Source organism: Mustela nivalis, assembly GCF_964662115.1.
Source record: "Mustela nivalis genome assembly, chromosome: 6".
Lineage (NCBI taxonomy): Eukaryota > Metazoa > Chordata > Mammalia > Carnivora > Mustelidae > Mustela > Mustela nivalis.
Genome location: NC_139025.1, coordinates 9,717,019 through 9,787,180, shown reverse-complemented (window position 1 = coordinate 9,787,180; position 70,162 = coordinate 9,717,019). Strand labels below are relative to the sequence as shown.

At 52.2% G+C, this 70,162-nt stretch overlaps 2 protein-coding genes and 1 long non-coding RNA gene across 8 annotated transcripts in view; 1 reads left to right on the top strand and 2 right to left on the bottom strand.

Annotated features, from left to right (window-relative positions):
* The window catches only part of SYNE3 (spectrin repeat containing nuclear envelope family member 3), a 978,380-nt gene extending 958,755 nt beyond the window's left edge, over window positions 1–19,625 (bottom strand). The window contains exons 1-2 of one of the 3 annotated variants that reach the window (XM_082733263.1): window positions 19,255–19,331; window positions 18,317–18,390 (exon numbers count right to left, since the gene is read on the bottom strand). The gene's annotated coding sequence lies outside the window, so the exon portion shown is untranslated. Of the gene's footprint in view, window positions 1–18,316; window positions 18,391–19,254 lie in introns of all 3 variants that reach the window. The other 2 variants (XR_014312397.1, XM_082733264.1) reach the window with 2 other exon arrangements.
* A 10,799-nt stretch (window positions 19,626–30,424) lies between these two features.
* Window positions 30,425–35,654, bottom strand: LOC309866051. 4 transcript variants are annotated; one of them, XR_014312392.1, is made up of 4 exons: window positions 35,164–35,654; window positions 33,728–33,898; window positions 33,399–33,621; window positions 30,425–32,228 (listed from the first exon to the last, which is right to left on the bottom strand). It is a non-coding gene; the product is annotated as an uncharacterized lncRNA (long non-coding RNA). The 4 variants fall into 4 exon arrangements; XR_014312393.1 differs by having other exon boundaries at window positions 33,399–33,613; XR_014312394.1 differs by lacking the exon at window positions 30,425–32,228 and adding an exon at window positions 32,689–32,909.
* Window positions 35,655–35,710: 56 nt separating this feature from the next.
* GLRX5 (glutaredoxin 5) lies at window positions 35,711–45,400 on the top strand. The gene is made up of 2 exons (XM_082733252.1): window positions 35,711–36,040; window positions 44,756–45,400. Exons 1-2 carry the CDS (start codon window positions 35,746–35,748, stop codon window positions 44,932–44,934), a joined length of 474 nt encoding a protein of 157 aa, XP_082589378.1. The 5' UTR covers window positions 35,711–35,745; the 3' UTR covers window positions 44,935–45,400.
* Window positions 45,401–70,162: the final 24,762 nt, after the last annotated feature.

Sequence of the window (70,162 nt, the reverse complement as noted above, 5' to 3'; positions counted from 1 at the left end):
ACACTATGTGAGCGGCATGAAACGGGAACAAACAGAAAGCAAACTCTGCCACCCTTCAGAGGGGCAGAAGGCAGCAGCCCGGCAGGCTGAGCAAAGCGCGGGCCTGGGAGCAGGCGGTGCGGCCGGCCAGGACCACGTCACCAGGGCCGGCAGGCTGACACTGGGCAAACTCTGTGGAACAGAGGGGAAGCATTCCAGCAGGCTTGCCAGGGTTCGCAACTCAAGGACACATCACTTGGTACTGGGAATTCCTGGGAGGAGCAAACCCTCCCTGTGAGAAGCTACTTGATGTGACAGCTTCTGCTGAGTTAATCATAAAAATATTTTGTTATGCTTGAGAGCCGGCCTCTCAACACCCAGTTCCAGTTTATAGATGAAGACGCTGAGACAGAAGTTGCACGGCCTGCACGGGGGTCCAGGGCTAGAAGTTGGGCGACAAGGGGTCAAATCCAAGCTCATCTGACTTCAAGACCCAGATGTGCCCAGTGCGGAGGCCGGCGCTGAGCCTGCCGGTTACAGGGCTTGTGGTCTGCACGAGCACGAACCCTGAATGGGGCCAGTACAGGTGCCCAAGTGGAGAAGCACACCAGAAGCTCTTGGAGCCTAGAGAACAGAGCGATGGGAGATCCCGGGAGGGGTTCAGAGAGGAGGGGGCCACCCTGGCTGAGACGTCGAGGACAAGCAGGCTCTGCCTAAGATGCAAAGCGGCAAAGAGCAGGACGAGTGGACGGAGAAGCGGGCGTAAAAGTGAGGAGATGGAAAATTGCAAGGCCCAGTTCAGGCTGCAGAGGGCTTGGGAGTTGTTAAAGGGAGACAGAAGGAGGCAGTTGTCAGAGAGGTAGGCGCCGGGGTCTGAATGGCAGGGATACGAAGGGGTGGACTGACTGTCCCCTGCAGGCAATAGGGAGCCAGTGAGGGTCCGTGAGTGAGGGAGTGGCATCCTCTAGTCAGGGGCAGCCCCACAAGCAGCGGACAGCATCTGCCCACCCCTGCGAAACAACGTCAGACTGAGCAGGTTCCTTGCAACCTGGCCGCTCAGGGCACATGCTGGAAAATGCCTCCTGGAGTGTCGTTTTCCCTTCTCATCACAAACGCACCCCTCATAAGGGCAAGGGTGCAAGTCCAAAGATCTTTCTCGACAACTGATCAAATGTGCAAACGTCTGATGAGCTGTAGAAAGCAGCCTCCAGGCCTCCAGCAGCGTCTGTGCTTGAAGCCTGTCCTCGTGGGCCCTCAGCCAGCAAAGCACCTGGCCACGCCCCATGGCCAATGCTGTTTGGTAGGTAACAGGTGCCCTGCCTGCTCTACTGTCCTCACCCAGCTCATCTATGACCTACAAATGCCCTTGGGTGGGTGTCAAGTTTACCAGAGATCTTGACCTTTGGATGCCCAAGGAGGCTCATGGCGTTGGGAGAGATGGGAGCAGAAGTTCGTACGCGGGAGGGAGGCCCCCTGCCGTGGGCCGGGCACTGGGCAGGTCCTGGGCATCCCGTACCCACCGACACCAAGGCAGGAGTGACTGCGCCCCTTCTCCAATGGGGAAACAGAAGCTCAGAGGGACCAGCTGTCCTGCCCAGGTCAGATGGCAGCTGAGGCACAGAGGTGGGAGCAAGCTCAGGCCCGTTTGCCCCAGCACCCGTGCCAGGCTGCAGAATGGCCAGCAAAATGAGGAAGTGAGTCAGGAAGGCAAGAGAAGGGGGGTTCCTTTCTGAGTCAGAACAGGATTTCCCATCACACACCCGACTGACTACAGAGGCACACAAGCTTGGGGGTGAACCCCAGCGGCTCCCCGGCAGGGGCCAGCCCCCCGCACTGAGCACGGTTCAGATGGGCACTAGCCGGAGAGAAGCCTGCATAGCTTGAGGTGACGGCTGCTGGGCCTGGTGACGCCTCCCCAGCAGGTGTCTTGGCTGTATGGCCAGACGAGGTCACCGGTCCCGGCTGCAGGGGTCTTGGGCCGGCGCTTCCAGAAGACCAAGGCTGAGAAGAACCCGGCTCTCCCCTTCTCCCGCCTTGTGCCTTCCCCTTCCACCCAGAAGGGCCGAGGAAAGATGAAGGTCAGGCTCTCAAAGGACCGGGAGGGAGGAAGCAGGTGCTCGGGTTGGACTCATTTCATCTTCTAAGCGAGAACCACACCAGGCTTTTTTCCCCTCCATTCCGAAGCCTGGGAGAGGCTTGGTCCCTTTCATGGCAAATCTCGTTTCAACACCTACTCTCCACCAAACGCTGTGGTTGTGGGTCAGCGTGAAAATCACAGAAGGGAAGAGAACCGCCAAGGTCCTGCACCCTTGGGGGGCCTGACAGCTCAGTCTGTCTTTCTGCTTCTGGAAGATGGTCACCGGGCTCACCGTTCTCCCACGGCCTTCCTCCCACCCCCGATCTCTGTAACACGGCGTTTCTCAACCTGAGACCCTCTGCAGCCCCCCGTTTACATGTCCTATGGGAAGCGCTCACTGAATTCACCTTTCAGAATGTCTCTGTGAACCAGGGATGTTAGTTAATCTGTCCCCAGAGACCCTCAGGGGCAGTGCACGAGGGCTCCTTGAGCTAGGAACGTCATGGCGCCTTTGGGGCCTGCCTCCTGGTGAGGTCTGCAGGTCTCACGAGGCCCCCCTGACTGGGGAAGACGAACACCGAGCCTGCCCCACACCACCCATGGTGTTAACCATTAACAGTTCTCATTGTAAGTGACCCAAAACATTCCACAGGTGGATGCCACAACCATCCTCAGCCATTCTGTTTCGCCTGTTGGCGGAGTTGTTCTCAGTTTGACTAGAGAATTGGCAAATGTATCACTTACTTAATAACTGAGTCTCTGATCGACTCTTGCTGGTATCACACACATGGTATTTTCCAGATCGTTTTCTTGGCCCTGCCCTTTCTTTCTCTCCAGCATCGGCGGCGAGCCCCCTTTTCCACAAAGAAACAAAACATGTGGTCACAGGGCCCTGTCCCCCTGGCTTGTGACAAGGAAGACCAGAGAACGGTCAAATCTGGAGGATGTGGGGCGGCCGGGTGGGGCAGGGCGGGGCTCGTCCTGGTGAGTCACTGCCCAGAGCCCCCTCACACCCAGGCACAAAGGCCTGCCTCTTCTGGACACTTCCTCAAAGCAGCCCGGCCTCCAGAGCTAGACTGCTTGGCAGATTCAGACCTAAGCTAAGTGGATTTAACTTCTCGGACTTCACTTTCTCACCTGTAAAATGGGAAGAAGTGGGGCACCCGGATGGCACCGTTGGTGACGCCACCGACTCCTGATTCGATCAGGTCAGGATCTCAGGGTCGTGAGATCAAGCCCGGCGCTGGGCTCCCCTCTCAGCATGGAATCTGCTTGGGATTCCCCCTCTCCCTCTGCTCCTCTCCGCTCTCCCTGCCTGCTCTCTCTCTCTCTCTTTCTCTTAAATAAATAATTTAAAAAAAAAAATCTTTAAAGTTGGGGTAATAACAATAATATGAACTTCCCATTGCTGATCTGAGAAAAAGGCGAGGTCTGTTGTGAAGCGGTTAGAACAGAGCAGGTAAACAGAAAGGGTTACATAAGTGTTTTAAATAAATAATAAGTTGACAAATGGGGGGAGGAAGGAAAACAAAACAAACCAAAAGCCAAGACGCGATATAACAGTGCAGCAAAGAGGAAATGATGGAGAAAAGTTTGTGGCATCATTTCGCGGAGTATTCTGGGCCATTCACAATGAAAACATGTGACGGTTCCCACCGAGGCAGAGTCCGGGAGACCCCACCCATTCTGGACCAAGGGCCGGCAAACTTTTTCTGGAAAGGATCGGGAGTATCCCAGCCATATGGTGTCTGTCACAGATCGTCACAGCTACTCAGATCGGCAGTTGTGGTGTCAACACAGCCGGGGCAACGCGTGAACCACCAGCATGGCTGGGTTCCAGCAGCTTTGTTGATAAAAACAACTGGCACTTGGCCAGGGGGGCTGTAGTTTGCCAACTCCTGCTGGTAAATTATGCAAAAGCTGTGTCAACACAAAACAAAAAAGAGATACAGATAGAAGGGAATGTGGAAAAAGACAAGGGGTTCTCTTAGAGCAGTGGAATCACAGGTACATTGTTGTAATTTCGATTTCCTTAAGGTGGTATCACAATTTTAAAAAAAAATTGAAGGGCTTTAATGTAACACACTCTAATAACACATTAAGAGGTTTCGCTGTTCTGTTAGACTTTCCAAACAAGTTCACGTGAGCATTAAGCCCAACAAGGACATTATGCTGCACAGAACAGGTAGAGACTTTGAAGTATGGCGAGTCTGGGACTGAACTTGCCAGCTCTGTCTGTTTTCTGTGTGACTTTGGGCAAGTTTATGAACCTCTCTGTTCCTCCGTGTATCTCAGTTAGAAAGTGAGAATTAAAACGGCACCCACAAGCACACAAAAGCCCGGCACTGAGCTTGGGGCACAGTAGGGCTTGCCTCTCAGACCCACCAGGACCCACAAGGGTCCACGTGAGCCAGATCTCTCTGCCCCTGGGCCTGTGTCATCATCAAGAACAAGGCAGATTAGAAAGCTGGGCATTCTTTCCAGGTAAGAAAAATGCCCTGCTGTGGTTTTCAGGTTTGGTTTAGAAAACAACAACTTGACCATCACTTTTCAATTAAGAAAAGGCACTCCAGCTGTGGGAAGAACAGCCCCAGGAAGGGAGTGTTCATTCCAGATGGGAGTTCTTGGAGGGAGCCCTGGGGGCTGTGCTTATTGAACCCTGGGGAGACCCTGGGCCAGACAGAGGCAAAGCCATGCCTGTTCTCCTTAGGCATCAGAGTGCTTCGACTCCTCCCCCAGAAGCCCGCCAGTCTCTCTCTTAAGATTTTATTTATTTATTTTGAGAAAAAGAGAGAGCGAGAGAGTATGAGCACAAGCAAGGGGTAAAGGGAAAGGGAGAAGCAGGCTAACAGACTCTCGGGTGAGCAGGGAGCCCAATGGACTCAGGACTGCATCCCAGGATCCCGGGATCATGACCCGAGCCGAAGACAGATGCTTAACTGACTGAGCCACCCAGGCGCCCCAGAAGTTTCAGAAATAGAGCGCACGGTCCACAGATAGCTGGCTTATAAATAAAGATAAAAATTCCCATCTACATAATGGAATACAATACTGGGAATATAAACGACAGGTGTGTGGAAAGCAGCACACATATGAACAAATGCAAGATTCCAGAAGCTTAGATTAGAGCCTTTACATAACACTCATACTTCCCAGGACCACCTCAGATATCTCTAGAGGAGAAAGTTTGCAGGACCAGAGTCCTCTCCTCTTGGCAGAAAAGGGCATTTAAGGGGTTGGGGTCAGGGCCTTCCGGACTTAAACCCTTCAGTGCTCCACAGCCCCTGAGAAAATCCTCAGTGCTTAACAAGACACCTAAAGTCCTTCTCCATTTATCTCTGCAGCCTTACCTTCCTCACTTCCCACTTCCTTCCCTGTAACAGGAGCTTCCTGGGCGGGGCCCTCCCCTCTATGCTCTTCTCTCCCTGGCTCCATTTACCCATCACTGCCTCCAGGAAGCTCTCCAGGATTTTTCAATGGGTAGCGGGCTGGGAATTAACATTGCTAAATACCTACTAGGTGTCCGGCACTGTGTTCAGTGTTCATGCACATTCAGCTCATTGATGTCTCTCACCTACTCTCGGAAGCACAGCAGGAAGGATTGATTGCCTTTTTTATAGGAAAATCAAGATTCAGGGGGATGGTAATAATCTGCCCAGGGTTACACAGCAAGTAATCCTGCTGCCATCCTCTTTCATCTTAGCTGAGCCCAAGAGGTTTAAAATCGTCCCCCATGCTGCTGAAATGGCAAGGTGATTTCCACAGTCAGAAGAGTCCACACCCTGTATTGTTAACCCCTGCGACGTATTTGCAAGCCTCACGGCACCCTGGAGACGTTCCCCTCAGGGAACCTTCACCTCTCTGCAGTGCAAGGTCAACTGTTAACAGGCAGTGCAGATTATAATTAGCACATGCCTGTTCCTGCCAGGGCTTCAAGATGCCAGGTTCAGGATACGTCTGTGGGAAGCCAAGGGCACCAGGCTTGTTGGGCCCACTGCCGTTCCTCTCTGCTCTGGGATCTCAACAGGAGGGTGTGACCCCCAGAGTGACATCCTTGTAGGTGTAGAGGTCCCACCCAGATTGCCTGGACCTCAGCACCAGGTGGAAGCCATCCTCCAGGGCTCAGGGGAGTGGTGTGTGTCCCAGGCCCAGGACACTATGGCCCTACACCCCTCCTGGAGGGGCCCGTGTCTGGGCTTGGGTGCCCCGTCAGTCCCACAGGATAGTCCCCCACTGTCAAGGACAACCCATGGCATCTGATGACCTTGTCACCCTCCATATCCCCCTTGACCCTCTCCCTGGCAGTCCCCTGCCTAGGGCTGGAGTGAGACTTTCCTCCTGGAAAAGCCTGGGCTCCCGGGTGCTTGCCACCAGTCCCTTTGCGAGCCCATGTCCGTTCTGGCCATTGCCCTGGCAAGGTCACCCACCCAGTGGGGCGGGCGGACAAGGGTGGGCCACATGTGAGTCTGGCACTTGGTGCTCCCACCCCAAGAAGAGGAGCAGACACATACTGAGCTGCCGCACGAGGCACAAAATGTGTTTTGTCCCCTGCCCTCACACAACGCCGGCTTTCACAGATTTCCTTGAAGGGACTGAGGGCCCACGTGCCACCAAGCCTGAGTGGACCACACTGCACAGGAGGGCCGCCACCACCCAGGGGAAAGTGCCTTCTTTCTGCCTCCATGGGAAGGCGCCGCCTGTACTCCATCCCCGGCTTGCTGGCAACCGGCAGGAGCTCAGCGACTCCCCTCTTCCTTCACACCCTCTTCAGAGCACGTGCAACCTTCTGGTCAAGCCCGTGGCGTTCTTGCCTGCTTATTGAATCTAGAGGCTTCTAGAGCTTTCCAGAATGTATGTTCCATCAGAGCAGAGACTCTGCCAGTTATGTTCACTGCTCGCATCCCACTTCCTGGGACCGTGCCTGGCACACAGTAGGTCCTCAGCAAGGAATAAATGACTCTCTGCTCTACGTGTTCAGTGTCCTTCCTTCCTCCAAGAAACCTTTACGGGCCTCCAGGTGCCAAATGCAGCAGAGGAGACATGACAGTGGGGGCCTTCCCTTGAGGAGCTCACAGTATATGGGGAGAGAGATGCAGAAACACAGAAGCCGGGTGGTGGAGCTGAGTGAGGTCCAGCTCAGAGGGGCACAGTGCGGCTGGGAGACACAGCTTGTGGTGAGGAGCAACGGTCGGAGGAGAGCTCATGCAAAGAAGCAAAGCCTGAACGAGCCTCTGAGTCATTCGCCCCAGCGTTAGGGAGACCCTGAGCCCCCAGCCAGTCCCCCCACCGCATTTATGGAGCGCTCTGTGCTCTGGGGACCTGCAGTGGGGGGCAGGCGGGCAGGAGCGGGCGGGGGGATTGGTGTCTCCCGCCATGTGCCACAGACCCAGGGACTCCTCACGCACAGGGGCTCTGAGCAGACACTGAGGCTCAGGGGAGAGCTGACCCCCTCCTGCACCGCCCAGCCACGACCCAGACTGCCCAACGCCGCAGCTGGGACGGTGCGACCGACTGACCCAAGTGGGACCAACTGTTCTGGTTTGCTCCGGTTTGCTCCACAATTTCCCTGTTTCTGCCCTGAAAGTCCTGTAGTCCAAGAGACTCCTCCATCTAGGGCAAACTGGGGACAGTTGGTCCCACCTGTGCCCATCTATCTTTCTCTCCCAAGACCCCTCCCCCAGTCCTGACGCCCCGTCCCTACCCCAACCTCTCCGCCACTCACAGGTGGGGGCTGGGTTTCCACAGCCTGTGTCCAGGCTGCTCGTCCTCAGGTAGGCGGGAGAGGGAGATGCTCTAGGTTACGGGCGGGGCAGCTGACCCTCGAGCCCAATGTCCGTGTGTCCTGCTTTCAGACAAGGGCAAGGAGTGCGGGAGACCCTGGCTGGCCTCTTCCCCCAGCTCGGAGCCTAACCTCCACGGTCTCCCTTGCCTGGGCTTTATCTCCAGTGGCCTCCACAGTCCAAGGTGAGGCTTCCTCCCCAGCCTTCTTTTGTGCAGTCAGAGCAAGGCCCACTGCAGGCGCCCGGACAAACACATGCTCAGGCAACAGGCCACTAACAATGACATTTCCATCCCCATTTTACAGATGGGAAAACCGAGGCCTGACACTGGTTAGGAACTCACCGCCAGTATCTGTTTCCTAAGACTCCAAGGATTCCATTCTTCAAATGCAGCTACCCTGAATCCAGTCTTCTAGAACCTTCTAGAGCTTTCCCCACTAACCCTGCAGAGACTCAGACACCACAGATCTTCTTGCCCAAGGGGAGTCTGGTAAAGTTAAAGACTTCCTCCAGATGCCTGTTTCCAGGCTGGGACTACTAAACCAGAACTCCCTGCAGAATGACAAAGATCCCCCCTGCTAAGATATTTACAGAAAACCCTCAGCCTGGAGCCTTCCATGGGCTGCTGGAAGTCCGTACGGTCCCCCAAATGATACTCATCCCCAAAGAATTTGAGGCACAGTACAGAGCCTGGCTAGAAAGGGAAAGATGCTGATTACATTAACTGCTCAGCAAGTACTTAGCTGAATTAGACTTAATTCCCCCTCTGGTCCACTGGTATGACATTGCATGGAAAGAGCTAGGTCCTTCGAGTTACACAGCCTTCCAGTTCTACTGTTTATAATCAGCCGTGGCCTTGGATGAGCTCTGTAACTTCTCGGGGCCTCCTCCATAAAGTGCCAAGTAAGATCTACTGTGCAGGGTTGCTGGCTGAAGGGAAAAAGCTGCCCCAGCCACCTGTGCTCTTGAACTCATTGCAGGGGGAGAGGACACAGCTGACCTTCCTGGAGAGTGTGCTATGTGCATGGTACGTGTTAAGCCTCGCACTGATCATTCCATTGTTGTGGTAGGTCCCACTATTCTTGCCTCCCCAGATGGAAGAAGCGAGGCTCAGAGAGGCTGAGCCACCTGCCCAAGGTTGCACAGCCAGCACAGGGCAAGTTTTCTCCCTCCAGGTTCCTCTCTTCCCCGCCACTAGACTTGAGGTTTAGCTGAATGCAGGAACTGAGTCACCAACCCAAGGTTCTATTTTAAGCAGCAGGCTTCAAAGACTGAGACCTGTTTCAGAACTAGCGTCCAGAACCAAAATGATTAGAACAACAACTCGCTCCAATTGGCAAAACCCACAGTCCCCAGCAGCAGGGGCTTCTAGTACAGGCGCCTGCAAACCACCACTCACTGCCTGTTGCAGTATCCAGCTTTCCAGCTAAGAATGATGTTTCTGTTTTCAAATGAGGGGGTGCCTCAGTAGCTCAGTCAGTTAAGTATCTGCCTTTAGCTCAGGCCATGATCGCAGGGTCCTGAGATCGAACCCTGCATGGGGCTCTCTGCTCAACAGGGTGTCTGCTTCTCCCTCTGCCTGACACTACCCCCTGCTCATGCTCTCTCGGTAAATAAAATCTTGTTTAAAAAAAAAAATGGTTGGGGGAAAAAACTGAGAGAGTAATATTTTATGATGGGTAAAAATGACATGAAATTCTAAGTCCAACCTCCGTAAACAAAGTTTTATTGGCCACAGCCACGGTGCCTTGCATACAACGGGAGAACCGAATCATTGCAGCAAAGTCTGTGTGGCCCATAAACGCAAAGATAGTGACTATCTGTCCTGTCACAGAAAAGGTTTGCCAATGCTGTTTATCAGCTCCACACAAAGACCTCACCCCTCCCAGTCCAATCAGCACAGCATTCCTGAGAGGTGTGGAAATCTAGAAGACTCCATACTATTCCTTTCAGCCAAAAGTCTGCAATCCTTGATATCCACATCGGGCTGACCAGTTAAAAGACAACAGGAACCTCACACAGTCAGGAAAGAGGGGCTCATGGGCCAGCTCGCCCGTGGCACGAGGTGACTCCCCCAGATGCAAGCAGGAAAAGTGGGCTGGGGCCAGGCAGGGTCTGTTCTCCTGGAGTTCGACTTCCAGGTCCTTTCTGGAGAGCTGAAGCACTGAGGGCGGGGGTTGGGCCCTCCTCCATCTGCGAAGTCAAGGTCTGAAGCAGCAGATTTCTCACGTCCCTCCAAGACCTGGTTTTCCCATGTGCCAGTGAGGCACTCTCACCCCTGACTCTGCTAACCCTGGCTCCCCAGGGGCCAGGCGGCTGGTGTGAACAGTCTGGGCCATCTGCCCGTTTTGCTTGGCCATCCACAGGGGGCGCCTCTCAGATCCATCAGGACGTGGGGCCTGGAGGGGCCCTTGTAGGCCAACAATCACAGTTCTTACATACCTCAGCCATCTGCGTATCACATCTGCAATCCGGGCCCTATCTAGGGATGCCCGCTCTGATTATTTTTTCTCATTAGTGTTTTTTTGCTTTTTATTATTCCCACTTACACTCAGATTTCTTTTAAAAGGAGAATTTTTATCTTTACCTCAAAGAGACAACCAGAGTGAGGACCGATTACCACGTACAGAACCTCATAAGGGATAAACAGTGCATGTAAACACCGTTTACTTAACTCCGTCTGAAGCTGTTGCTAGCTTGTGCCCGAGGCTGCTCATCGTTAGGGATGGGCAAGCGTTCGAGCCAGACGGCCCCCACCGAGACAGAGCCCAGCGGTTCTCAAACAACCCCATGTGGCAGGATCGCTCAGGGAGCTTTGAAAAAACACAGGTAAGCAGCCCTGGGTCCAGATTTGTACACTGACCTAAAGCTAAGCCCAGGTGATTAGGAGAACATTGCATAATCTGAAGGTTAAAGGGGAAAAGTCAGAGGGGAGGATAGAAAGATGGAGAAGGGAATTAAGGTCATTACCTGCTCTGAGCACCTGTCACCACATTCGTCCTACCTGTGATCAGTAGCCCCCAGTCCAAACTCAGACCTCGGACCTCACTTACACCCTTAGACTGTACTGAGGACCCCGAGGCTCAGGGCTGGGATAAGACTGGAGGGCCCAGTGGGCTGACCTTGACTTTTTCCCAGTCAATTCTATGAAAGAAAAAAGTCACTCTGCGATGGCTGGGATGCTGGGAGGAATGTGAGTGATCAAGATACACAGTCTGCACCCTATACACCCCAAGAAGAGCATTCCCGGGGTTGGGGGGCCAAGCTCCACCCATAGCGTCCCTGGGCCCCCCCCCGGAGAATGGGCCCCCGCCAGGAACACCTGAGCCAAGCTGACTAATCAGCAACATGCAGATTCAGCCACTGGGACTTCCCCAGCAGAGGCGGGCGGAAGTGGCCAGGTCCCTTGCATGTGACCCACCCTGCCACCAAAGTCACTTCCCTAGCTGAGGAGCACCCTGGGGGGAAGGGGGAGTGCTCAGAGAAGCTGGAAATGGAAGAGCCAGGGCAGCTGGGACCACGCACTCACTCAGAGCTGGGAATCCCTTGTCCACCTGGGCCACTCTGCAGGGAATGCGTGACCAGCCCCATGAACAGGTGAATTGGCCCGGCCCATGCAGGTGACGTGACTTACCAAGATGGCACTCCCCCACAAGACTCCGCAGGGCACAGACATGCCTCTGGAGTCTTCCTCCCCCCTCCAGCTCAGCGGACGTCTGGCACACGACTTCCAGCACCGAAGAGCTACAGCCTGGCCATGAACTCGGGTCTCTCTGGCTCTCCATATGCAACGTGGGTCCAGCGAGGAGCCGCATGACCAACCTCGCTGCCGCCTAGAGGAGACCAGCGTGGGGACCTACAGGGCCACCCCCTCACCAGGCCAAAGGAGCCCACGAAGCAGCAAAGACCGCTGGGAGCCTCTTCCCTTCCCCCACCCAGGCATTCTGGTAGTGTTGCCTAGAAGGAAATGGGGATAAGAGATGCCACAGATGGAATTTCCTACAAACCCATTTTCCAAACTCATTTCTGAGCCAAGCTGCATTTGAAACCAGCAAACAGATAAACAGGCAAATCACCTCAGCCAGGCTTCACTGCTGCTCAGTCCCGAATGGAGGAATTTAACCTGACAGCCCCAACTGGCTCACACCCAGCCGGCAACAGCCAGCTTGTGGTCACCGAGTTCTCAACAGGGAGTGAGCACGCCGCAGGCCAGGCGGAGCTCCAGGACCTCGGGGGACAAAAGGGCGTGGTCGGGGTGGGACGCCCTGGGGTGGGCCCTGGCTCTGGAAAACCTGTGGCATTCCTGGACGCATGTAACATCGGCCCCACAGCAAGGATTTCCTGAGGAATGGCCTGTCAGCCTGAGCGCCTCTGGGGGTTGCCGAGGAAGAACTCCAGAACGCGATGCTTGGGGAGGAGGCCTGAGCTCTAGGTGTGACTCACTGCAGCCAGCCCAGTGCAAGCCCCGCACGGAATGTGGAGAGGCCACTGAAGGCTGGGGGGTCCCCTGCACGGGCTGTGGAGTCAGAGGGTCAGAGCTGAATTCTAACTCCGCTGCAAAGTGGCCAAGGGGTCCGGTCTTGAACGTCTCTGTAAAAGGAGACCCTCAGAGCCTGCCTCCTGGGCTGCTGGGAGGACACAGAGGGGCAAACGCAGCTGGTATTTGGGGCAGCGTAGCCACTCCTGAGGGCTGAGCAGATGTTAGCCATCAGGATCGAGTGTGCCGGGCCCCTCGGGGGGCAGTCGGTGCCCCTTGTCAGTTTCTACTTCCATTCATCCCATAAGTACGGACTGAGCACCTACCACCTCGGTGAGGCTCTGGGGACAGAAAAAAAAATCCTTGCCCCTCACGGAGTTGACCCGCCAGCAGCGGAGATGGAGGATGCGCTCCGGGGCCAAGAGGTCGGGTGATTTCAGGGAGTGATAAGTGCAAGGGAGACTCAGAGAGGGAATGAGCGTCAGATGTGAGCCCCAGGGGTTGCTAAGACGTGTCGGATCCCAGACAGGCCCTAGGTCCGGCGCCGGCCTGGGAGAGCTCAGGAAAACGGACAGCTCTCCAAGAAGACAGTCTCCAAAGAAGGCCACAAAGGAAGTTGACCAGTGTCCCACCTTCTCTCCCCAGCCTTGGGGAGACACCTTTCTCGTCGGTGTCCTGGGAATTACTAGGACCTGCCCCGTCCTCTCCAGTTGGGGGAGCTCATTAGGGCGGCATCGGCACCCCTAGAGTTTGTAAGATGCGATTTTGAAGTGTAGAGCCATTTAATTAAAAAATAACAACGAGGGAATGAAAAACCCCATATATCTGTCCCCACGGAGGTCACAATCCTTGCGAAATCAGACGAGAAAGCTGAAATTCAAACACCAAATGGAAAGAAAGTACACTAGGAATAGGAACACAAACCCTCAACCCCGCTGGGTGGCCCGAGGCAGGCTTCTAGGAGGAGAGATCTAGCAGGTGTTGGTGGGTAGAAGCTGGGGGAGGGGGACAGGTCTAAAGGCAGGGAAAGTCCAGGATGGGTTTGTGGTCTCGTGGGACCGGGAGGTAGCCCAGATGGTAGAAAGCACAAAAGGCCAGCGGGGCAGCCTGGGGCCTGGGACTTAGTCCCCTGGAGGGGACAGGCATGGGCTCACCTGCTTAAATAACCTGGTCTCCCCGACGGTGGGCAGATTGCAGCGGGAGACTCGGATGTCCCCAGACACCTCCTTGGAGGCCATGGCTCTTGGATGAGAGGACATCCAGACTTCAAGGCACCTGGGAGCTCTCCTAATTTCAGCCTCCCATTTCGAAGGGCAGGGAGCCAAGACTGGCCCAAGTGAAGGTCAGTGTGCCTGGGGACCAGCCAGCCCCTCCCATCATCACAGAAGGGCCAGCTCTTTGAAAGAACAAGGCAAGAGGCTACCCCCAGTGAGTCAGCCTGCTGTATTAATTCACCAAATGTCACTAGGGAGGGGCTCAGGCCTTTCCAGGCCTCAAAGAAAGCTCCTGGCTTAATTAGAGGCCCACCCGTGACTCCAGGGGCCTTACCTCTTCTATGCAGGCCTCGTGAAGAGCCAGACGGCCTAACCCCGAAGACAAGGCTGTCTACATCGTCTGCCCAGCCCACCTGGTGTTACGGCACGAATGCAGATGAAACAGACTTTTAGGGAAGGTGGCTTCGAGGGAAGAGTACCAGCCAGGGACCAGAAGACGCCATCTCACATCCCAGATTGGCCCCGAGGCACCAGAGAGACCTGGGCCAGGCACTTCCACTCACTGAGACTCTGTTTCCCCATGGGGAAAATCAGAGACCCAGAGGAGATGAAGACAAGGCTCGGGCTGGTCTTGTTCTCCGCCGCAGCTGTCTCTTGCAAACCCTTCGTGAACACTGCACACACAATCTCCGCGGGCACAGACAGGCAGGGCTTGTTTCCCAGCTTCTGAAAGCCGCCTGGCTGGGGCATAAGCCTTGCCCGGTGGGGAGGCACCACCAGCCCCGACAGGCACATGACAGATGGGCTCACGGCGCCTCAACTGGCCCCAGGAAACAGGGCAGCGAGAGGGACCGGCCCTGGTCTCGACCGCACAGGTGAGCGCACACGGGCTTGACACACAGCCGCCTCTGCGCCAGCTGCCGATCAGGAGAACCACCACCGAACCCATCAGTCCTGCACCACCATCCCCCGGGGCCTCAAGCCCCATTGGCCTCTGCAGAGGGAAGGCCCGAAGAACAGCTGTGATCTGGGCAGAAGGAAGGTGGCCCAGAATTGAAGGGAGCACCAGGGTCAAAAATGGGAGGGATTCCCCAAATCTCAGCGCACTGCTGTCCTGCTCCCCCATAAGCAGGAAGAAGTAGCATTAGAGCCGGCAGCCTCCAGAGCCTTCTGCGCTCTGACAGGTGGGCAGACACCGCCCAGGTATGCTCGACCAGGGCATGTCCCATGACTGCAGCTTCTGGGGAGCGAAGGACACATTCACAACACAACACACGCAAAACAGTTCCTGTCTTTTCAGTTCTTCCTCTGGGTGGGACCCCGGCTCCAGCCCTTACCTGCCCTGGGATTTGGGGGAAGGCATTCAACCTCGCTGATCCTGTTTCCCCAACTGAAAAACAGGGGTACGCATACCCAGGGCAATAAGCTGTTTTGATGACTTACGAATAGATCAAGTATGCCCCCCAAAGACCAGGAGGAACACGGGGGGCTGTCCTAGGAGGGTTTCGCAGCGGAGGGTGTGGGTACTGCTTATGAACGCCCTTGGAGGACACGACCATGTCTGTGTTCCTGCAAGTTCTAGAAGTGCTCATGTGTGTGGTCATGGCACACTGTAGCTTCTTTCTGACTTTTTAAAAATTAAAATGATCGTGTTAGTTTAGTCTTGAATATGCCATCCATTTCTCTGCCTGTCCCGAGGAGGTGGCCATGACCCTTGTCACCGTGGTGGCCTGGGTGTGGCAGGCGGGGCCCTGATGAGAGTCACACAGGTGTGGGAGCCCAGAGCGAGTTGTCTTCCCTGCTTATGTGCCTAATGTTGATTTTGGCCGCGGCACTTCCATTAGCCATAAAACCAGCAGGTTGGTCCAGGTGACCCGAGGTCCCTCCCGGCTCAAACATTTCAGGACTTTCTGATTCATAAGCATAAATCATTACACGGAGACTTTAGAAACTCCTGTTGATAACCTGAGATTGCTGTGTTCACGCCATCTTCTAGCTGTTAGGACTTCAGAAGAGGGAGATGATTTCTCCAGAAGAGGAAACCATGTGTCTGTCTCCCACGAGGACTGGTCTGTGTTTTATTTCTTAAATCCAGCCGGATTAACATCTGAATCCATGGGAAGAGTCTGATTTCCTAAGAGGGCTTCCTGAAATGTTTCATATTTCATATTACCTTTTCATTTTATTGGCATGTAAGATTTGATATCCACAATGGAATATATGTGTGTGTGTGTGTGTGTGTGTGTGTAATCAGATACATACTTGTAAACGAAGAAGCATAAAACTATTTTAAAAGAGTATCCACGAGCATACCACTTGACAGAAGAAACAGAACGTGATGGATGCCAGCAAGGGTGCATCTCCCTTGCCCTGTGCCCTCTTCCCCTCCGAAGATAACTACCCTGGGTTTGGTTTTCCCCTGCCTTTTATAAAATCTGCTTAAATCTATGGCACAGGATCTATGTAGAGAGGGGCACAGAAAACATACATGTCCTTACCAATAGTTACAGAGGACATTCCTCTGTCGCAGACCCCATGACCCTCCCAATCCCCTCTTACCCTCCACCCCGATGCCCCCCGCAATGGTCATCTCTGACTCATTAAAGGTGATCACTTCTCCCACTTCGCCATTGCTCTACTTCCCATATACGCATCGCTAAACAACTCACGGTTAGCATTTGTGTTTTGACGTTCGTTCCTACTTGGCAGCTCTCCGCCCAGCCTTTCAAAGCATTTCAGAGATGCTGGGATTCCCTGCCCAGAGTATGCAAACTAGAAATCCAGGCCAGAGGGGCAGGCCGCCGCACATTGTTCCGGTTACACTAGGATTAGTAGTGATAAAACCACGGCAAGTCCTCCGATGTGTCCCCACCCTGCGGCGCATTCTACTGAGCCTTGTCCCCCATTGTCTGATTTATCCCCCACAGCAACCCCACAGGGAGGTATGGGGGCCTCATATCTCTACTTTAGAGATGACCAAACCGAGGCTTGGGCGGCTGGGACTGTCCCCCATCTGCTTCCTGCTGCTTAGCACCCCCAACGCTGTCCCCAGATCCCAAGGCTATGATTCCTTGGCTGGGGGGTGGGGCATGGAGAGGGTCAGCAGATAATTCCAGAACTCCCATCTCCTCCTCCCAGGTTCTTCTCTCGGGGGGCCTTGTTGAGCTACGTTTCGAGGTTGCAAGGTTCTTCTTTTCCAGCAAATACCAATGTCTTAGTGATAACCAGGGTCCTGCCTCGTCAATACTATTCTCCTGAGGGTCCGCGGATAACACAGTCCTTCCTTTGAGACTCGCTGTGGGGTGTAATGAAGAGCAGCAAGTCAATGGCCCCGAGTTCAAATTCTGACTCTGCCGCTCCCAGCTTCTGCATTTGTCCCCTCATCTGTAAATGGGCCAGGAGTGGCAGCCTCGGCTGTGGTCAGGGCCATAGGAGAGACGGGAAATGCTTCCTGAGAGCCCACAGACACATGGGGTTCCCTGGCAGGCCCCCTCTAATCTCTCTGCCTGGGTTAAAGACCAGCTTTCAGGGGTATAAAGGCTCCAGGGCCTCCTGCCACTGCACAGACATGGGTTTTCAAGGCAGAGAGGAAAGGGCAGAGCTGTGGTGGGCAGAGGGGACTCAGGTATCCCCCTGCCATGGACCCCGTCACAGTAAACTGTGACAGCTGTTTGCATGGGCTCTGTCGGACCAATGCAAAATGCTGTTCCTAGAATGCCTCATTTAATGCTCACAGCACCCAAGATGGGGACATTATGGTCACCCCCCTCTCGTGGGGAAGAAAATGCAAGCTCTGAAAGGTGAAGTGACTTTTTCTTGGCCGAAGCTGGACTGGACTACGATCTTCGGCTTTTCAATGCAGCCTGAGTCTAACGTGGCCACCTCTGTTCGTAACAGCTGGGCCACACGGGAGGCCCCATCACCCTCTTGGCTCTCAGGGGCTCCACCGTTTTTAGGGGCTCATGCTGGACCTGTCCAGTCTTACCTCCCCAGAGCAGAGGTCACCCTGCAGCCACGCCAGGATCCCCCAGCTGTCCTGGCCCCAGGCTGTGGCATGACGAGGCCCCGCGGCCACACAGACAAGGACAGGTCTTCAGCGGTTACGGAACATGCAAAGCAGCTGGGGGAGAGGGTTGGTTGTTCCCATGGAGACGCAAGGAGTTCAAACTCACCCCAAAGCGGGTGCCCATAGGGGGCCAGCCTGCACCCTGGGGCAGAAACCAGAGTCTGGATTCTCAGATCTTCCCTCAGGGCCACTAGCAAATCCTCGGGCCTCCTCAGGACCCCCAGCAAGGCAGAAGTTCCAGAAATAAGCCTCCCCAGCCCACTCCCCCCCTCCAGTTGCCCCCAGAGGGGCCTCCCTAGCTGAAAACAGCGCCCTGGGACCGGCAGGCTTGGCACAGCTGTGACTGTCGGCTACCCAGCGAGGTCCTGCTTGAGGAATGTGCAGACCCCACACGTGTCAGAGAGCCTGGCTGGGGCACGGTTACAGGAAACAGAGCAAAACAACCCGTTGGCACCAGCTTGTCCCTCCCGCCTCCCAGCTCCTGGCCCCCGGGGGCCGCTGGCTGTGCAGGAGGCAGGGCCTGACCCTTGGAGAGAGCCAGCTTCTGTTCTCGGTCCTGCAGCTCTGGGCAAACCACTCCTCATCCCCCGGCCTGCTTTCTCTCTCCTTGGTGGATGAAGAAGGCTGTCCCGCCAGGCTCAGAAGGGCTGTGATTTTTGTGACATCCTCCCTTTGTGAGAGGACGGTCTCTTTTCCCCCATGACTCCCCCTGCCCTCTCTCACCTGGGCTGGGGCATGTTTCCTGGGCATGTCGGGCTCCCCCACTGGTGCCAGGAGGAAGTCATCCCTGCGGAGACCTGGGAGAGGGTCCCAGGGCAGCCTTGAGCCAGGGGTTTAGGACCAAAGTGATAAAATAAGAACATTCATTATCACCCACTGCAGCCTTATAGTTTTGAGGCAGAGGTCAGCTGAGCTGCATGGGACCCTCACCTGCTCCTGGGTGGACCACCTGGTTACTCCCACCAGGTGCCCCCTCTAGAGTCAAGATCTGAAAACCCTGAGGGGAGTCAGCATCCATGTGGGGCACACTCAGGCCGTGCAAGAGATCTTTGGCTCGCTAGGCCCTCCTTGAGAGATGTAGGATGAGGCTCAGAGACGCCAAGGGGCTCGCCCAGAGCTGCACAGCCGGCAGGAGGTAGGTGTGTGAAGGAAACCGAGGCAGCCTGGGGCGACCTCCCCCGCCTAGCACGCGGGCTCTGGGCTGCCTCAGGCACTACGAGGAGCGCGCGTGGTCGCCGGGACCGGGGATTCCCGCCCGCGTTTACTGCCCAGGCCCGGGACACGCGGCGGCGCGTGTCCGCGGTGACAGGTCCCTTGGCCCCAAGCGGAGGTTGAGCGAAGACGGGAGGCGGCGCCCGGCCCGCCTGGGACACGCTGCTCAGGGCTTAGGGGCTTTTTCTTGGGGACCGCACCTCCCGGCTCGGGGAGCCGAAAGCCTCGGGGACTTCGCAGGCGGCAGGGAACGGTTGGGTTTAAACTAAAAATACCCGCCCGCCCGCAGCTGTCACGCCAGGGCCCCCGCCCCCGCGTCCGGCGCGCCTCCCCGGGTCCCTTCGACTTTCGGCGACCCGTGCCCCTGGGGGACGCGTCGCGGCTGGGCGGGGGGCTGCGGCCCCGACCCTCCCCGCCCCGGCTCGGCCTCCGGGTCCCGTGCCACTTACCCGGTCCGGAGCGTGCAGGAGCGCGGCGCCGCGGGCAGCTCTGGCCCAGCCGCCCTCCTCCCTGCGTCCCGGGCGGCTCCGGAGAGGGGCGGGCCCGGGGCGGGGCCGGACACTCGCCCCCAGCCCCGCCCAGTCCCCTCGGGGACCTGCCGCGGGAGCCGCCCTCGGGCAGTGCCACCCGGCAGGGCTGGGGAAGGACGCGCCCGGCTCCGCGCGCTCCGCGGAGGCCCCCGGAGCACGGCTCCAGCCGCCCGGCGCCCGATCTCAGACCCCTCGGAGGGAGGGATCGCGGCCGCGGGGGCTCCCCATCTTCACCCCCGGCCCCGCGCCCGGGGCTGCGCACTCCCGCCCGGGAGCCACCCGGATCTCCGGACCCCTGCCTGCCTCTGCCGGGGTCTCATCCTTGGGGATGACACAGAGCTGCCTCTCCCCCGGGGAAAGTTGGATCGGGGAGGGAGTTCCTCTGGCGTCCAGATTTGGGGGAGAAGGCTCGGGGGCTGGCAGGTCTTGCCCCCTCAAGAGCCGCGGTGGGGCTAACGGCAGGGCACTCCTCCCGGAGGCGAGAAATCCGAGAAGGAAGTGACACCTATCAGCTGGCCTGACAGTGGGGGCGCCCCATCCGGTCCCTCCCCCCACCCAGCGTCTGGAGCCACCGCTCGGGATCTCGGGGCCCCAGGCTCAGATGGGGGCCCTCCAGGATGCCGAGAGGGGGCGACGGTGCGTGAGCCGCAAGGAATGTGAATTCTTAGCATAATTGGGACCTTCCACCCAGGCAAGGCCGGCGAAGTGTCTCCCTTTCCTCCCCGCGCCGCACTCCCACCCCAAAGACAGGTCCTCTCACCCTCGCTCAGCTACTTCACTAACTCTCAAGCCCTGCCGCAGACCGTCTGAATCTTATCTACCCCCTCGCTTTTAGCTCCCGGCACACCAAGGCCCTTTGAACCGTCTCTCCACCCCAGCCTTGATCTTTGTCAGCCTAATTACATGTTTTGCTGATGGTTCTGTCTCCTGTGCATGGGGATAAGAGCCGCTAAGGCCACAGCTGGTGGAACTGGGTACCAGGGGGACTCCAGTCCTCACAATGCAGGTGCGGTGATGCCCATTTTGCAGAGAAAACAGTTAGGGTAGAAAACTGCAGAGTAGGGAGCTGGCCCAGATCTATGGGTTCCCAGAGGGTATTTTCCTCTTCTGTTCCTTAGTGAGGTTGGCCCGTCCTCTATCCTCATTGGTTGAACAAATCAGTGTCCGAAGACAAAGATGAAATTGAAAAACAGGACCAGATAGTAATGGTGTGTGTGCACTTCACGCATGTGTGTGCAGGGGTGTGTGTGTGCCTTTGCCAAACCAAGGGCAAAGCCCAAGAATGCCACAGCCCAGAAGTAACACTGGGGTAGACCTAGCAGGAGTCACAATGCTGGTGTTAGTCATACCCTCTAACTCAGAACTCTGTTCATTAAGCTATAATTATGCACAGGGCCGTAGGAGATGCCCACAGATGGCTTCTCCCACGCTTCCCCTTGACCGGTTTTAGGGGCCCTATTATGTTTCTCATTATCATCCTACCTCCATCTGAGGGGCCGTCACAACCCTTGGGGTTACAGTCGCCAAGCTGAAGGTCCAGACAGCAATGCGCAATGATGATGATACTTGGCATTTGGAAACGCGCTTTGTTTTTCCAAACACTTTCACTTGTATCTCCTCGTGGTATCTCTGCTGGGGTCTTCCAGGTGGTTAGGAAAAGTTTCCCGAGTCTGTTTTAGGATGGAGGTCAGGTGCTTGGCACAAGGAGGAAGATGATCCCACCGGCACTGCTGGAATTGGGGAGCAGTGGGCCAGCAGAAACCAGCTTCCTGCGGGGAGAGATGGTTTAGCACAGTTGGGGTAAAGAACTCAAGCTGGTGTCAAACTGACCGAGCTGGCGACTTTCTGCTCACTACTCACCCTTGGTTTCCTTTTCGGTTACATGTGCCCAGTAATAAGAATCCATCTTGAATGGTTTTACACCTGGTGGTGTGAGACCCCCCATTCATATGAGCTATTCTGGGCAGAGCATGGCCACGACAGTTTTGTTACACACCATCAGATATTTCCTGAGCACCTACTATGTGCGAGTCCCTGGGGATATGGAGAGTGAGAAACGGAGGCCTAGTGCCAGAGGATGAGCTCACGGTGCAATGATTCTGTGTCCGGGGGGTTGTCTCCTGAGCGGGCGGTGGTGGGCATAGAGATGCCCCGACCCCACCGACACCCCCCCAAACCCCCAAACCCTCCCCACACAGCACACAGTGCCACCTCACAGCTGTGAGACCCACACTTCGGACCCAGCTCTGTGTTCCAACACTGTGTGAACCCCAGCAAGCCGTGTAGCCTCTTAGAACACAGGCGCATCTCTTGAGTGGGCATAGCAAGAATATTCCACGGGTGAGAATACATGTGATAAAAATATTTTCTGTGCTAATATTAGTAGATTTATTGTCTTCCTTAGGATTCTCTTTAGCTTTATAGGGCTTGGTCACTTGGGAGGACACTCTCCCGTTGCTCTTCTCAAGCCTGACATCAGCACAGGGCGTGATTTTTTGTTAATTCTGTGGCAGTCTTCCTCCACTCCAAAGTAGTCCACACCGACCAGGAATGTGCTGAGTAATCAAAGTGGGAGAGAAGGGGAGTTTGCAGCTAGGGACGCTGTACACCTTCACCTCTATCTTCAGCATTACCCACGGCTACAGAAAGGAGTAGAGACGAAAACTGCTCTGGAAAGAAAATTCTGGCAAAGGATGTGGGGGGAGAGTCCCTCCAGCACCTCTGGAACTGAGCACAGGAAACCCCGCCCTGAGGCCTCCCTTTCAGAAGTGGCCCAGAGAGGGAACCACAAGGAGGCCCTAAAATTATGCCATTCGGAAATTCTGACTCATTTGGCAGTGGGGACTGTTTGTGCAACACACAAAATGTCTCCCAAAAAGTGAAATTTTTACTGCTCCTTCCCCGGGTCCCTTCCCTGCAGCCAGCATCTCCACCACCACCCATGGGGAAGCAGGGGCTGATTTAATAAGCCCGGGAAAGGACTCAGGTCTGTTACACATTTGCCCTTGGTTGGCGATCGGAACGAGTCTTATTTTGCCAGGCTGGTTTTAGTTATTTGTTTGTGTTGTTCAGTCCGCACGAGGAGCTTTGGACAAAATCTGGAGCGGCTCTCCTGGCTAATCCAAACCCCTTGTTGTATGAATGGGTAAACTGAGTCAAGACAGCAGCAAGGAGGGGCCCTGCCCAGGGCCCCAGGTGGTAATCGGTGTTCTGGAAACTGGTTTCCATTTCTCTGTCCCTAGCCTGGCTTCCCCCTTTGGTGATGATTTAAATAAACACCACTGGCCACACTGTGATGAAAAGCTCACACTGGGGTGGCCATTTCTGGGGTCCCTCCTCAGAGAAGCCCTGATCTGGGTGCGGAGAGCTGGTTCTCATCCTGGCTCTGTTCCCAGCTTCTTCTTTCTCTGTTTTCTTTCTAGCCAGTTGTCCGAGGCTTATTCCGCCAGTTCCCACTCTGGTCCCATCATGTGCTTGTAGGGTGAGGGGCCCATCAGTCTGGTTTATTCTCAGAGTCAGTTGCTGTCCCCACCAGCAGCAGCAACCCCGTAACTGGGCAGGGGCACCCCTGCTGGAGGGAAATGAGTCATCTCAGGCCCTAAGCATGGACACCGGGGTGATTCAGGATATTGATCTAGATCCACGCATTGTGCCGAAAATAAAAATACAGAGCAGTCAGAAATACAGGCCTGGATCCTGGGATGCCTGGGTCCTAGTCCTGGTTAATACTGCTGGTTATTAGTGAAATGAGAGAATTGGAAAAGATTAGCTCTCGATGACTCCTCCCAGTTTAAAAAAACCATGTGAATCCTGATGGTGTTAGACAATAATGTTGTTTAGCATGACTAAACACTGCTATTAATATGTCCCAAGGATTAAGTACTAATGGAAACAAAAATGTTAAGTACAATCGACAAACTTCCTTCCTAAAAAATAAAACCTTTCTAGAAGAGACTTGCCATATTTCTCCCATCAGTGGGCAACCCAGTCTATTCTTTCTGCTTCTGCTGGGAATGCCAAAAGTGGCTTTTTAAAAATTAAACACTTGGTTTAGAGACAATTATAGATTATGCGGTTGTGATAAATTACACGGAGGGTTCCCTGTACCTTTTGCCCAGTTTCCCCCGACAGTGATGTCTTGCAAAAACACACAGCAGGATACCATGACCAGGACATCGACAGTGACACCATCAAAATGCAGGTAGGTCTTCCCCATCCTCCAAGGGTCCCACAAGCTGCTCCGAGTCCCTCCGTAACATCTGGCAACCATTAATCCATTGTCATTTCTACAACTTTGCCATTTCGAGTGGAGAGACCTCTGTTTGTCTAGCTTGTCTGCTTGTTGAAGGGCATCTGGTTGGTTTCCAGTTGGGGGCTATTGTCTCCCAATAGACGTTCACTGTGGGCACTTTTGCGTCTCTCCAAGTCTTCCCGTTCAGCGTGTTGGCTGCTGGCTGTGGCACCCGTATGTGATGCCAGAGCACTGGATTTGTTCCTGCTTGTGTGTAGTGAGGCACTCACTCCAGCGGTGCTGATGTGTCCAGCGGTTACCCAGGATGGGGCTGTGCGCTGTAGGAATCCAGTCAAAGTAAATGACATGTTTCCTACAACCAGGGATCTCCTGTCTATCAACGATGCAGCATTAAGACTCAAACATTGAAATAACGCTGGAATCACAAGACAGCACTGCCTGTCATCAAATACTGGACTGCACGGTAGAGAACTGAACCTTAGAGGAATCTAGAAATGGGAGGCATGAAGGTCCAAGTGTTTGGGGGAAGGTGTTCTGGGTAGTAATGACAGTTAACATTGATTAATGCAGTATTAATGACCATGTGCCAAGCACTGCACTAAGCTTTTACTTATATTAACTCATTTAATCCTTTTCACCACCCTGCAAGGTAGCTACTATGACCTAATTTTACAAATGAAGGAACAGAGAGGGTGATGACTTGCCCATTGTCACACAGCTATGATATGAGCGGGAACCAATCCAGGCATCCCGGCCTCAGGCTGCGTTTAATCCCTAGGGCTTCTGCGTGTCTGGTAGCAATCGCGGAGGACCATCTCCTGGTCATGATGCCATCCCCGTCCACTTCTTAGGTTCTATTTTTATAAGGAGTTATGTGAAGCTGAAATGTTCATCTCTGATCTCATTGGTGTGATGAGTTCCTTAGGGGTCAAGGTCGTTGATGAAAAATTAATTGTACTTTGCAAAGAAGTGCATGGGCTTTAGCAATAGGCAAGAAGCCTGCATACACTCTGTGTGTGGGTGAGGGTGAGCACCGGCCTGGAGGTCTGCCCCATGTGTGTGGTGCGAGTGTGTAAACAGCAGGGCTGAGCACTCCGGTTGTGTTGAGTATCTGTGTACGCAGCGAGAAAAGCGTCAAGGTTCCAGCTTTATCCCGTAAAACACCCAGGGCTGGCTGAGTGCGTTTCAGATCGTGAATGTGGCTTCATGTCTTCTGAATGACTGTGTAGCTGGAAGGCCACGTCCACACTCACTCTCTCCGTGGCTGCCCAACACGCCAGGGGTGTGGTTTCTGTTCAGTCACAGCGTTCCCTGCCGTTACAGCTTCCTCATCTTAGTTTAAATGAGAGGATATCCGGATGCCTGGGTGGCTCAGTTGGTTAAGCATCTGCCTTCAGGGACATCTGGGTGATTAAGCGGCTGCCTTTGGCTCAGGTCATGATCCCAGGGTCCTGGGATTCTGTCCCATGCTGAGCTCCCTGCTCAGCAGGGAGCCTGCTTCTCCTTCTCACTCTGCCTGCTGCTCCCCCTCCTTGTGTTTGCGCTCTCTCTCCCACCCTGGCAAATGAATAAACATCTTAAAAACAAACAAACAAACAAACAAACAACCATCTGCCTTCGGCCCAGGTCATGGTCGCAGGAACCTAGGATCTAGTCCCACATCGGGCTCCCTGCTCAGCGGGGAGTCTGCTTCTCCCTCTGCTGCTCCCCCTGCTTGTGCTTGCTCCCCCTTAAAAAAAAAAATAAACGACAGGATTCCAGCAACCTGGCTTATTTGTTTTTGTTCTGAAACCTAAATGCAGCCTTGAGAGTGTTGACTGCTGGCCCTAGGGTGGGTGGGCAGAGCGAAAAGCTCATTGGGTGAGACCCTTCGGACCAGGACCTGGGGTTATCTCTGGGCTCTGCCCCCTCCAGCCTGCGGAGCCGGGTGCTTCTCCCCCACCCCCACACTGTGTCTCTACATAGAAAGTGGGGACCGTTTCACCCTGCTGTCCCCATAGGAGCTGTCCCCGCAGGAGGTGTCCCCGGGATAAGGACAACAAGCACGGGCTAGAAGCCCACTCGGTGAGAATGTCTGCTCCTGTGGGAAATTGGATCCTGCCCTTGCGATGCTTGCAGACACAACTGCAGGACCCGCGCCAACTCGGAAGAGGCGGTGAGTGAGGAAGACTTCTCCCCGGAGGAGGAAGGGGAGCCTTTATTCTTTTGCTCCCTGGAGACGTGTTTTTGGAAACCGGCTGTGCTGTGCTCTGCTTGCTTTGGGCAGGCTCGGCAGTCCTGGGCACGCTGTGTGATAGGCAGTGTGCCCAGGAAGCCAGGAGGCCTCGGAGCTCTGCCTGGAGGGTGGCAGAATCTGGGCAGGGCATTGCGGGGGCGGGGGGCCCTCCAGCATCACGCCAGCAGGCGGGGCTCTGCTCTCTGGGGAAGCCCGTACTCGGGGCGCAGTGCTCCAGCCACAGGGGCTTGTGGCTAACAGGTCCCTGGTCTGACGGACACTTGCTAGAGGCTCTTGAGGACGGTTCTTGATGGCCCAAGATGAGTCCCCAGCAGAGGGAGACCCTTTCCCTGCAAGAACCTCACCCACAACATGTTAGAATCTTGCCACAAACGGCTGAGTCCAGACACACGGATCCGGTGTTTCCAGACAGACGGCTGCACGTCCCTGCTGTGGCAGGAGCTGTTCCTGGCCCGGGATTTTAAAGAACTTTCATCTTCGATTTCTCCTTTGATATTGTAGAGTTGGCACGCGGAGAAGGATGGTGAGGCTGTGCACCGCGCCTCCAGGCTAGCTGAAAAGCCTTGCTCAGCAGAGAGAAGCAGCCTAGTGGACAGGCGGGAGAGAAGGCAGCACACATGTCTCGGTGTCCTTGGGTGTTTGAAAGGTCCTTGCTGGCAGGACGCCTGGGGAGTCAAGGCTGTTCACCATCCGCACTGAAATGTTTGCTTGTTTGTGTCTCTTCTGAATGCAGCAGCAGGACTGGACCCAGTGTGCTTGGCTTTCAGATCCTAGGTTTGCACACAGACACAGAGGTGATGGCCAGAAGCACCTTCCACCGCCACTGTCCTGGGTCTTTCATGTTCCAGAGACCCTAGGAGGTCCAAGGAACATCCTGATTGCTTCGGCCCACGACCAGGCTTCACTCAGTGGCCCGATCGTCCGGGCGACATTCGGGTCCTTTCTGGCCTCTCCTCCTACCTCCTCCCAGTCCCATGGCCTGTCCTTCCCTAACTGCACACGTTCTCCGGGTTCTCCTGTTGTTCCTTTTCTCGCTCTCCCTGCCCAGATCTATAGCCCAGACCTGCAGAGGCAACAATCTGAGTGTAATGTGCCCCCGTTTTTTATTTTAAGATTTTATTTATTTAAGAGAGAGTGAGAAAGAGAGCACAAGCGGGGGGAGAGGAGGAGGCAGGCTCCCCACTGGGCGGGCTCGATTCCCAGGACACTGGGGTCATGACATAAGCCAAAGGCAGACGATTCACAGACTGAGCCACCCAGGTGTCCTGTGACCCCATATTTTAGGTACAATCTAATGATTTCGATGCTCTCAACATGTCCGAAAGCAATTCACGACTTGCCCTTCCTTCCCCGTCCCCTTTCTCCCTTGTATCCCGAGCCTTAGCAAGAAGAACCCACCAGCCGCCACGCCAGAAACCTGGGGATAAGCCTGAGTCCCCACCTTTGCTTCCCAGCCAGCTCCCCACCTCCAGCCGGGCACCAGATGCCGCCAGTCCCAAGGGAAGCCACCATGGGTGCCCTCTGCCCATCCGAGTCCCTGCCCGGCCCCCCTCTGCCACTCTGCCCCCCATCAACCTTGTTAAATGTCCCTGCCGGGGTAGCTCTCCCAAGCTCTGCAGCTCACGCTCTCTCTGTGACCTTCTTCCACCCTGGGGAGGAGAACCCGAGGCCCTCAGCTGTGTCCACATGCCATCCTCTCTCCGGAGCGTGCGTGCGCCTCGAAGCCTCTGCCCTGGATTGTCCTTCCCTTTCAAACAGCCGCCCTTCACCTTGTTTTCTACATAGTTTGAGCGCCGTCCAGTCCCCTCTACAAGCTCTCTCCGGCCCCCGAGGCACGGACTTGCTGTGCTGTTTTCTTGCATCTGTCCCCACCATAGGACCGTGAGGCCCATGGGAGTGGGAGTGCCTCATTGCACCCTGTGTTCCCCTTAGCGTCCGTGCTGGAATGTGTCTTCGCGTCCTGTGGTATCTGTGGTTGGGGTAAGAGTTTTGGGCAATCTGGGATTTCGGAGATACTGTCCCTTATTGCTTACAGTGCTACAGGCTCTTCTCTCGAGAATGATGCCCAGAGCACATACAAAGTGCCCGGTATAGGGCTAAGGACCAGGGGCAAAATAATGAATTCTGTCGGCGTAAAACCTGATGGTCTAGTGGGAGTAGGGAGGACAGAAAAAAATAAAACTGTGATCCCTACAAAATGTCTGAAGGGCTTAGCTCCCAGCAGCAGGGAAGTAGGGTTGTGCTGTAAGACGCGCAGTGATGTTCTTCGATGCGTTTAAGGGCACGTTCCAGATTGCACGCCACAGCAGCGTTCAGATGTGGTACGGACGGCTGTCTCCAGGCCTGGTGCTGGCTGAGCTCTCTCAAACCCAACATGTGGTTCACTGTTTGCAAAGATCCAACCATATGCCAGTAACATTCAGCCCCTCCCCATCTAATTAAACTTCGTATTTCTAAGGGGCTTACCATGAACTAATAGGCGGTACCTAATAGAAGTCGGATAATATTGTTTATCTGGCATAATGATGGAGGAAAGTATTCCTTTGAAGTTTTTTGTTGTTTGTTTGAGAGAGAGGAGAGAGCGCGAGCAGGAGAGCATGCGCACACAGAGGGAGGGGGAGAGAGAGAATCCCAAGCCGACTCCCGGCCTAATGCAGAGCCGGACAGAGGGCCTGGGTCCCGGATGGTGAGATCATGACCTGAGCCAAAACTGAGAGCCACACACTTAACTAACTGAGCCACCCAGGGACCCCTGAAGTTTATTATTAGTTTAAGATTTTATTTATTTATTTGAAAGAGAGAGAGAGAGAGAGAAAGAGAGAGAATGAGAGGGGAGAAGGTCAGAGACAGAAGCAGACTCCCCATGGAGCTGGGAGCCCGATGTGGGACTCGGGGAACATGACCTGAGCCGAAGGCAGTTGCTTAACCAACTGAGCCACCCAGGCGGCCCGTGAAGTTTATTTTTTAACACACCCCTTTAATGAAGCCATGTGTGTGTAATCTGCCTAGGCAATTGGGTCTATGTTGTTTCCCTGACTTCCTAACCAAAGCCTGTGGAATATTGTTCTTCTCTTGGTGACTTGGAATTATTTTAGGAGGCTCTAAAGCCCAAGGCATAGTGACATGTGATGGCCGTTGACCCGCTTACATCAAATGCTTCCAGAATGCTGCTTTACCAAACACAAACAACAAAACCAGACAAAACCAAACCAGACCCCAGAGTCCGCTTCTTTTGTACAATCTCCAGGTAAGCTGGTAGCCCCTGCTTCTTCCTGCCCCTACTGTTAGCCTTTTGAGCTTACGGCTCATGCGTCGTGACTGTCATGATAGAGAAGTCAGCAAGCTAGTCCTTCCCTAGAGCAAGAGGGGGCCTTGGAGGACGGAGGGACTCTGCCTGGAAGCCGGCAAGCGGATGGCTTCCCAGACGCTGCGTGCGTGGACCCAGGACCGACCCGGTGGCGGGCGCCCGCCGCCCCGGCTTCCCAAGTAGACCAGCGCCCCCTACCGGCCCGGCCGGGAAAGGCAGACACTCGGGAAGTGCTCCAAGTTTCTCGAAAGACAATGATCTTTAAGAACACATGTTTTACTTTTGCACATGAGCAAAAGTCCCTTCAAGTAAAAAGATACTATTGCCCCTGTCCCCGGCCAGCAGGATGGGTGAACTATCACAGGGCAGCAGCTGCGTGGGATGAAGGGAGACGAACCCACAGGAGTCTCTCTCATCCCCGACGGGTTGTACCAGAAACTCAGTGCTTCCTAGACAGAGGTCCCCGCAGAAGAGAAGGCCATGTGGATGTGGCTGCAGATCTGCGGGGGGGGGGGGGGGGGGGGCTGAAATACGCTCACCGTGTCCTCAAGGCTTCTCACACACAATTCTCTTGATCACCCAATTTTTGTAAAGCGCTTCCCCTTCCTTTTTTCTTTTACAGAGTATAATTGGTTTATAACATAGTCTTTGATGAAAACTTTCCAACTCCAGCTTACAGAAATTTGATATCAATTAATTATATCTCAGTAGGCTACACTCTTAGAAAGTATAAAGTTAGAATTAACAAAAGGGATTTTTCTGGCCATAAAGGAAAAAAAAATTCTCTAACTTTTCTCTGTAAAGGAAAACAAACAGTTAAAGTCTCCCATTTCCAACCCCTGCCACGGCCCCCCTCCCCCTCCCTTTCTCCGATAAACTGGGGTGATTTCCCTTCCTTAGCTGATGGATTGTTGCAGAAGGCTGGAGCAAAGAAGCCCCACTTTGGCAAGATTTAATTGAGAGCATGAAATTATTCAGACTCAAAGGCTGAAGTACAAAGTGAAATTCTGATGCATCCTCAAGAGTATTTATGGCCTTGGAAATACATCTTAGCAATCATTCAAAAGAAAACAATGAAGCTTTTCTAAATGTTCCTCTGGCTGCAAACCCTGGGTGATCATCAGAGGAAGACCTTCTGCGAACAGATAAATCTCATAACAGGTTTGACACGCAACACTGGCTGCTTGCTTTTCACACCCTAGGGTCCAGGGACCTTCTCAGAAGCTGCTGGAATAGAGTAACAGTTTGTGCTCTGGAAACTACCTCCTGGCAAACAAACAAACAACACCCCACATAATGCAAAACATAAAAATTTCATTAAACAGACAGTTGAGGAAATCTCAACAATCATTCTATCACTTCTAATGAAGTCTTCACATGGTTCCTGATTACCATTTATTTCTTAGTATTACCTTTGAGGAGGTTATGATTTGGGTTCTTTTCCTCTGAATAAAATGAAGTTTTCAATAAAGCATAGTGCAGCCCATGCCTGATTTTAAAAGCCTACAGCAGAGTTCAGGCCTGTAGAAAAGCAGCATGGGGACCAAGGACCACAAAACTTCCAAAGTGAAAAGCTATGTTGATCCCTACCCCCTGCCAAAGGATTTTTGGACTGAAATTGTGGCCATTTTAGTTTCACAGAGTCTACAAATCACATCTGTATCTCCCAGATACACATGCGGCAAAGATAATTCAGGAATATTTGACTTTCTTCAGGGCTTGCTGATGATACTATGATTCAGCAAGGGAAAAAAAAAGTGCTTTGAAGGCAACAAAACACATAGAGGAACCCAAAGGGCTCTAGTCTGCCAAAAAAGATGTTATAAACAAATGCTGGAGAGAACATAATTTGGGAACCACTGGAGTTAAATGAAGGGTTCAAGGAAGTTCATGTACAAGAATACATGCTATGCCGTACATGCAAGAAAAAGATGGTATTATCTGGGGGGTAACTGTTTGGGAGCAGCATGGAGTACAAATACCTTTCCTAAAACCCTGCAGCCCTCATAGAAAGACATCTTGGAATAGACAAAACCTTTTGCAGACGTCACAAACACAATTTTCCCAAACCCCGGGAGGGAAAGATAGGAGGGGTGGAAAATCTCCAAGAGAAGGAACTTTTAAGTCTAAGCGATGTCAGCCCTAGAACCCAGGCCTCACACATCTGCCGTCCAAATCCCAGGACAGAATCGGGGGGCTGCTGTGGCACCCAGGCTTCTCAGAAATGCTGCTTCAAAGAATCCGCTTCCTCCTGGTTCTCCCAAGGTCTGTTCTAAACTCAGCGAACCCAATTCACAGCACACCATGTTTCTCTTTTCACCCAGACGAAGAGAGCTGGACCAATGGAAGGGGGCCCTAATGAGGCCAGCCTTCCTGTCTCTAGGCGGAGACCCCAGCCGTGGGACAGAGATTAGCACGACTGAAGCCACTCCCATGGCCAGAGCAGGGTTTATAAAACCAGCTGTCTGGTCAGATAGAGGGAGTGAGCACCGAAAAGGCATTTCTATCTTGGCACGAGGGATTGGCAAAAATACTCTCAAAAGGCTGGGCATTGCCTGGGTTTCTCACACGTTTCACTATTCTTAGGGGGAGCTGGGGAATCGAGCTAATTCCATGACTGTGGTGATGCTATAAAGTTACTGGATAATAGCCAAACACGCCGAGAAAGGGTTCAGGTTCCAGCTCATGTCTGTGGAACTGTGGATCTCAAATGCTATTTTAACTCAGGAATGTTGGGTGGTTCAACCCCCTGTGGAGTCCAAGCAGCCACTTCTCTCTTAAAATGACTCTTCTAGAATGCTCCCGCTGGCTTGGGCCGCCCATGTCTGTAGCACATGTGCTAGGCACAGAAACACACCCTCTTCGCAGGAATGAAGCAGGGACTGTAATACTGAGGTCAGCGTACAGACACAAATAATGCTGGGTGTTCAAATAATGGGTCGTCTTAGGCTCAACAACCTTGACTCTTCATTGAGGGCTGTTACATAGAAGAAATGAGCTCACATTTGTAAGCTTTTTAACCATAGGTTTCATGGTGAATTTGCCTTCGGAGGGGTGGGTAGAAAGGAGAGATTCTTCCAAATATAGTAAAACATTATCTATAAATAAGCACAGGGAGAAAAACATTTTAGGATGCTTGAGTCAGCATGTTTATACACAGCATGGTTATTGAGTTTGCGGTCTAATTACACTTTGTGACCCAAATCCCAGGATTCAGCTAAGTTCCTGTGTTCTTCCCACCCGCAGCTTCTCACTAATGTCCAGGTGGGAGACCCACAAACTGATAGAGATTACTGACTTATGTGTTCAAAACACCCAAATACTTGGGAGTGTAAGTGCAGATCTCTGACAACTGCTTAAGAGGTCCATTTTTATCATGTTTTCATTACAGAATCTTTTTCTCTTTTAATCCTGGCATAGTAACTTAGTGTTATATTAGGGTCAGGTATGCAATATACTGATTCAGTCATAATAAAAATTCTAAAGAGAATCCTCAAAACTGAAATGCCAAATTATACATAAGAGTTTGATGCTTTGAGAGAATTATTTTGAACACCATTTTTTTCCACTTCTTTATTTATTTATAAGATTTTATTTATTTATTTAGAGTGTGATGAGCAGGGGGAGGGGCAGAGAGAGAATCTCCAGCAGATTTCCGTGGAGCGGGACAGAGGTCTTGGTCTGGTGACCCTGAGCTCAGGACCCCCACGGAAATCAAGAGTCGGATGCCACCCACGTGCTTTCAATCACCATGTCTGATGCCAATACTCCGAGGGTGGCTTTGAGATTAAAGGCAGAAAGGAATGTGTTCAACATACATAGTATTTTATATTTGTGGATGCTTTAGTAAAAACTTAAAATTTAGGGGGCGCCTGGGTGGCTCAGTGGGTTAAAGCCTCTGCCTTCCGCTCAGGTCATGATCCCAGGGTCCTGGGATCAAGCCCCATATCGGGCTCTCTGCTCAGCGGGGAGCCTGCTTCCTCCTCTCTCTTAGCCTGCCTCTCTGCCTACTTGTGATCTCTGTCAAATAAATAAATAAAATCTTTAAAAACAAAACAAAACAAAACAAAACAAAACAAAAAAAGCCCTTAAAATGTAGGTCTACAGTTTTCATGTCTTTGGTTTAGCTACCTGATTTGTCCTCCTGCCTTTGATCTTGCCATCAACGCTGCCCACTGAGCTTCCTGAAGGGGCACAGACATGCTTTCCCATATCCTAAGGTTTCACTCATGTTCTTGGGCTCTACGGCACACAGGAAGTCAACTTACTGTAGGTTTGAAGAACACAGGCTCTGTACTGTTCCTGCTCCAGGTTTACTTGTAACCTTTAACAGCAGCTCTGTTCGCCATTGAATAAATAATGTGTGATAACTAAGAAAGACAACTATGCTTCCAAGGCACTGTTACACACCAGGGGAAGGGACAGTTTACTCCCTGTCGCTGGCCCACGACTCTGCCTTCGGGAAGTCTGCGAGCTCTTCTCTCTATTCCACTCAATACAGAAACAGATCAGTTTAGAGCAGGAAACGAACAGTTTGAGATTTTCAGGGATTATCAACATTTATTTAAAAAAACCAAACAAACACACCCAAAATTACTACAACATAAGCCTGAGAACAAGTGAGGTGATTTGGGAAGTAATCTCTTCTCTAACGTGAGTGCCCCAGGCCAGGTCTTCTGCAACTAGGCCTGGGCTTCAGCACCCCCATACTTCCTACACATTCCTGTTCAGGACACTTGTTCCTCTGATTTACCTGGAATCCATGAATCTGGGGGGAGAAAAAAAAAACATTCTGTAAGGAGCTGATTAATTTTGGGTCCCCCATGAGAAAACAATCACACATCCACAACATCAATGAGGCTGAAATAAACAAGTCACTGAGGAGCACTTCTGAGTAGCATCTTGAATTTATTCCCTGTTACTAAGGTTCAACTTTCATGCTGAATGAGTATCTCCAAGAGTACTTGCTAACAGCACTCCGGCTCATTTTCTGGTTTTAAATTTGAGAACCTCCAAAACAGAAGCAGGTCACCTTCAGCAACAACTAAAAAAAAAAAAAATTTTTTTTTTTTAAAAATTTAAGTAATTTGTAGCAGTACTTAGTGTCCAACAGAAACCACTCCGTCTGTTAAACAATATCTCGACTGCGAGGCTTCTCTTACTGTCGGTGGATAGATAAGGACACGGCAGAGTCATTATCACCGTGGCAACAGTACCCAGGACTATCCGAGGAAAATTGCACATAGAACCGCTGGCCCTTGAGCAGTCATGCCTCAGCTTCCTCCGGAGTATGCTTTCTCTGCAGGTCTGGTGTGCCCCAGGGTACCACCAACCCTGCGCGGCTCCAAGACCACAGATGGTGCGCGGGTTTCGCCGGAGTCCCGGGCTTCCGGAACCCCTCATTCCACCAGCAGGCACACGTGCCTCGTCCCAACCACCGCTGTCCGCGGTGAGGATGCGGCAGTGAGTTCACTGCAGTGCCTGGGAGGGAAATCAGTAAGCCAGAGAATGAAGGCATGCCCAGGGGCCATGCGTACAACGGGGAACCGAGGAAGCAGCGAGCCCTCTTCTGCACCCGCTTCGCAGTCCCGCCGCTGACTACCGGCTCCGGGCATCCCGCGCTGGCACCGTGCCCGGCGCGCAGCAGCCGCCCAGGAAACCTCTGTCCCGCGAACCAACTCCCTCCTAGCACCCCGTTCAACAAAGCTTTCCTGGGCCTTAGGCTCCAAGGACTTAAGAGGCCTGCAAAGCCCACGAAGCCACATACCCGGAGGGGATCACGCACACGAGGGCACCTCACACACTTTCAAGATAATAGTTCTTCTGGAGAAATAACCGTGCGGTGGAGACGGGAGCCCTGGGGCCGGGTGTGGGCCTCTGCTGCCACGCGGGCTGCGGGGCCGACGGCCGGCGGGGACACGCGGCCCCCGCCTTGACCCGGGAGTCGCGGCCGCGAGAACCTGGCCCCGGCCCGTCCCCACCACGAACGGCCGCTTTCGGCCACGGCCTTACGGAGGCACCGGGATCGCTCACCTAGGCTGGGAAAGGCGGACCGGACCGGCTCCAGCCCCGTCGCCATCCCAGACGCTGGAACCAGCCGCCCGGCTACCGCGTTGCCACGGCAACTCAACTACCGCCTACACCGGAACCGGAATCACCGCCTGGATGTGACCCCTTCCCGGCGTTCCCCGGATCGCCGAAACCCGCCCACTGCCTTCCCTAGTCATCCGGGAGTATCCCAGCAGGCCCATCTACCGTCGGAGGAAGTCGTCTTCCCCCTGGTTTCGCCTCTCCTTGCCTCGGAGCGTGACGCTGATGGACATTCACTCTCTCCAATCAACTGACAAAGCGACAGGCAGCGACTAATAGGAAGGCCGTAGGGTGCGGCTCTGCGTTAAGGACGGCCTCCAATCTGTAGGGGGCCGGCCGAGCCACATGATTGGTAGAATCGAGTAAAGTGCGGGCTAGCATTTTCCAATCATGTGGAGCAGCTCGGAGCCGGCCCAATGAGATCCTCCGGGGGGCGGGCCGGGCTGCCGCGGGCCGGGGAAAGGGGGGGGGGCGGGGGGCGAGCCGAGGGCCCGGGCCGTCGAGGGCTCCGGCTAGCGTGTGGGGATGAGTGGGTCCCTGGGCCGGGTGGCGGCGGCTCTGCTCCGCTCGGGGCGCGGCGCGGGCGGCGGCGGCCTGCGGGGCCCTGGCGTGCGGGCGGCGGGCTCGGGCGGCGGCGGGAGCGGCTCGGCGGAGCAACTGGACGCGCTGGTGAAGAAGGACAAGGTGGTGGTCTTCCTCAAGGGGACCCCGGAGCAGCCCCAGTGCGGCTTCAGCAACGCGGTGGTGCAGATCCTCCGGCTGCACGGCGTCCGCGACTACGCGGCCTACAACGTGCTGGACGACCCCCAGCTCCGGCAAGGTCAGGGTCCGCCGGGTGGGGGGCGACGGGCCGAGGCCGCTCGGCGGGGCGGGGCTGGGCGGCGCGGGCTCAGTCTGGGGGCTCGAGGGGGGTCGGGGCACCGGCTCCTGCGCTGTGTCCGGGGTCGGGTAGGGGCATCGTTGACTTGAAGTGGGTCTTGAGGATCCGGGCATCTGGTACTCTTGTCAGCTTGGACACTGGGGAAGTTCTAGCGGTTCCGCGGTCCCCACGCGGAGCCGAGAGAGGCCTTTTGGGGCCCGATCGCTCAGGCTCGGTCCGAGGAGAGTGGTGGGGAAAGCGGGGCCTGGAGGGATCCTGTAGGAACCACTAGAAGGCAGGCACTTTGGGGGACACGTTGAGTGAGTCGGCCTGTCTCTTGGTGCTGTTGATGGTAGAGGCAGGGCCGGAGCTGCCCTTGTCAGAGGCGGTGGGGTCAGAGGCTAGCCTTGTGCCTCAGGGCTGCGGGTGTCAGGAGCTATCCTGTGTTGCTACAAGGAGCGGGTAGACACAGCTTTTGGACTCGTGTTCGTTGGGATCACTTGGTGTGGAAGGAAAAGGCATGGACTTTATTTTTAGATCCTTGAGGCCAGGGAGGGATTTGTGGGGGTCTAGGGCTTGGAGAGAGAGGCCTGTGCCGAGAGGGATGAGGAATGACCCTTGGGCCCCAGCTAACTCCAGCGTGGATCTCAGGGAACCTGGGGCCAATCAGGGTGTGTGGCCAGATGGCAACAGGTCCCTGACAGCTAATAGAACCTTTTCTGTGGAACACCGGAACACCGTGCCAGGAGCCTTGTAAGTATCTCAGTGGGGGGGGGAGGACGGGCCAGTGGAGGACATAGATCTCCTTGGCCAGGGCCCTTGGTCAGAGTTGGTGGAGAAATGGGGAGGCGGTGCCTGCGCTTCCTGGAGGGTGGCTTAGTATCCTGCATTCCAGTTAGAGACCTCCAGTAGGGGTCCTGGCATCTCTCTGAGCCCTGCTGTTCTTTAGTTACAGAGTTCTGAAAACAGTTTTACCGAGCACCAGGTTCCCTCTTCTTCTACACGCAGAATTCTAGAGTTTGTTATTATGTACTTAGGACTGTTATTCTGCAGTTGAAATGATCAGTCCTAGTCCTCCCTCCTTGACCAGACAGGCTGGTGTGGAGGTCAGACTTGGGGCTTGGAATCCTGCCGCAGCCAGTCAGCTGGGCAACCCTAAGCAGGTCCCATTACTGCATTTTTTTCGGTAATGGGACGATAATGAAACCAAACTTGACAAAGGTTTGATGAGGAAAAATAGAGAAAGTAAATCTTTTTAGAAAGTGCCCATCATTTTATCCGGAACACAGAAGGGACCCACTCAGCAGGAGGTATTTTATCATTGGGACTTAATGGTTCTCAGAGGAAGTATATTTTCCGCAGATTAATTCCTGGAAAATCTCGGTTTGGATGGGTGGAAACTAGGAGGACGGAAGGCAGGTTACCATGACCTGCTCTGTGTGATGTTACCCTGTAGGAGCCTCGTGGTCCTTGTTAGTTTGGCTGCTGGAGTGTCACTGGCTGCTCGCTGCTGCTCAGGGCACTGGCGCCCAGGCCTTGGGCTGTGTTTTTCGTACAAGGTGGGGGGGTGGGGGATGGCCGCAGTCTTCACCCAGCGGTGGCTGCTCTGCTTCGAAGATAAGAGAGGAGAAACTACTCTGCAGTCTTTCAGCAGGGACCTTGCCACGGGGCAGGCTAGGAGGGCTGTTAATAAAAAGTCATGTCATTGATAGCTTGCTTAGTATAAGGTTTTGAGGGTCTTTGGTTTGTGGTTTCTATTCTGTTTATTTTTATCTTTTGTAAATTTATTTATTTATTTATTTAAGAGAGGGAACGCAGAGGGGAGGGACAGGGGAAATTAGAACTTGAAGGGTTTTTCGGGGGACACAATTCAACTCATAACACCAGTCTTTTTAAAGATTTATTTATTTATTTATGAGAGAGAGAGCGCGAGCGCGTGCAGGAGCGTGCATGTGCAGTGAGGAGGGGGCAGAGAGAGCGGGGGAGAGAGAATTCTCAAGTAGACCCCCCCCATCTGAGTGAGCAGCCACACTCAGGGCTCGATCCCTGAGATCGCGACCTGAGCAGTTGGTCAACCGACGGAGCCACCCAGGTGCCCTGTGTTTCCCGTTTCGCCTAACTGGAGATGGGGTGTCCTGGAGTGTAGGAAGAAAGTAGGAGCAGAAGTAAGCAGGTTTACACGTAGCGCTGAGGTTCCCGTCTCGTATTTCAGGCTCACATGCCGGTGTTCAAGCAACAGCAACAAAAATTTAGCCCTTAAATTTTTTGAGCGTTGAGTTTCATCATTTTTATTCCTAGTTTGTTTCATACCAGATTATTATCTTGGTCAATAAATGTGTTGCGTATATATTGGACATTAACACACACCTCTTTCGTGGCTTGGAACAATAAGCGTGCATGCCAGTACTAACCCTCAGACTGGGGCAGGGTGATGTGAGCTCGTTCCCGCGGTGTGGATGAGTTTAGTCAGGGTAAGACTCGCTAAAAACACAAACACTCTTCATCTCTTTGCTCCCTGCACCCTTGAGTTTTACAGAGAGAAGCTGACAGGCTGTCTGATGCTTGCTTTTGCTAGCCACAGATACATCTGTGCACCTTTCCCAGAGCCAAGGTCACTGCTTGTAACTAGAGGGGCTCCTGCAAAACTGCCTTGCCTTTTCTCTTGTGCCAGAGCTTTACAAAGGGCCCAGAGCCCAGGGAACACCCGCAGAAGCTGTCTTCCTGCTCTGGGGGCCGGGTCCCTGAAGTGTGATGCGGAGACAGCTTGGCCGGTGACCCAGGGAGCAGAGACGAGTGTGAGGTCTTCCTCAGGTCTTTTCTTTCTCCAGCTGACCTGGAAGAACACAGAAGGTGGCCACAGAGGGACCAGGTCCCGTGGACAGGTGTCAGCATACCCTAATCCTGGTCTAACAAAGAATCTCTTTCATTTCCTGTTGTAAACCTGACATGCTCATTGAAGAAACTTGGAAACGCTGAAGGCAATAAAGGGAAATTACCTGTAATTCTATATCCACCATTATTAACATTTGGATCTAGTTTCTAATCTTTCATTTTTTAAAACTGCATTTGAGATCAGGCATTTCTGGGCATAGTATTTTGCCCTCACGAAAGGAGGGAACTTGTCTTATGCCACTGCCTGAGGACCCTGTATATTGCTTATGCAGAGCAAGCTTTCAGTGATTCCTTTTTTAAAGCTTTAATTTATTAAAAAAAAAAAAAGCTTTTATTTATTTATGTTGAGAGGGAGGGAGCGCTCGTGCGCATGTGCATGAGTAGGGGGAGGGGCAGAGGGAAAGAGAATCCTAAGCAGGTTCCTTGCTCAGCGCAGAGTCTGATGCAGGGCTTGATCCCAGGACCCCGAGATGTTGACCTGAGCTGAAACCAAGAGTCAGACACTTAACCAGTGGGACGTTTAACTGACTGAGTCACGCAGATGCCCCTCAGTGAATGTTTTAATGAATAAGTAAATCCTTCTTTTATATATACCTCTTTTAAACTCTGTCCCATGCTCTTAAAAACATAAACACTGTGAAATTTCTGCCTGTTCACATCATCTGTAGAATGAATAGCCATTATCCTATTGTCGACTGTTTAAGTATTTGAAACTATGCTGAGCATCAGGGAGTTTAAGCAACAGAAACAAATCTGTGACACTGGCAAATGTTAGAAGTCACATTAACAAGTGGTGTTTCTGGGCTCGTGTGGCAGATGTGTCATACACCACAAATGAGAGTATAAAAAGGAACCAGCACATCGGAGGAGTCACTGTCAGTACCGGGTCAAGTTGAAGGTGAACATGGCTGAAGACCCAGCTGCTTCACTCCTGGGCACACAGTCTGGAGTGGGGCTTGACAGACTTCCTTTGTAAAGGGCCAGAGAGGAAATACTTCAGTCTGTGTGGACCGCACAGTCTCCATGGCACGGATTCTGCTCTGCTATGGTGGCATGAAAGCGATTGTAACAGTACCTGACAGGTGGGTGTGGCCGAGTCCCAATAAAACTTTATTTAAAAAAATAGGAAGTGGACCACAGACGGCCCAAACGCCATAGTTTGCCACCCTTTTCTCCAGAGAGGAAGCCCCTGCGTTTGAGTTAGAAGACAGATAAAAGGATATTCATTGACATGTTGCTTGGAATAAAGAAAAATTAGCAAGAAGGGGTCTTGGTCTCTTAGCAGACTGGAAAAACAAACTGAGGTGTAAAGCCGCATGGTGGGAAACGAAATTGTGGCTAAAACAAGCTGGATCTAGATGTTCTCCATGTGACTGTGTCCCAGAGAATGCAGTGTTTAGTCATGAGGTAAATTGCAAAAAAAGTAACCATGGCACAATGCCGTTTGTGTTAAAGGTGTGAGACGGTCCCCCGTGTCCTGGATACACGTGCAGTGTGAGTGTGGTTCGTGGGCAAGGGTGACTTGCAGCCACAGGCCAGAGGCCATCTCTGTTGGTGTAGAACCCGGCCTTCGGACTCGTAGAAACCTGGGCGGAAATCCAGGCTCCACCACTTGCCAGCGCCGTGACTTTGGTCCGATAACCTCCCTGAGCCTTGGTTTCTTCATCTGTAAAACAGAGAAAATTATGCAGTCCCTGTCGGATTTTTGCAAAGGTTAAGTGAGGCTATGTGTGTAAAATTCTTAGAGAGTATGAAATTCAGTAACCTTTAGCTCAGCACAGGGGTGTTCTCGTGCCGCCTGGCTGCAGGATTGGGATTTGTTTCTGCCTTCGTCCCCATTGCGTGCATTTCTCAGAGGAGCGGGACGGAAGGATGGCGTACGGGACATCACGGTGGACAGAATCTGCGCTGGTGCCTGGAATTGGGGGAGTTTAACCCCATCACCAGTTAGACCTCATCTCATCTTCGCGGTAAATCCGGAAGTAGTTCTTCCCACTTCACAGGCAGGGAAACTGAGGCGAAGAGAGTAGCAGATTGATCTGACACTGCATTCATTTACAGGCTGGCAGGCCACAGCCCGCTGACTCTGTTCTCTCTGGCACTGGCCCCTGGCGGGTCTGCCTCTCCCTTACTCTTAGCTCAGATAATCTCCTGTGGTGCTGTCTTTCTCTCTAGGAAGCCAGAGGAGGCCCTGTGACGTGCCCGAGGCAGAGTTGATCTGCATCAGGTTCCCGAGCTGCTCCTCCGGTGAAAATCTTCCAGGGAAAAAGGAGAACCGTAATTGTGGTGCTCCTGTCCTTTGTTGTCCAAACTGGGAACAAAATCTAATATTCTGAAACATGATGCATTTTGAAAAATCCCTTTTGAAAGCTCTGGAAGGGAACTTTCTAATACCCGTATTTTTCCCTGCACTCTGGTTGGATCCTCTGGAATATTCATTTTTTTAGTGAGGCAGTAGGTACCTGTAGAACTGATTTTATAAGACCGCCTCCTTCCTTACTCCCAATTTCTAGTGTCACCCCGTTATATAACTTTGCAGTCAATATTTTTTGTTCCAAATTGAATCGTCACTTGTTATCTGTAAAATATGATTACCATTAAAATCCATTCTTGGATACGATTTCCTAAATTTTCAGAGTTTCTCTCTCTGATTCTGAGTTATTTGGAGTGAAATTTGGAAGAGCTGTCATTGTATGTTACAGTTCTTGAAAATGAAAAAGCAAGAGAAGTTAGCCATGTTTAAACGATTACATATGAATTGATGGGATTCATTTTTCATTTTCAACTTAGGAACAGTGGTCTTTTATTCTTGGAAGTTACTTGCTTTGTGCTATAGGAATCACTTGAATATTTCTTTAAATATTCAAACCTGTAATCAGACCTTTAAAAATAGAAAATAGTATATTTTCAAGATGCCAGAGCTCTTTGCCTTGATATCAGCTGCCTATAACGCTTGTTCCCCTAAAACCAAAGAAGCAGGGGCACTGGGGTGGCTCAGTGGTTTAAAGCCTCTGCCTCCGGCTCAGGTCATGGTCTCAAGGTCCTGGGATCGAGCCCCACATCGGGCTCTCTGCTCAGCGGGGAGCCTGCTTCTCCCTCTCTCTCTGCCTGCCCCTCTGCCTGCTTGTGATCTCTGCCTGTCAAATAAATAAATTTAAAAATATAAAAATAAAAATAAAACCAAAGAAGCAGGGAAGTTTAATTTGATAAACTATCTGCTAGTTGGCACCTTAGCCACTGTCACATGCCATCGTGGGCTCTGAGGCCAGGTTCTCCTGAGTTCTTGAAATACAAATTATTAGGCAAGAGAGCATGGCCCTAGGATCTGGAAGGTGTCTGTCTCCCTCGCACATGGCTGTGTTGTGTCCCATGTTCAGGTTGATTGGAAAGCCTACTTGTTTGGTAGTTTTAATGGTGACCGTTGATTCCGGTGACGTGTCCTCTTCCCTCTAGTCTGGACATGTGATCTGTAGTGATGTGCTGCCTAAATGAACGAGACAAGCCTAAAGCTTTGAGTGAGTGTGGGACTGTAAACATGATTGATGAGAGCAAAGTATTCAACTTTGCAGAGATTTTAAAAAACGACTTTTTAGGATTGGATGTATGTGGTTGGAGTGAACCTCAGATGGCAAATTTATTTTCATTTTTGGTGTGTCTCATAAATTTGCTGTGTTTCCTTTAAGCAGTCACTGAAAGAATCATATTCGTTGTCTTGGAAGGCTTAACACAACGTATTACTAATTGGAAAAGATCCAGATAGAAAATCATGCACATAAAGGGTTTATACACACAATATAGAAGATATTTAAGAAAGTTTCCAAGAATTATGACTTCTATGCTGAGTCATCTGTGTTGCACCAAATATCAGAATTCAAGATAAAAACTTGAATTCATTGAGAAATTCTAGTAAATCTAGGTATTTGGTACTAAAACGGCATTCTAATGGTTAATGGAATTTTCCCTTTTTTAGTAACCCCCGTACCTCTAGCTGATTTATTTATTTATTTTTAAAGACATCCAAAGTGGCTTAGAAGTGTCCTTTTCTGGAGGTGTAGTGTACAGCATGATGACTGTAGTTACTAATACTGTATTGCACATTTGAAAGTTTTTGAGAAACTAGATCTCAAAAGTTCTCATCACAGGAGGAGATCTTTGTAACTGCCTATGGTCACGGTTGGTAACAAGATTTACTGTGCTGATCAGTTTGTAATATATACAAATATCAAGTCGTCATGTTGTAGACCTGAAATGTTACGATGTCATATGTCAATTACACCTCAAAAAAAAAAAAAAAAAGTTAAAAAAGCAGTACGTTTTTTGGGCCCTATGATATTGTAACCCTTTCTCCGTAGAGGAAGTCTGGAGGAGAAAGATAAAGCCCTCTGTGGGGGGCCTTCTCTGGTGCTCTGTTTAGAGCAAAGTCACTATTTCTTTTAAGAAGGTAGTGACTTTTAAAAGAGAAGAAAACATTATTATCCTAGGACTTGTGATATGAGTCAAATGGCTGATTCTATTTGGAAAACCAGTGATCATAAGTGATAGGATATCAAAGACCAGTTTTGGTATTTTTAGTTTATTTACACAAAAACCACCAATTGAATGATTTTTAATATGCGTAGTGTTGTATTTTGTTTGAAGAATCTTTTGACTTTTCTGTTTTATTTTGTCTGCTCATTTTGCCCTTTTAAAAATACCTTCCTATCTATAGAAGTATAAAAATAGCAACTGTGGTCTATAGCGGTTAATTCTCCTACACCATGCTTTTGCTCAGCCTCTCTTTATAGCACCAACACAGGTGTTTTATGGATGGATGGATTTTTAAAAGCATATCTCATCTGTAGGAAGGAGGTAGAAGAACACGAAGAAAGAGTAATCTTTTGTCTTAAGCCTGAAGCCACATTTTACTTCCTTATCAGCCTTATGGTCTGGAACTAAACAGAGTGGTCGCCCGGTTGGGGGTTCTAGGAGGTGCCACATCTCTGTGTGTCCTCACAACTGTTCGCACGGTTCTTGAGGTTGTTGTCTTTGAGGACGGGGTGGGGGGGGTCTCTCTCACCCCGTGGCCCAGGACATGGGCATTAGCCGGGCTTTGGGCCTTTCCTTGCTTTGACTCAGTGACTGTGAATTCTGGGCCGAGCCCCATCAGCCTGCCCCACGGAGAGCCCGTCCGAGGGGTTGAAGAGGGTGAAGGCTGCAGGCCGCCCTAGGAAAGAGATTGTTCTTTGGGCAAAAGGATTATGAAAAATAAAAATATTATTAAAAATAAAACCCAGTGATGCAGCATCTTGGTTCCCCAACCCAGACGGGTACAAGAAGCCTGAGTGAGGCCCGCCTCGCTTGGCAGACTTCCCGGGATGGACCCACATTAGATGGTCTATTTGGAAAGGAAGTCATAGCGCTGAAGTTTTGTTGCACGGAATCCCTGACTGCAGAGGAAGGGGGACCAGGGCATCCACCCGTCGGGTTCTCTGCCCTCGGTCCCTGTTCACTGTCTGTCCTCTGTCCGGGAAGAGCCTCACTTCCCCGATGCTCAGGAGAACGGTGCGAGGTGGGGGTGGAAACTGGCAGACAGTTGAGTGACTTGGGGCGACCTCACAGTTGGTGATCGGAAACGGTAGGGTTTACATAGCGGTCCGGTTTTCACTAAAGCTCCCACTCCGTGGCCGACATATGGTTCCCCGAGGATGGGAGGGGACGCGGTGGGGGACCCGGGAGGAAACGGATTGCCCCATGCACAGTTCAGCTCCGAGTACCTAAGTGACGCCTGAGTGTTCTTCCCCGCAGGCATTAAGGACTACTCCAACTGGCCCACCATCCCGCAGGTGTACCTCGACGGCGAGTTCGTGGGCGGCTGTGACATCCTCCTGCAGATGCACCAAAATGGGGACCTGGTGGAGGAACTGAAAAAGCTGGGGATCCGCTCGGCCCTTTTGGATGAAAAGAAAGACCAAGACTCAAAGTGAGGGCGGCCCGGGGCCTCCCCGCGCGGCAGGGGGCTGTGGGCGCTGAGAGCCGCTGCCAGCAAAGCCTTACCGAGTCTGCTGTTCACTCTCTGGATGGCCGCTGCTTGCACGGGACCCCATGCTTGTCAGCCGTCGGGGGGTTTTGTTGTGTCTGGGGTTTGGGCTGCGAATATTCGATTGTGAACATAATTATAACCACTGCACTATAATAATTCACTGTTGTATTATGATATTGTTGTCAGCAAAATCTGTTCTCATATCGTCATCTGCTCTTTGCGTGATTCAGAAGTAAAACCAGGAGTTTTTAAATCATCATTATTCATGAATCCTCTGCAAATGTGTCAGTCGGCAAAGATAATACCCACCCCCCAATTTTTTGTAGCTTCTTCTGTTAAGAAAAATGATGGCCAAGGAAGAAGATGTGGGAGCTGGGGTGCTGTTTTTTAAAAATAAACTGTCAACTGAGGGATACCGTGTGCGAGTTGTTAATTCTGAGTGGCGGTAAGTCGGTCCCTCAGTCTCCTCCGGCTGCTGTGACAGAATACCACGGACTGGCTGGCTTGTAAACAACACGTGTTTACTTCTTCAAGTTCTGGACGTCAGAAGTCCAAGCTCAAGGCTCCAGCAGATTAGGTCTCCGGCGAGGGCTGTGCCTGCCTGGTTCGTAGGCTCCTCTTCTCCCTGTGTCCTCGCGAGGAAGCTCTCTGGGCTCCTCTTAGAAGGGCGCAGATCCCATTCCCATCCGTCCTCATCTGCTTACTCCCAAAGACCCCCCAAACCACCACTCTGGGGGTTAGGTGTCAGCACAGGAATGTTGAGGGCACACAGACCTTCAGTCTACAGCAACTAAGGATGTTTAATGCCCGTGACCTTCTCTTTCTAGAAAGCAAGAGTGATTCTTACACTCTTCCATTAAATTTGACATAGAAATTGCCATCAGACTATGGTCTCATTTCTCGAGGGGAGGTAAGTGTTGTCAACACTGAGTGCTGTTGACGGTGCAGTTGGAGGCCTGGGTGTCATGCCCAGAAGTGAGGTGGCTGAGGCTAGGGGAGGTAACCCTGCTCACCCACTTTAGAGGGCTGGTGCTTGGCAAGCCACACTGCCGTCAGCTGGGGAGAAGTCACTGGCAGGCCTCCAAAGAGGAATCCACACAGCATTTTCTCTCTTAAGAAATACAGTGTATGATACTGTGTAGAGAAAACCCTAAAGACCACCAAAAGACTTCTAGAACTGACAAAGGAATTCAGTAAGGTCTCAGGATACAAAATCTGTTGCAATAATGAAGCAGCAGAAAGAGAAGTTAAGAAAACAGGCACCTGGCTGGCTCAGTGGATTAAGCCGCTGCCTTCGGCTCGGGTCATGATCTCAGGGTCCTGAGATCGAGCCCCGCATTGGACTCTGTGCTCAGCAGGGAGTCTGCTTCCCCCTCTCTCTGCCTGCCTCTTCTGCCTGCTGGTGATCTCTCTGTCAAATAAAAAAAAAAAAAAAGAAAAAGGAAAAAAAACCAGTCCCATTTATACTTGCACCAAAAATAAAGTACCTAGGAGTAACACTTAAGCAGGTAGGTGAAAGATACGTACTCTGAAAACTCTGAGATTTTGATGAAAGAAATTGAAGACCTCACAAAGAAATGGAAAGACAAAAACAAATACTGTTAACATGCCCATGCTACCCAAAGCAACCTATAAATTTAATGCAATCCCTATCAAAGTACCAGTAGCAATTTCCACAGATTTAGAACAAATAGTCCTAAATCTGTATGGAACCATGAAGACCCCAACTAACCAAAGCGATCTTGAAAAAGAAAAAAAAAACAAAAACTGGAGATATCACAATTGCAGATTTCAAGTTATATTACAAAGCTGTAGGCAATGACAGTATGCCACTGGAATAAAAATAGAGATCAATGGAACAGAATAGGAAACCAAGAAACTCACAATCATATGGTCAATTAATATACAAGAAAGCAGTTAAGAATGTGCAATGGGAAAAATTCTCTTCAACAAATGGTGTTGGGAATACTGGACAGCTACATGCAGAAGAATGAAATTGGACCGCTTCCTGTCATCACATACAAAAATAAACTCAAAATGGATTAAGGCTCTAAATAGACCTGAAACCATAAAAATCCTAGTCGTGAGCACAGGCAATAATTTCTCTGTCACTGGCCTTAGCAATATCTTTCTAGGTGTGTCTCTTGAAGCAAGGGAAATAAAAGCAAAAATAAACTGTTGGGACTACATCAGATTCCGCACAGCAAAGAAAACCATCAACGAAGCTAAAACGCAGCCTGCTGAATGGGAGGAGAAGGTATTTGCAAATGACATGTCTGATAAAGGGTTAGTATTCAAAATACATAGAGAATTGCTACAATTCCACAAATAATCCAATTAAAAAATGGGCAGAAGACATGAACAGACATGTTTCCAAAGAAGACCTCCTGATGGCCAGCCGAGAAGATGCTCAGCATCACTCAACATCAGGGAGATGCAGGTCAAAGCTATGATGACCCATCACTTTCCACCAGTCGGAATTCTGGCTAACAGCAACAGCTCAAGAAAGAACAAATGTTGGAGAGGATGCGTAAAGAAAGGAGCCCTCTTGCACCGTTGGTGGGAGTGCAAACAGGTGCAACCACTGTGGAAAACAGTATGGAGGTGCCTCTAGTTAAAGATAGAACTACCCTATGATAATCAGACCACTGGGTATTTACGCAAAGTACACAAAAACACTAATTTGAAAGAGTATATGTACCTCTGTGTTTACGGCAGCATTATTTCCGAAAGTCCAACAATGGAAGCACCCTAAGTGCCCATTGAGAGATGAGTGGATAAAGATGTGTATATGCACAATAGAGTATTACTGCCATAAAAAAGAGCGAAATCTTGCCACGTGCAACAACAGGGTTGAATCTAGATAGCATAATGCCAAGTGAAATAGACGTGTTCGTCTATGTTGATCTTAAGTAGAACTTAAGAAACAAAGCGGGGCGGGGGGAGGGGCGGAATGCCTGGGTGGCTCCATCCGTTCATCATCTGCCTTCAGCTTAGGTTAGGATCCCAGGGTCCTGGGGCCAAGTCCCATGTCAGGGAGCCTGCTTCTCCCTCTGTCTGCTGCTCCCCCTGCTGTGAGCTCTCTCTCTCTCTCTGACAAATAAATAAAATCTTTAAACAGATTCAAGTTCCTGTGATCTAAAAAAGCAATACGCATGCAAAACTCCATGTCCTCTTTAAAAAAAAAAAGGGAAGAAAAAGAAACAAAGTGGGGGTGGGGTGGGGGTGTGGGCAGGGAGCGACAAACCAGGAAAACCACGAACGAACCAGACTCTGAACTATAGAGAACAAGCCGTGGTTGCTGGGGGGCATGGGGAAAATAGGTGCAGGGGATGACGAGCACTGAGAAGTGTATGGAAGGCGGATCCCTGTGTTGTACACCCGGGACTCCTACAACACTGTGAACTATGCTGGAATTTAAAAAAAAAAAAAGACTTGGCACATGAGAAATCGATAAGGTCTTTACAAAAGGGATAATTGGAATCACAGAAGATACTCTTCCAATATGCAGTATCTTGGTTTTTTTAAGTTAGGATTTATTTATTTATTAGAGCGTGAGCAGGGGGGAGGCAGGAGGGGCCGGGGCTGAGAAGCAGACTCCCAGCTGCATGTCCAGCCCAAGGCGACTTGGGGCTCGATCTCACAACCCTGAGATCAGGACCTGAGCCAAATCAAGAGTGGGTCGCTTCACTGCCTAAGTGCCCCAAGGGCTCCTACGGCAGGACTGTGGAGGCAGAGCTGGAGGCAAGCCTTACAGGTCCTGGGCGCAAAGCCCATCCTGTCACCAGGTGCCTTTGGGTCCCCAGAGGCCTTCATCCCTCTCCAGGGCCTTAAGCCGGACGTCCGTTGGAATTGGATCTTCCCAGGGGCAGAAGTAGGAGGAAGAAAGCAGTTTTTCATAAACAGACCAGGAGTGACAGGAAGGAGGGAGGGCTCATTCCCCAGTGCTGTTCTAGAAGCTCGTTCCCTGTACTTGGCTTGAGTGCCTCTTGAAGAAGCTCTGAAAACAGACGGACATAGGTAGGGTTGACCTTCTGGGTTCCTGCCACCATCCCTGCCCCAGAGGTTTTGGGATCCAGAAGAAAGGAAAGAGGAAAGCGGGAGCCCCAGCCCCACTGCAGTGGAGACCACCCCGTCGGATTAGCGGGCCGCTCCTAGCCCACCACAGAGCCAGGGGCTTCTGGGATCGGAAAGCAGATCGTTCTCATAGAAAGGATTTTTATGACTTGAGTTCTGCCGTGCATCCCATCAATATCTTGGTGTCAGCTCTAAAATTCCATGGACACCTAGGCGGGGCTGGGACTCAGCCAAGTAACCTTGTTTTGCAAGTGGTAGTGTGGCCACTAGAAGGAAGGAAGGCTCAAGGTCTCCCCTGAGTTGCCGTAAGGAGGCCAGGAGCCAAGGTTGCAACCTTAGCCTTTGGAGAGAATATCATGGTCATATAACAGTCCCTGGATGAGTGTGCGGCACACACGGGGCCACACAAGTCTTCTTCCCATTAACCTCTGACGTGTAGTTGGTACTTAACAATTTTGCCTTTTTGGCTTTTCCTTAGATCTGCCTACACACCTGTAGGGTTCACCTGAAAAATGAAACGACGAGAAGCTCATCAGGGAAACACCAGTGTAAGACCCTTCCCCAGAAGAGCAGGACTGGGGGAGGGCCACCGACTGAACAATCCCACTCAGACCGACACTCGTGACTCACGGTGACATGCTGTCTGTCGCCAGAGAGCCTCAGTGTTGAAGGAATCACTGAGCTCTCCAGAAACAGAAATGTTCTTTGCAGAAGTTAATTAATACTTTTTTCATCTTTATGCTTAACAAGTCTTTACCAAGTGGAAAATTGAAGATGCTCTCTTCTGTCAGCCTGAATAATTGTAATGATCTGCATAATCGGAATTCACTGTGATGATTAGAACAGTGACACCAAAGCTCCTTGTACAAATAGCGGTGTCGCACGCCATCTATTTTGAAATGGAAAGTCCGCTTCATAGCCTTTCAGCATAGTATGTTCGGCTTGTATCCTTGTGATTTTTTGGCTTACTGTTTCAGCTTCCAAGTGCTGTGTTAATAGACCCTTTAAAATAGCGGAAGTTATTTTAGAAGCTTAAACGTCTGCATGATTTCAGGCAGTTTTTGCTTCCTGAATTGGTCGTTGTATAAATGGTATCACACTTCATTTAAGCAATGATTGTTGGAGATACTTTGGGACAGAAGGGAAATTTTAAGAAGTTTCTTGGCCTTGGGGTGCCTGGGTGGCTCAGTAGGCTGAGCGTCTGACTCTGAAATTCAGCTCAAGTTCTGATCTCAGGGTCATGAGATTGAGCCCCGAGTAGGGCCCTGCACAGGCTGTGGAGCTTGTTGGGAAATCTGTTCCTTCCCCTAAATGCCTCGGCCCACGTGTCATTCACCAGCGCTCAGGTTGTGTTGGTGGGGATTTTTAGGTAAAACATATATAATGTCGCCCTTGACTCCAAGGCGCACCTTTCCACATCAGATGCCCAACATTCCATTGCCTTCGAGAGTTCTCTGGCCCTTTCCGGGTGATCTCATCCCACTCCCAGTTCACCCCCACAGCCACCCCCACCCTACAGGCAGTAACTACCGGATTTTTTTTCTCCCAGAGTCACAATGCACTTTCGCTATTTATGTCTCACTACAGAATTTTTTTTAAAAAGTGTTACTTTTCTTTCCTACAGTGGGAAGTCTTCACCCATAGATTGTGCTTTTATTGTGCAGAGTTATGCTTCAAAGAACACCGTCAAACCTTGAGCCAATTCTGATGTACCGACAGCAAGGATTGTGATACTAGATTGTCTTTTACCTAATTAAGAGTTTTCATAGGGATCATTTTTCCAGGAAAAAAAAAGGAGAAGAGAAATGATCCCCGGCTCATAGGAAATTAGGTGATGAAGTTCAGGAAGTATTTCCAGATGACTGGTGTCTGTCACCGGACAGGCAGGGGTTAAAGCAGGCAGGGGTTTTGAAGCCCTTGCTGAGCCCCCAACTCTGCAGGGGGGAGCTCTTTCTGCCCCGAACCCAGGCCTGCTTCAGAGAGCCTTCAGCTGGGGGTCAAGTGTGGCGGGGCTGGGGTCTGACATGCGTGTCAGAGTACTTGGAATCTGAAGAAGAACTTGGCAGTGATTCAGTACCTGAACAAGGAAGCTGGAATCCTGAGAACCTAGCGTCATATTTCCCACCATGCTGGCTTTTTTCCATTTTTATTTTTATTTTTTAATTTTTCCCCACAATTCCTTAGCAAACACTCCTTAGAATGACTTATGGGAGAGCAGACACTATTTTGGAGGAGAGAACAGAAGATGGTTTTGGTCCCACCCATCCAAGCCACCACAGTCTGGGTAGAATTTCGGAAGAACTGGTTTGGTGGTTGGAACAAGGGAGCCCCAGAGGTGCCCGTGTCCTAATCCTGGAGGGTGTGACTGTATTACCGGGCGCTTTGCCAATGCGGTCCAGTTCAGGGTCCTGAGACAAGGAGACGGCCCTGGATGATCTGGGTGGGCCCGGCGCAGTCTCACGTGTCCTGGGAGAGGGAGGCAGGGTCACGGTCAGAGAGGAGGTGGGATTTCAGCAGCAGAGCGTGGAGAGGTGGGCTCTGCAGACGGCGAGGGGGTGTGGGACGAGGATGTCAGCGGCTTCCAGAAGCTGGGAAGGGCAAAGAGGTGGCTTCTACCCTGGGGCATCCAGAAGGAACCCCCCACCCCGCCACCTCCGCCTTGAAGTTGGCCAGTGAGACTGATTTTGGATGTCTGACCTCCGGAACTGTAAGAGAATAAAATTCAGGTTGTTTCCGGCCATCGAGTCTGGATATCTGCTACAGTAGCTGCAGCAAACGGATACGGCTGGATTCGTGTGGGAGGCGCCACTTGGTATGAGTGGCCAGGGGTCTGGGGACAAACATTTAGTGAACCCCTACCCTGTGCCAGGCATTTAGACCCCTAATATACTGGTCACAAAAAGCCTGCAAATGTGGGAGAGGGTCTCTGCGACAGGTGATAAAGCAGACAGAATGGGTCAGGTGACTTGTCCAAGGTCACTGCCTGGCGAGTAGCTGGGCTGGGACGTGAATGGAGGTCCTCGCGCTGTCTCACACGTCAGAGGCCTGGCCAGATGGTCCCGTGCTCAGCGTGGTGCCAGCTGTGTCTAGGAAGACAGCCTTGAGAAAGGCCTTCTCCTGCTGCTGAATTCGGTCTTCACTTCCCGCCAAAGCCCATAGTGGGGGAGGCTGGGGCTTCTTGGAGACCCTCCCTGACCATCCACAAGTAAGTGTCCCCAGCCAAGGGGACATCCAGGTACAGGAAGCAGCCTGCAGTGAGGCCAAGGAGGCCGGGGGGCCCCTGGTGATCGGTGTGCGAGGATCGAAGATTGAGGGGCGTGGGAGAAGCAGGGGTGAAGCAGGGAGTAGTGGGACATGAATGGGGGGTGGTCCCAGGAGCGGCCTTCATGTCACACATGGCTGTCAACTTTTCATGGGGGAACAGAGGGGAGCTTTGGGGAGACCAGGCAGAGGCTCCAGCCTGAGATGGGGCAGCTGGTCTAGAAGCCAGTGGAGCCAAGGACACTCTCGGAACGCAGAGGAGGGTGCATGTGATGGACAGAGCTGATGGGAGCTGTTGGGCCAGGGAGGTCTGCGCCCGCCACCTGCCCTCCTTCCCTCGCTGCTAGAGCCCAGGGCGTCACTCGAGTGTCCGTTGGGGCTCTCCTCCGGCTCCTGCAGTGGCCGGCAGCCCTCAGGACCTCCGGGCCCCGGGGACCCCTGTCTGCTGGGAGTGTGTCTGTGTGCCCGGGGCCCCGGGAGCTGGAGACTGAGGGGCTGAGGAGTAAGCACCTGCGCCACAGACCTGGTACCCAGCTCCGGTGAGTTCACCTGGCAGGCAGCCCTCGGGCCATGTCACATGGTTGCTGGAAGAATCAGGCGTTGTCCCTGCGGTGACCTGGCGAGGGCAGCTGCCAGCTCCTGCCTCGTCCTGCATGGACTCTGTCCTGTGTGCCTTCTACCTTTGCTTTCAAAATGGTCTCTAGCTTGTCACTGTATAAGGCACGTAACAGCTTCTGTAAGTCCCATGAGTCCTGTGTGGTGGTCCCAGGGACCCCTGGCTATGGGGAGGCTCTCCAGCTGGCTGGGCTGGAAACCCCAACACTTTTTTCTCAAAGAGTGACCAGATCTCATTAACTTGTTACAGATGACCTCCACCATGACCAGCCTGACCTCTGGACTCGTGGACCCACGACCCCCCCCACGGCAGTGCCTTTAAGAACAGGCACACTCAGAATGGACAGCCTGGCTCATGGGCACAGACTCTGTGCCTGGCCTCAGTCATGGTGGCCTTCCTTCCTGGACCAGACCCCCGACGGCCCCGCACACTAGCACTCTGCACCTTGCAAGGTCTGAACCAAAAGAGAAACAGTTCTAAACCCTCTCTTTCATCTCCCTGGAGCCAATACCTGAGCTGGGATTTCCCGCCTGGGTTCCAGCCTCCTCTGCGAGCTGTGTCTCCTGGGAGCGACCTCTGACCTCCGCGTCTAGCACTAACCCTGGCCTGTGATCCACCTCCAGGAAAGGGCCCGGGGAGGGGGTGTGGATTGATGTGCAGAAGGATCTTAAGCAAGCTGCAATTTTGCTGCGCTTTTCAAAGTCACCCGAGTTTTCTCCTACTCATTTATGGACTGTTTACATTTGAAGACTTTACTCCAGTGTTGACTGAGGTTAGCAGAGCGGGTGGTGAATGTAAATATCGCTGAGAGCCGGGACTTGGGTGGAACCCAGCTAAGAGCTGCGAACTGACATGAGCGACCCCAGATTGCTGTATTCCAGCTCAAGCGGAAATAACTTTGGGTTTCCAAACAGTCAAATACATTAAATACACATATATTGAAAGTATCCTAATTTTAACGTTGATTTGTAAAAAAAGATTCTATTTATTTATTTGAGAGAGAGAAAGAGTGAGCACGAGCTCGGGGGAGAGGCAGGTTCCCTGCTGAGCAGGGAGCTTGATGCAGGGCCGGATCCCAGGACCCTGAGATCACGACCTGAGCCAAAGGCAGAGGCTTAACTGACTGAGCCACCTGGGTGCCCCAATTTTAACATTGATTTTAAATTTACCAGTGAGAGTGGGGCTCCCGGGTGGCTCAGTCAGCTAAGCATCTGCCTTCAGCTCAGGTCATGATCTCAGGGTCTGGGGATTAAGCCCCACATCTGGCTCCCTGCTCAGTGGGGAGTCTGCCTCTCCCTCTCCATCTGCCCCTCCCCCTGCTTGTGGTCACTATTTCTTTTTCTCCCTCTCATATAAATAAATAAAATCTTTTAAAAATATAAAGAAATTTACCAATGAGAGCACTGAGGCATAGAGAAGTCGAGCAGCCAAGAGACACACAGCTGAAAATAAATGAAAGAACTGGCTAAGCAGCCCAGGGGAGCAGCCCCAGGGCCCACGATCATAACCGCTACACTGCTAATCTAGTGACATATCATGTATTATAGAACACATTTATTTAGGAATATTGCTTCCCCCCACTGTTTATGAAACACTATGAAAACACTCCATCTGCGTTTTCATTATTGAAGTGTCTCTCATCACGAGAGCTCTGTACCAGCTTTTCTAGAGCTGGACTTCTCACCGTTTGTGGGGCATACCGATTTATTGTTTATTTGAGAGCAAGCGAGTGACAGAGCAAGAACAGGAGAGGGGCGGAGGGATGGAGAGAAGCAGACTCCCACCTGAGCAGAGAGCCTGATGCGAGACTCGATCCTAGGACCTGGGATCATGACCCAAGCCAATGGCAGATGCTTAACCGACTGAGCTCCCCAGGTGCCCCCAGGCCCAAATTTCTAACAAGCTCCCGGGCCACGCTGCTGCTGCTGGCCTGAAGACCATGGGATGAGAAGTAGGTCACAGGAGTGCATTGCCTGGGCTTTCATTTACGAGAGCTGAGCTGGAGCAGCTTTGAATGTATGTGTGACCACGGGAATCTGGTCTTAACCAGAACTTCTCCTGTTGTCCTGTAAGTGTTTACCCCCAGTCTCCATGATGTAACCACATACTGTTCTGCCTTTTATTTTATTTTTTTTTTTAAATTTTATTTATTTATTTGACAGAGAGAAATCACAAGTAGATAGAGAGGCAGGCAGAGAGAGAGAGAGAGGGGGAAGCAGGCTCCCTGCTGAGCAGAGAGCCTGATGCGGGACTCTGAGATCATGACCTGAGCCGAAGGCAGCGGCTTAACCCACTGAGCCACCCAGGTGCCCCGGAAGGTCGTTATTTCAACGAGAGTGGCTCAAAGGAGGCCCTGCAGGCTGACATTTTGGAAAGAGTCAACTTGCCGTTCCTTCTGCTTAAGAAACTCTTCTTCCCTACGTGGCTGCTTCCTTCTCGTGGTTTGTGTCTACTCAGAGAGGACATCTCTACCACATTGACCGGGGGGGTGAACCCTACTTCTTCCCTCCCCCAGAGTGCTGGTCAACATCCGTTTCATTTTTGATTCTCCGTCTTTTTTTTTTTTTAGATCTAGTTTTTAATTTTTTTTATTTGGCAGAGAGAGAGAGAGCACAAGCTGGGGGAGCGGGAGAGGGAGAAGCAGTCTCCTGGGTGAGCAGAAAGCCCACTGTGGGGCTCGGTCCCAGAACCCCAGGATCATGTCTTGACTTGAGCCGAAGGCAGATGCTTCACCAACAGAGCCACCCAGGCGTCCCAATCTGTCTTAATCATGGCATCTGCCAATACCTAAACTGAGCCTGTGTATGTACGTACATGTGCACGTGTGTACATGTATGTGTGCAAGTAGGTCTGTCTGTACGTGTGTGTGTTCATGTGTGTGTGCAATGAAATGGCTATCTTTTACCAAACGCAACTTCCAAAACAGAAACACTGTCTTATTTTACCAGGCTCTTGACATGTACTTATCACATAGTTAACAAACACTCATTTTGGTTTCGTTTCAAATGCTAAACAGATAAAACTCTTGCATAATCTCAAATTTAACTCCGAAGAGTAAAATGCAGAGTTCTCACGTGTCTCTCGGTCTTTGGTGGGTCGCAGAGCGTGTCGCATGACGGACATCCAGCAGATGGCGCCGTTTCCCCGGGACTGAGCCGCTCCGCCTGGGGGTGGCTGGGCAGGCTCCAGGCTGGGGCTGTCCCTTGACTCAGGCTTACCCGCGCTGAGCCAGCGTCTGATCTTCCCAAACAGTCCTCTGTGTGGAAAGCAAATGGGGCAGATTTACACATGTCCCCGGGTACAGCGCCGCATCCCCCACCTGCCTCACTCCCTCCCACAGAAGGGGTCTCGCCTCCTCCCCTGGGCCTTCGGGGTGCAGCCCAACCCTATAGAGGAGCCGGGTGGGTTTGGAGCCCATGCCTTCCCCTCCCAGAGCCGCCTCCCGCATCAGGCCAGAAGCCGGCGGAGTGGTGTTCTGAGGCTCAGAGCCACCCAGTGGGTGGATGGTGGGGAGGGAATGTGGGGTCTGAAGACCAGGAAGACTAGGAAGAAGGAGGGGTGAGGCCCATGGAATGAGTATTTGATCCCACTGAACTCGCTCAGCTCTCTCCGTTTCCTCCCCTGTCAACTGAGATAATCACGGGGCCTCCGGACAAGGAATGAATTCGCTGCAGGTAAGGATTAGCACGTGAACTTGCTTCTCTACGAGGGAAGCCAGCAGAAGGTGGATGCCCATGGGGTCAAGGCAAGGGCAGGGTCTGTCTATCTTCCGCTGAGATGCTGAGGGGCTGGCATCGCAGAGGGCCAGCCAGGGTGTCTGCCGTTGGCTTGCAGATGGGTCATCGAGGGAGCAGTCTGACTTGCGGAGGGGTCTCCAGAACACTTGGGGCTTTAACTGTGGGATTCCCTTTGCACAGGACTCCCAGACGGTCCCTTGCAAGGACTTCTGAGTCCCCCTGACACTGGTGCCCTCTGCCTGTGCCTCCATTCATGCTCCTCCTGAGGTCTGTGTGATGCTGTTGCCTCGGGATCTGGATCAAATACTCATTCCATGGGCCTCACCGCTCCTTCTTCCTAGAGGAAGCCACAGCCCCCAGTCCTGGCTGGTGCCTCCTGGGACCCTACTTTCCTCCCTGCTAGTTCTTGGGTTCTTCCTTGCCTCCACCACTGAACATAGGCTCCCAGGGGGCAGGTACATGTCTCCCTTCTTCCCTTTAGCCCCTCTGGCACTCAGCACAGTGCCTAGGGCACAGTAGGTGCTCACTAAATGCCGATTTTAGTGGGAGAATCCTCTGCCCTATGCTTCCGTAGAGGAGGTCCACTCTTTCTCGAGGCAGAATCATGGACATTTGTGAATGGAAGGACAATCTTGCTACTTTAAAAAGGCCCTGAGTGGGAAGCCAGTCAGAAATGGTGATAAAACTAGTTTGGAGTGGTAGAAAAAAGAGTCTTATTTTTTATAGGATCCCATATTTGGGGCACTCTACCATCTATAGTGGCAGAGAGCACAGGGCTGGGACGCAGGTGGCCTGGCTTCTAGCCCTGGATCTGTCACTCTTACGCTGTGCAACTTCAGGAGACTCACTTTTCCTCTCTGGGCCTCCGTTGCCTCAGCTGTAGATACAAACACTAGGGCTGCGGGTTCCCTTGGCTTTGCTATGTGTGATGTGTCAAGGGTTTGTAACGCAGAAATCATCATCAGGGGCTGATCAGTACTCACAACGGCAGGCTAGTTGCCAGCAAGACTAACACTGACCCTGGTCACCCTGAGAACACCCTGGTCAATGGTAGTCTCGGACGGCGTCACTCTGAGTATTAGGTAGACGTGTGTGTGCTCTCTCCCTGTGCCCGCTTCCCTCCAATACCATTTCTGACAAAGTGGGCCGAGGCCGAATTGCATTCGAAATGCATCATGACTGTGGCCTCGGAGGCATGGCTGGGACGGATGGGTGTGCTTGCAAAGTGAGAAGACTTGTCCCAAGCTTGCTTCTGCCATTGTGGACTTGCATGCATTGGATTGGCTCCAAGGCGACCCCGCCCATGCTGGCTTCCCAGGACCATGGCCACTAGCTGGTGGGGCGCAGCCTTCTAGACCCGGGTTGGCAAACTTGTTTTGCAAAAGCCCCATTAGTAAATATTTTAGGCTTGGCAGGCCGGAGTGTTCCTGTCACCGTTCTTTGACTCTGCCATCGTCGCTTTAGGAAGCCTTACATAATATGTAAAATAAATGTGTGGCTCTGCTCCAGACTTTATTTGTGTGCACTAAAATTAGAGTTTTATATAATTTTCACATGCTCTGAAATACCAATTTTATTTTGTTTTCTTTTTTTCAACTACTTAAAAAACGTAAAATCTGTTCTCAGCTCACCAGCCGCACAAGAATGAGGTGGTGGGCAGGGTTTGGGGCAGTTTCGGACCCCTGTTCCCGACTGTGGTGCAGGGGCTGACCAGCCGGGAGGGCCTGGGTCCTGGAAGGGTTTAGAGGATAAAGCGCTTATGTGTCAGGGGAACAAGAAAGTCAAAACAGATGTGTCCTATGTTTCATCAGGGAGTGGTAAGTTCTAGAACCCCACAGCAGGGAGAGAGGGCAGAGAGATGCCACTGGTGCCTCCCCATGTTTGAGGGACCCGAATAATTTCCATAAGGCCTGACCAGGGTTGACTAGCCCTGTGAGGCCAGCAATACTTTCTGCTTTCAGGGACATCCTTGGAAGGTGAGGGACACGCAGGTGGCTCGTCCCCACATGGCCTCAGTGAGGGCGCCTGGTGCCCATTGAGAAGGGGCGTTTGTGTGGATGTCCCTTTGTTGTTAGGCATCACGTTGTTTACTTAAGTACCATACGTTTGAGGAAGGGACCGCTGGGACCCAGAATGTGACCTTATCTGGGAACAGGTCTTTGCAGACAGGAGTCGTTAGGATGGGGTGATGCTGGCTTAGAACGGGCCCTCGAGCGCACATGCCTGGCGGCTTTCTAAGAAGGAAGAAGAGGAGCAAACACAGAGAGGCGGGCTCATGAGGGAGGACAGAAGCAAAGACTGCAGCGAGGTAGCTCAAAGTCAGGGGTAGCGGCCGGCCCGGGGAGCTCAGAGGGAGGCCGGGAAGGGCTCTCCTGTAGCACCTTCCGAGGGGCGTGGTGCCCAGAGCATCGACTGGGGACCTCGAGCCTCTGAGCTATGAGCGAGGACGTCTGTGGTTCTGGGTCAGGGCCGCGCGGGGCATGAATGCAGCTCCCCCGTAGAGATGTCAGGTTGAGAGCTGGGAGGCCCGGTCTGCCGTGGAGAGGAGGCAACTCCTGGTGGTGATTCATGCCCCCCGGAGTGGCTCAGAACGTGGGGGAGTGAGTCTGAGTCCTGATGGGGGAGGCGCATGCCTGAGCCCTGGCTCGCTCTGATGTTGGCTGGGAGAGGACAGCGGGAGAAGTTGGCAAAGGAGGGTTAAGGACCAGGAAGCAGAAATAAACTAGCGCTTCCTGAGTGTCTGCGGCAGGAGGGAGAGGGCAGCTGGGGTCACAGTGCTGAGGGGGTCAGGTGAGATGGGGCTCGGACCCCCCACTGGACTTAGCTACAGGGGGGTCACTGAGGACCTGGACCAGAGCAGTGGGGGTGGAGGGCTGGGGCGGAGACCTCTCTCCTTGGCTCTTCTGGCAAACTGAACTCTATGTTGCTGCTTCCTCCAAGAAGTCCTCCCTGACTCATCCATGTAAAAATGCCATCTTCCTGCTCTGGAAGGCTAGTCCTCTGTATAAGCCGCCGGGTGTTAGGCCTGCTCTGTGTGTGTGTGTGTGTGTGTTCGACACGACTAGTCATATGGCCTTCAGGAAGGGACCCAGCCCAGGGAGGCACTGCCGCGTGTGTGGGTTCAAATCTTGACACCCTCACTCACGAGCTGTGTGCTCAGGCAAGTTTCTTGTGCCATCAGGAATCCTTTAGGGTCTGACGAGCTCATAACCCCGGCTGTGAGGACCAAAGACATGATCTATAAAAGCGCCCAACACGGGGAGTTCCACACCTGCCCTTCTCCCTCGTTCACACGGTAAGTGGGTGTTAGGCCTGGCATAGGTACTCAGAAAGAATGAATACAAAATAAAAAGGAAGTCACAGAAAATCATCACTTCCAGCTGGTGACACAGTTCTTAACCCGATGCCCATCTTATAAACTGAGGCAGGAAAACAGAGCATCCTGTCGAAGGTCCTCCGGGCACATCCACACCCTGCTCTGTGCCTACCGCACGCCCGTGGCCACAGGTCTGCTGCAGGCTTGGTGGGGCTGCCGCGTTCCCAGAGAGGAAGCAGCTGGCTCAGAGCCGGCCGAGGGGAGTGCCCTGCGCACCCACTCATTCATCCACGAGCGCACGCATTCATTCATTCTTTTCCCTGCTTTACTGGGGAGTAATCGACAAACATACTTGTACGTATATAAAGTGTATAATGGGGGCACTTGAGTAGCTCAGTCGGCTAAGCATCCCACTCTTGATTTCAGCTCAGGTCATGATCTCAGGGTCCTGGGATCGAGCCCCGTGTCAGGTTCTGTGCTCAGCAGGGAGCCTGCTTGAGATTCTCTCTCTCCTTCTCCCTCTTCCCCTCCCTCTGCACTTGCCCTCTCTCTCTCTCAACCAAATAAAGAAGATCTTTAAGAAAAGTATACAGTGTGCCGATTTCACACCCACACTGTGAAATGATCACCACGGCGAGGTTAATGAACATATCCGACAAGGTTAATGAACATACCTACTGTGGCTTCACATACTTACCATGTTTTTAAGTCTGGTGAGAATGCCTCAGACCTCCTCTCTCAGCAAATTTCAAGCACGCAGTACAGGATCAGCGACTCCGGTCACCAGGCTGTGCTCCTGATCCCCAGAATTCGTCCATCTAGTAACTGAAGTTATGAAACACCCGGGGGCTCCGTTCCCGCATCTGTAATGTGGAGGTAATAACAGCCACCTAAGAGGCTGTGGTGAGAACTGAAGGGGCTTGGGTACCAGATGCCGAGCACTGTGCTTTGTCCAAGGGAGGTACCAAGTAAATGGCAGGCCTAAGACCTCACTTCTCTACTGCGCCGTGTCTTCCATTTATCTGAGTGGCTGCTCTCCCCTTTCATGGGGATAGGAGTGATGGAGAGCAATGAAGGGTTTGGAGATACCTGAAGGTCGAACTGGAGATGCAGCAGGAGCCGAGTATAAAGCCCAGATTTCCACACTGCGGCCTGGAAACTGGCGTGGGGGTGGGGGTGGGGGTTCCAGCGTTCTCCAGCGGCCAGGCCGTCCTTCACCTGATGACGGACACCACCAATAATCTACGCATGTACAAGCCATGGGGTGGTGTTCCCATGCATGCGGGTGCGGCAGGGAGCTGGGGCAAGGGAGGTAGGTCAATCCTGGCATCTTTTTATAAACTTGACCTGAGATCTGCTGGTGGGTGGGCTGTGAGAGCCACATGCTGCCGCCGGGCTCTCAGGGACAACCTGGACACTCTAGACATGTGAGTGGGGTTGGGAGCAGGTGCAGCCTGACTCCCGGGCTTCCAAGTGCCCCCACCTCCACCCCCACCCCCTGTGCCTGGAATCGATTCCAGTCAGCCTAGGTGTTGTTGAGGTCTTTGATCCATCCCGCCATTTAGATCAAGTAGTGGACCCGACATTCTGAGAGTCTCTAAGTCCCCGAGTCATAAACAGCAGGGAGAAGAGGCTGAGAATTTACTATTGATGGCTCCGGGAACAAAGTTTCCTGCTGTATGCAGGTCTTCTTGGCCCTGGGCATTAAACAGCCCAAGTGTGTGTGAGCTGGTGTGTGTATGTGTGTGTGTGTGTGTGTGTGTGTGTGTGTTGTTATTAATACAGTAACAACATTTCCCAGACAGTGCATGTCTCCAGATCAGCCATTCTTGATAGAGACCCCAGTTCCGCCAGCAGGGAGACAGGAGTTCTCAGCAGTCTGGGATAGTCACTAGTCCCTCTCACAGCATTTCCCAGGGGACTGGGGTTTCTGCAACAGCCTTGGAGGCCTCTGGGGGATACAAAGGGTCTAGGATCTGCTACAAACAACTTAACATTTAATGCTTTTCTGACCATTTCTGCAGGCACAGGTGGAGGGTAGGTGCATGTAAATCTCTCCTCCCTGGAGATCCTTTGTTCTGAACTCAGCCTTCTCATCCCCCCTAGAAAGGGCTCGCCTCAGTCTCCGCCTCCTGGAGCCGGGTGAGGAAGAGGGGAGGTAGGAGGATGGAAAACTCTGGACAGAAGATCTCTCCTCTTCCATGGCTTCCTTTTCTCTCTTCCAAACTTTTCTTGGGTATTTTTTCTCGCTTCCTCCTCCTAGCGAACTTCAGAATCATTTTGTTCACAGAGTGTCTTTTTAACTTTTGCTCACCTACACACATTCCGGGCAGTGACTCATGGCTCCAATCCCAGCCTGCCCCCCCTCCCTCCCCCCTACCGCACAGCCCGCAGCAGAGCACAGAGCTTGGGCTCTGTGGGGCAAGAAGCCATCCCTCTTCCACCATCTGAGATCTTGCCCCTGCTGGTGGGGGAGGCGTTGGTTGGGGGACCTGCCCACCCTGGGAGGGCTTGCTCATCTCCCCACCAGCCTCACCTCTGCACCAGCACCCACGCTGGGATTTCTGCTTCTTCCAAAGTCAGCCTGGCGAGATTCTGTTACCGATTCCACCCGGATGGGGACGCAGATCCAACCCCAGTCCCGACATTATCAGCCGTAACCACGACAGCAACACAAGCACTAGTTTTTGAGTATTCTTGGTCTGAAACTCTACCAAGCATCTTTTGTCCTTTATCTTGTTTAAGGTAGTCTACCTCATGCAAGGGGCAGACACTTTTTTTGGTAAAGGGTAAATATTTGCACCTTTGCCAGCCACGTGGTCTCTATGGCAACTAGCCACCCCTAGTGTGGGGCAAAGCAGCCACAGATCCATCAAACGGGCGTGGCTGTGTGCCCAGTGGACTCGGTTGACACACCCGTGGTGGCCTGGATTTGGGCACCCTGGCAGAGTGGAATGGCCAGGAGGGCAGACTCGGAGCTCTGTTGCTTGGACTCGCATCCAGGCTCTGCCACTTCTTGTCTCCATAGCCTCAGGTCAGTTACCGACATCTCTGTGGTCTAGTCCTCGTGATGCTTCATTTCCACTCCTCTGGGGTACAGATGCCCAGATAGCGGGTGTGTCTGGGTGTATCTGTGAGGGTGTCTCGGGGATTGAATCGGCAGACGGAGCAGAGCAGACGAGGCTGCCCAGGCTGGATGGTCATCGTCCAGTCTCCTGAAGACCTGAAGAGAACAACAAGGCAGAGGAAGGACAGATGCACTCCCTCTGCTGGAGTGGAGACCTCCACGTTCTCCAGCCCTCAGACGTGAGCTCGCCTCCCTCTCCCACGTTCAGACTCAGAATGGGATTTACACCGTCGGCCCCTGGTCCTCAGGCCTGCAGACTCCCGCTGAATCACGCCACCTTCTCTCTCGGGTCTCTAGCCTGCAGAGGGCAGAGCACGAGACTGGTCAGCCGTAATCATCCGAGCCAAATCACATATAATTTTCTCCTTTCCCGTCTATCTATCCTACTGATTCTGTTTCCGACAACCCTGACTAATCCAGTCCTCCAGAAATCCACCCTCCCCCTTTCGGTAGCAGTGAGTTTCAGCCACGAAGGGGGCATTCCAGAATAGAGCCCCATCTCTCAGCTCTCTAGCAGCCGTGACCACGTGGCCACATTCTGGTTAATGCGATCTAAGCCAAAATGTCATGTGTTCGTTTCTGGGAAGTCTTCCTTCAGAGACAGCCCCTCTCTCTAATTTTTAAAAATCCCTTCCATCAGGGAATCCTGGGTGTCTCCGACGGTGAAGTGTCTGCCTTTGGCTCAGGTCATGATCCTGGGGTCCTGGGATCAAGCCCCGCATTGGGCTTCCTGCTCAGTGGGGAGTCTGCTTCTCCCTCTCCCTCTGCCTGCTGCTCCCCCTGCTTGTGCTCTCTCTCTATCACTCTCACTCTCTCTCTCTCTCAAACAAATAAACAAAATCTTAAAAAAAAAAAAAATCTGTTCCATTGTTCTGCCTGTGTCATGGTGCCAACAGTGTGGACCCTGAGGGTGAGGCCACCGTGCAGAGATGACGGTGTGGTGAGCTACAAGGACCTCCTGGAGCAGAACCTCCACACATGTCCTGGTCCCCTGACCGCCGTGCTGTGACATGAGAGAAACACCATTGTCATCCTTTACCTGGGTTTCTGTCGCTCACGGCTGATCTTAAATTAACTAATGCACTCTTTGTAGTATCCTGTATGTAAATAGTAATAGCAACAATATTCCCCTCCCCATCACCTTGAAGGTTTGTTTTGAGGATCTAATGTGTCAGTGCATGTAAAATGCTTACAAAACTGTTTGGTATGTTGTAGGTGCTCAATAAGTGTTAACTGCCATTTAACCCTCATATAACCCTGTGATGTGGCTCACATGACCCATATATTCTGGATAGGTGACTGAGGCTCAGAAAGATGAAGTATTAGGATTATATTCAACTGCTTTAAAAAAAATACAATTAGTGGTTTAAACAAGATGGAGGTTTATTTTTCCTTTGTGTAAAAAAGGTCAAGATCTTGTGTGGGAAGTCCTCAAAATTCTCTGTGTTGTCTGATTCTAGTCTTTTGGGTATAATGCTATTCCTCATGTCTCAAAGTGGCTGCCAAAGCCCCCTTCATCACATCCACTTTCCAACAGGAGGATGGGGGAAGGCGCCCAGAAAGGAACACCTGCTTATCTTAAAAGACTTGACGGAAGTCACACTTTGCACTTTGCCTACCACTCGTTAGCCACCCTGCAGTTATATGGGCACGTTTAGAGGCAAGGCAGCTTGGGCACGTATCCTCTTTCAGACACTCCAGTGCACAGAATGGCAGACTCAGGATTTGACTCCAGGACCCGCTAATTCCCAAGCCTGAGCTCTAATCCACAGCCTCCCATTGATTCTCACCTTTCTTCGTCCTGTAAGCTTGTTTTGGAAAGAACATGCATGGGCTGCCAGTCAAATCCAAATGTTGTCACTAATCTGCTCTGTGGCTACAGATGGGTCACTTGAGTTCCCTGTGGCTCCTTGAAAGGCAGAGACTGCACACACTTCCTTCGGGCTGTTGTAGGATTGCATGCGGTGGTAAATGTCAGGAGCCAGGAAATAGGGGAGTGCTCTCTTCCTGCTCCTCTGAGTACCCAGGACATGCCTGGACCCCCCCCGGCCCCCAGAGATAGACAAATAACGGACAACCAGTGTGGGGTAGTAAGGGACTTGCAAATAGGAGTCCTTATTTGGACATTACTACCTTTGACTTTCTCGCCTCTTCCTCTCTCCACTGGGGCCATATGCCCACTTGGCTTCCCCCGAGAGCTGACCTTGTACAGATTCCTCTCTGGGGTCAGTTCCAAGGCACGGGGATGGGCCAGTTGTGGACATGGGGGGAGGTGGGCAGGGGTGAGGCTGAGTGAGGAGCCCCTTGGCAGCCCCTGCTGACTCCTCGTGCACACTGGGGTAGGGCGGGCAGCACCCCGAGCTGAGCCAAGGGTCCAGAGTCATGGAGGAGCACCCCCAGGGAGCAGGACTAGGCTTTCATCGAGGAACTGGGGATGTGTACCCACAGCTGCATTTCAGAATGGCCATGGACGAGGGACCCCTATGTATTTCTGATTCTCCCAAAGCTTTACTTTTCCCATCCCTCTTGATTGGGAGTATCATTACAAGTATCCTCTGCCTGCCTAACTGTTGTCTGCTGGGAGTGGGAATATGAAGGGAGACGTAATTGTCTCTCTAATTTTCAGGTCTTTAGAATGCAAGGATCATTACGAGCAGGGGCACCAAAGGAGCCTTGTCAATCTGCTTGGGCTCCTGGAACAAGACACCACAGACTGGGGGGCTTATAAACACCCAAAACAGACTGCTCACAGTTCTGGAGGTTGGGAAGTCCAAGATCAAGGCAGCAGCAGGGTCACGTTCTGCAGGAGGTTCTCTCCTTGGTTCATAGCTGATAACTTCTCACTTGTCCTCACATGGTGGAACGGGTGACAGATCTGTCTGGGGCTGCTTTTATGAAGGCACTAGTCCCATTCATGATGGTTCTACCTTCCTGACTTAGGCACCTCCCGAAGGCCCTAGCTCCACATATTATCATCTTCGGGGGTTAAGATTTCAACACCTGAATTTTGGAGGGACACAAACATTCAGACTGTAGTGAGCCTCTTCTGCACTTCGACCTGTTTTATATGGTGGGGTCCTAGACCTTGAGTTTCAACCAGGCTTGTAATGGATGAAAGTTCATTTTGGCAGGAGATGAATGCATTTTGCTTGTGAAAAGGACATTAACTGTGACTGCAGACTGGATGGTGAGAGCTTGCCTCCAAGGACGGTCACCATTACTTCTCTTTCCCCCTGTGTGCTCACACTGTTTTCCCATTGGTAAATAAAGACTATTCTTCTAACCCCTTGACTCCCACTTGTGCTTTGACCAATTGATTCAGCAGAGTTGGGGTCCAGAGCTTGGTCATAAGAAGCCTACACTTGCTGCTGGGACCCCTGGAACGCTTTCTCCTGATATACCTGATATACTCCTTTTGGGAACCCAGCCCTTGTGCTGTGAGCCAGCCCCAAAGCCATCTTGGACACCTAGCCTGATTCAGCACAGCCTGATTCAGCTGCAGCCCGGCTGCCATCTGATTCCAACTGTGTGAGAGAGCGCAAGTGACTGTGCCTCAGCTGAGCCAAACCAACCCCTGAACCACGAGTAAGAATAATCGTTTTAAATCACTAAGTTTTGTGGTGGTTTGATACAGCAATAGATGACTAGAACATCTGCTTTGTTTGGTATCAAATTAAATGTCCTAAGCTCTCTTGCCATTTGGGTTCTTGGCAGTTTGAGCCCATGGGAGGCCTTTGGGGGAGGCTGGAAGGTGGGAGCAGGGGAGGAGCCAGGGTCTTTTCTTTCTTTTTCTCTGGGCTTCAGGTGGCATCTCCTCCAACAGGAGCATCTCCTTCTTGTCTCCATCGCGGGTCAGACAGATCCTCCCTCTGTGGTTCTCGATGCCAGTAGGCAGCACTCCCGGCATTCTAGCTCCTGCCAGCCTGCCCCGGCTTCTGGCGCGTGGGGCACACCTGTTAGCCCTCTGGCCCCAAGTACGGTAGCAGTTCCCTGCTATTGCTACAGCATCCCTTGTTCGGACTCCCCAGCATTTCTACCACCTGTGCAGCCAATTCCCATATTTGAATTCCTTCTATTTGAAACACCTGGAGTGGTCTCCGTTTCCCTAAGTGGACCTTAAGGGATACAGCATGAAGGAGGGTGATATGATCCAGTCTCCAAGGTTGGGAAGGCTTCCCCGGGGAGGGACGGGTTGAGCTGAGGTCTGACAAGTGAGGAGGACTTTTGGGCATCAGAAAAGAGCAAGGACAAGTGTTCAGAGGGGAAGATGAGGACGGATGAGAGGTGCTAGGGACCACGAAGACAATGGGAGGGGGTGGGGGTGGCATGAGGAAGGAAGTGTCCTCCATCCTTGCTGTGTGTTCGAACCACCCCAGCCTAGCAGAGTCGGAATCTTTTGGGATAGGGCCTGTAGGAGTCTTACCTGCTGTGTTGACTCGAAAATAAAGCCCCAGTGAGAGGCCAGACATGGTTTATTTGGGATCAAAGAATTGCAATCAAGAGGGCACAGATTCAGGGAGAAACTCAACTAGTGTCTGGCCTGTGGGGTAAAAGCTTGGGGTTTTGATGAGAAAGAGAAAGGGGGTACAGGTACGTGCCTAGGACGAAAGGGGAAAAGAGGTCAGCTAGCCCTGAGAGGCTGAGCTGCTTTGGTTTCACGTCGGCTGTCGCTCTATCTGTGCAGCACACGCACCGTTCCTAAATGCTGCGTTCATGGTTCTGTCCTCACAAAGTTCACGGCAACAGTTGTATGGTTGGGCTGCCATTCGTCCTGTTGGCTTATGAGCAGCTGCTTGTAAAACAGTTGCACTTCTGGCCCCGTCCAAAGGTCTTTTTGGCCAGTTCAAGAGTTCCTGAGCCATTGGTTTTAGAAAGGGAGATGGAGCTTTTCTTGGAAAATGGAGCCCCTCGTGTCTAGAAGTTTCATGAGGTTCCACAGCAGTCAGAGCTGAGAACGAGTGGGCCGGGCCACACAGGCCTGGTCTCTATCCTGGTCAGCGGGGGAGACAGAGGGCAGCGGGCTCCCTGCTGCTGAATGAGGGCGTAGAGGGACCCAGAGGGGGAGGGAAGACCACGGAGGAGGCCATCTTGGCAGACGGGGCAGAATCACCATGCTCCTGGCCTGTCGTCAGTTGGAACAGACCAGAGTAGAGGACTTGCGGGGCTAGGTTTTCTGGAACACCCTCACAGGGTTTTTCAAGTTCCTTCATCTCACCCCGTGTTCCCTTGCTCCCCATTGTTTCCCTGCCACTGGGTTCTGTGCTCCTGCCCGTAGCTTCCTGCCTCCTCCGATCCCAGCCCTCTTCCCCCGAGTCAGATAGATCGGCCATCCCAAAGCCCTGCCAGGAGCCAGCTGGAGCAGAACCTGGGAGCCCACCTCCTGAAGAACCCTGGAATTTGAAAACTGCTTGAATTTTGATTGTCTTTGGCAGCTAGAGTTAGACCCTCTAGTCAGAGAACCTCTGAGTTTAAAGCCGCAGCAGGTGATCCCTTCCAAACCTTGGATTTCATAATCAGGGGAGATGCGGAGCGCCTGGGAGTCCAGGGTGGGCCCCAGATCCGGACTTTGCTTCACAGCTTGTGTCCTCGGGATTTTACCAGGAGTGGCAGGCGAATGCAACTCTCTGCCTGAAGTTCATTCCCGAGCTCTGGAGAGCTCACCTCCACGCCCAGGGCCAGAATTATCATAAAAGTGTCCCAAGGATAATCTTTTTGTAAATTGTTTAAACCAGTGCATTTTTACTTCCCTCTTTCAGAGAGTTTCCTGGTGGTGGCTTGCTCCAGGGGAGCCGGAAGGCTCATTGCTCCCGGGCAGGAGAGGCTTTGCAGCTGGGTTTTGAAAGCTCAGAGGAGAGAGGATGCGCAAGGATTCCTTTATCTCCTTCATTAGCATATCAAGGGCAAAGCTGGGAGAGCGTCCAGGTCCCCAGGGGTCTGGGTGGGAGGGGCCAGGCCCGCAGGCAGAATGCAGTCCGGGAGAAAGGATGGGCATTGAAATAGGGCAAAGCGGCTGCCGGCCCTGGAGGACTGTGGGAGAGAAGAAAGGAGGTGCGAGCGGGGGGAGGATAAAGGGGTCAGAAGCCGCTTTTCTGATTGTAATTCCTGGGCCCAAGGTGGGCAGAGAGGGAAGGATGCTGGATCCGTGAGGAATGTTGGAGCGAGGAAGCTGATCAAATTCCAGTTCAAGGTCTGCAGTCCTCCTGCTGTGTCCTCACATGGCAGAAGCGGCCAGGGATCTCTCTGGGGTCCCTTCCATAAAGGCACTAAGGCACTAATCTCATTCTTGAAGCTCCACCCTCATGACCTAATCACCTCCCCCAAAGACCTCACCTCCAAAATTCATCATGTTGGGGATTAAATTTCAGCATATGAATTTGATGGGACACAAGAGTTCAGTCTCTAGCACCCCCAACACCTCCAGGAAGGCTCCTCCTCTTCCCCACTCAACAGACATCACCTTAGGGAGCCTGCAGGGGCAGGAAGGGGCCAGCCAAGAGCACAGGCACCTAGGAAAGACTGGGACACTGGTTGAAGTCTCAGATCCGTGAAAACTCTAAATAGGATCCAAGTAGTATTCTGGCCTGATAACCAGGGGGTGGGGAGCGCTCAGAAGAAAAATTCAGTTCATTCCACATTAAATAAGCAAAGCACTTTTCTCCCCTCTGCACAGCCTGATCATAATACAAATTACATTTGTGACCCTCATTTGACTGCTACTGCAGGGAAGCATAATTCACCCTAAAATATGCTACCTTGGCTTAAGTAAGGATTTTTTTTTTTTTTGAGCGGATTATTTTTTGAGAACAGGAGACATAGAGTATGTCCTGGAAACAGAATAGAAATCACCCTTGAGTAAGGACGTTTGCATCTCTAAAGGTAATCGGAAAGTTCCCTTTGTTGGTGTCTCTCTCTCTCTGTACCTGGAAGAGAAGGATGACTCTGAATTATGAGAAACTTATCAGTAAAGAAGGGACGAACCTCAGTTTGGCTCCACAACCTCACCTGTGTTTACCTGGCTTTTGCTTTACCTCCCATACC

Excerpts from the sequence above, each read along its gene's own strand:
- GLRX5 (XM_082733252.1), top strand. The coding sequence starts at position 35,746 with ATGAGTGGGTCCCTGGGCCGGGTGGCGGCGGCTCTGCTCCGCTCGGGG. Across the intron at positions 36,041-44,755 it reads CGACCCCCAGCTCCGGCAAG|GCATTAAGGACTACTCCAAC; the intron begins GTCAGGGTCCGC and ends TCTTCCCCGCAG.